Source organism: Salvia splendens, chromosome 8 (genome assembly GCF_004379255.2).
Source record: "Salvia splendens isolate huo1 chromosome 8, SspV2, whole genome shotgun sequence".
NCBI classification, from domain to species: domain Eukaryota; kingdom Viridiplantae; phylum Streptophyta; class Magnoliopsida; order Lamiales; family Lamiaceae; genus Salvia; species Salvia splendens.
Window position 1 is genome coordinate 24,282,877 of NC_056039.1, and position 72,089 is coordinate 24,354,965.

Here is a 72,089-nt window from a genome sequence, read left to right on the forward strand (position 1 = left end):
GTCTAAATTTCTTCCACTTATACTGAAAGCGAGTTGAGGTCTGGAATGAGTCTAACTCCCATCCCTTCAACGTGGCACTCGAACGGTTTCACCGCCAAAGCCTTTGTAAAAGGATCTGCCAGGTTGTTTTCTGACGCAATCTTGACCACTTGTATGTCTCCTCTCTGCACTATATCCCTGATGATATGATACTTCCGCTCTATGTGTTTGCTCGCTTTGTGAGCTCTTGGTTCTTTCGAGTTTGCCACAGCACCAGAATTGTCACAATAAATGGTGATGCTCTTGGACAGATTCGAAACCACACCTAAATCCATAAGGAAGTTCTTGAACCATACAGCCTCTTTTGCAGCCTCCGAAGCGGCCACATACTCGGCTTCCATGGTCGAGTCCGCGATGCATTTCTACTTCACACTCTTCCAAATTACGGCTCCACCTCCTAAGGTGAACACATATCCTGAAGTAGATTTTCTCGAGTCCTGATCAGCTTGAAAGTCTGAGTCAGTATATCCCAAAGGACAGAGCTCAGCTGCATTGTAAACTAGAGCATAGTCCTTAGTCCGTTTAAGGTACTTGAGTATGTTCTTTACGGCAGTCCAATGTCCTTGGCTCAGATTCGACTGATATCTTGCCACCATGCCACCATGTCTAGTACAAAGCATAGCACACATGAGACTTCCAACTGCCGAAGCATATGGAATCCTTCTCATTGCTTGTATCTCAGACGGCGTTTTAGGGCACATCTCTTGAGATAAATGGATGCCATGTCTAAAAGGTAAGAAACCTTTCTTGGCGTCCTGCATGCTAAAACGACTAAGTACTGTGTTGATGTAAAGTTCTTGAGATAAGCACAACATCTTCTTTTCTCGATTCCGAAGAACCTTGATCCCGAGGATGTGTCCCGCGTCTCCCATATCCTTCATCTCGAACTGGTTCGACAACTATGTTCGTACTGATGACAACATCTTTTTATTGTTTCCAATTAGAAGAATGTCATCTACATATAATACTAAGAACACTACATTCCCCTTATCAACTTTCTTATACACGCAGCTTTCACTTGGGCACATTTCAAATCCAAACTTGCGAACAGTTTGATCGAAACATTGGTTCCACGATCTAGATGCTTGCTTGAGGCCATAAATGGCCTTCTTAAGCTTCCAAACCATGTGTTCTTTGCCCTTTATGGAATATCCTTCGGGTTGTTCCATGTAGATTGTAACACCCCAAAAAATAAAGGAGAGAAAAAAAATTAAATTAATCTAATTAAATCTTTTCCTAGTTGACTTGGTCAAATATATTTCTCCAAACCCCATCACCAAACGATTTCCCCATATCTCCACTCCCTAAAATCTCACCAACGACCAAATCCATCAATATCTATCAGTTTTACCTATATATATATATATATATATATATATATATATATATATATATATCCAATCAATCCCACAATCTTCCTACACATAAATTCAATACCAAGAATACAAAGAGTTAGACAAGAAAACCGAGAGAGAGAGGGGCACGACAGCAGCGGTGGGCCGACGACGAAGGGAACGGTGATGAGTTGTAATAACGAGAGGGAGAAGATGTCGGCGGCAGTTGGTGAACGGAGCTGAGACAGTGGGAGCTCGGCGGTGACGAAGAAGAAGCAGCGCCTGTCCAGCGGCGACGGCCGGATATGCAGCAGCGGTGACACCACTGGAGCCGACGGGATTTTGTGGAGGGGTACGCCGAGTTTCAATTTGGAGTGTGTTCTGTTTTGAGTGAATTGTTTGCTGTGATTTTGTAGAACAAGGGCGGAGGGAGAGAGGGAGAAAAAGGAAGAAGAGAGTGATTGGAAAGTTGAGGCAGAGAGAGTGAGTTACGTGTGATGATGGGAGCATAGTAGGAGGTGTTGACTTAATTTTGTTGGGCCACCTTTTAGTATTGGGCCAAAGAAATAAAGGAGATAATGTATCCAAATTGGGTCAGTAGCTAGGAGCTTTACGGATTGAATTAAAGAATCAGATTGTTGTGATAGAGTCGGTTGACCTTATGATTAACATACGAGGATTTCAGAATTTTCTAAGTAATGTCGAAGGGTAAAAATTTAATATCACAAGGATACATGCATTAGTTTAGTTAAATGTTTTGTTCTCTAAAGTCTAATTTTTGCATATTATGTTCTTCCATAAAAAGGGTGAATTTTTGCAAGCTATTTGAAAATAAAACGGTGGAAAGACGAGTTGAGGATTTAAGAGAACGAGGTGGGCTTTCTTTTTAAATAAGGGCAATTCCCTAAGTATATTTTTATGTGAAATATATTGTGTCATGCCGTATTTTGTTTTTGATGAAGTGCCTATCTGATCGCCTAGCGGAGAGCGAGTCCCTACTAGAAGTTATGAGTTTAATCGAATTCGGGTTTGTCTAGGGAGCGAGTCCCTATTCAAGCTACTGTACACAGAGCGGATCGTGCGCTAGCTTTCGAGTTGGCCGGTCTGGTGATTTAGAATGTGGCCACGTTCTTGTTTCACATATGAGGTTCAGATATGGTACGAGGAGAGAGAAAAATGGGTTGCAACCATACTTTTGAGCGAGAAAATGTTTTGGGTGACTTGGTCTTTTATAAAACCCTGAGTCCACTTTTAAATGCTGACACAATATTTTATAAAATGTTTTCGGCATGAGTCCACTGAGTGCATCAAGTATTCAGCTCTGCATTTCTTTAAAAAATGTGCAGGTTGAGCGTGACGGGCGCGGTGGGTGTTGAGCAAGACCGTTGAAGAAATTTAAGTGTCTAAAATGTGTCACGTCTTCACACGTGGCATATTCCTTCTCTCGAAATGCTTCCGCTGAATGTTGTTTCTTTGAGTTCATGTATTGTTGAGATATTTTCATTTGGAGTTGTTGATTGTTGAAATGATACTCTGATTTTATTCGAGCTATTCCCATTTGTTTAGAGCTATGATCGAGTTGTGTTGTTATTCCCTTTCTTCCCCGCTTCTTTAATCACCCCCTAGTCGCAATCAACCGTGTTTTCTATCCTTAGAAAATGCGGGCGTGACAGAGTCGTATCAGAGCAATTTTTCTTTCCGCTCTGGATCCGAGAGTCTTTTTCTGTCTTAGTCTAGACTTGTTTCGCTAGACTAAAATAATAATGATAATGATAACTATGCATTGAAGGCTCAACATCCCGACTAGTCACACTCAACCGAGAAAAAGGTAACATGTTTTTTTTGAATGTTTATATGAGAAAGTTTTGGAGAAAGGAAAATGAGAGAGATTTTGAGAATGAAAGAGGAGAAAATTTTTATTCCGTGAGGGATTGGTTTCAAATTGAGAACAGTATTTTCTGATGTTTGAGAAAAGATCAAGTTTTGAAGAGAAATTATGAGTTTGATTTCGAGTTTAAGTTTTAAAGTGAGAAAGATAGTTCAAAATATTTTTTTAGATAAGTGAGAGTTTTATGAAGATGCTTTGTTTAGAGTCAAAACATTTAAAGTTTGAAAGTAAAAACTTTTGACTTTTGAAGGAAAAAGTGTGAGTTTTGAAAAAAATGTTTGTTTTAAAGTAGATGCGAAATGGGAAAACGTTGTTTTTTTGTGGGAAGCGATATGTTGTGTATTATATTTGTTATTTGAAGCATGAATGACGTTAAATGTGAGATTAGTTTAGATGTGAGATGATGAAGGGTGTTACGAACATAGAGTGCTTATCTTGTAGGCTAGATTAAATACGCGTGAACCATAGTTTTTAAGTTGAAATAATCTATCACTTTCCCGAGTGACAAAAACAAACGAAAAACTGAAAGTTTAGGGTGAACCCCTAATTTGTCAAGGCACGACGAGGCAAGGAGATTGAGAGTGCGAATGGAGGCCGGTGGACCATGAAACTTTTCTCGGAATTGCGTGAAACTTTGGAGCAAGCTAGGTGCGAACCATTCGAAGGACGTAAGCAAATTTTGGGACAAAATTTTTGTTAAGATGGGTAGATTGTAACACCCCGAAAAATAAAGGAGAGAAAAAAAAATCAAATTAATCTAATTAAATCTTTTCCTAGTTGACTTGGTCAAATATATTTCTCCAAACCCCATCACCAAATGATTTCCCCATATCTCCACTCCCTAAAATCTCTCCAACCACCAAATCCATCAATATCTATCAGTTTTACCTATATATATATATATATATATATATATATATATATATATATCCAATCAATCCCACAATCTTCCTACACATAAATTCAATACCAAGAAAACAAAGAGTTAGAAAAGAAAACCGAGAGAGAGAGAGAGGGGCACGACTGCAGCGGTGGGCCGACGACGAAGGGAGTGGTGATGAGTTGTAATAACGAGAGGGAGGAGATGTCGGCGGAGGTTGGTGAACGATTGGAATTGGAGCCTCCAATTTCAATTCCATAACTCCAATTCCATGTTCCCAAACACACCCCTAGTAATTACTTTCATTTTGTCAAGCCGAGTTGGTTCGGAGGGATTTTGACGAACCAATGCTTTTGATTTTGAACCCACCAACCACGCCTCCATTTCCATACTTTCATTTTTTTTAGTTTTTTTTATTTTATGTCTGTTTTCATGTGTATTTTTGCTTGTTTTTAATATTAGTTTTTCAATTTAAGTTGAATATTAATTTAAAAAAATTTCAATATATATTTTTTACTTAAATTTAATTTCAAAAGAAATTTAATTTGTATTTAATTAAATAAAATATTTCATCCGTCCACATAAAATTATCTCATTTAGGGATGACACTAGTTATAATATTAATATGCAATTGGTAAATCAGGACATTAAAAAAAAAAGAAGATGTGGCAAAATTGAAGGGAGAAAGATAAAATATGGTTAACATATGAGTAAGGTGAAGAAAAATTGATTAAAATATTCTCATTACCATAAATGAGACTATTTTTGTGGACGGAAAAAAATGAAAAAAAAAAGTGAACAATATTCAGGGGATAATGAAACACACTTAATTTAATTAAAATGTATAATAAATGAAATGAAATAGAAAAAAAATAAAAGCAGGACTCATAATTAGTTAAGAGAGTGAATATTGAGTTATGGGTATTGTTTTTTAAGTAATGGAGGAGATAAAAAGCAATGGGATATAAAATTATAAATAGCTAAGAAAATGACCAATTTCAGTGGAGTTATGGATACCCTTACATGAAAATGGTGTACAAAAATTGATCTTAATATAAAATCTAGACCAAATCCTGACCATGAGATTTGACAATCCAATGGTCAATAATTAAACAAAAACACGGAGGGTTATTTAGGGGTGAGCATTCGAATTTCGATTTGGTTGTTTGCCAAAACCGAAAAACCGAATTTAGCTCAAAACCCAAACCGAACCAAACTCAAAAAATTGAAAAAAAACATATACATTAATATATATATATATATATATATATATATAATTTAATTTACTTTATATATACTAATAGAATATATAGGGATGTATTTAGATTAACGTAAAGAAAACTGTTAAAATTAATAATATATATAATATACTATACATATTATATGGCAGAATATATTAAAAGAATATATCCATTATATATTATATAATATATTAATTATTAGAATATATATATATATAATATTATTTCAAATATAGTATTTCGGTTTTTCAGTTTTTTTCTTCTCCCTAACCGAACCGAACCGAAAAACCAAATTTTTTGTATTTTCAAAACCGAACCAAATTTCAAAATTTCGGTTTGGTTTGATTCGGTTCGGATATTCGGTTTCCGATTTTTTTTTGCTAACCCCTAGGGTTATTATCAAGCAATTTTAGGTCATATTATAAAATTCGAGTTTGAGGTCATGTTAAGATCGGTTTATGTCATCCTTACTATAATGACGTAAAAATAAGTTTACGATAACCAAAAAATGACCTTTGTATGCTTGGTTCTGCATTTTTGTATTAAGAATGAGTTTTGCATAAATCAAAACCCTACTCGTTACATGCTTTTAGGAGGTCTATACTATCTAATTATCTATATTGTCTCTCTAATTCTCAATTAAATGAAATTAGGCGCATTAACTTGTATAAAACTTGAAAGTCAGCTTAAGCTACAACTATGATTTAACAAAATTTGTACCCAAAGAAGAAAATTTATCAAATAAACAACAAATTATTAACTACTTACACAAAAAATGAAAGTTGTCCAATAACAACTTATGGTCAGGGTCGCATTAGGGTAATACTAGTTTACAGTAATAACTAATACTAACTTTCAACTCTGTGTATTAAAATTATCAACACAAAAATATAATTATATCAATACAACATGTAAATCTAAATATCAACACAAAGACATAAGTTTATCAATGCAAGAAGATTGATAAATTTATGTCTTTATGTTGATATTTTTAATATAAAAAATTAAGATTAGTTATTAGTTATTACTGTAAATTAGTTAGTATTTGATCACACACTCCCACAATTACAAACATGTGTTTATTAGAGGTAGTAGAATATAGGGTTGACAAATAAATCGGTGAGTTTCTTGACATATTTAATTTTGGAGGATAATTTAATATTTCATCATTTCTTTCTTACATTTTTCAAATGAACAGCTTTCCAATATTAGTGAAGAAAGAGAAAATATGGTTAACATATGAGTAAGGTGAAGAAAAATTGATTAAAATATTCTCATTACCATAAATGAGACTATTTTGGTGGACCAACAAAAAATGAAAAAAAAAGTGAACAATATTTAGGGGATAATGTAACACACTTAATTTAATTAAAATGTGTAATAAATGAAATGAAATAGAAAAAAAATAAGGAGCAGGACTCATAATTAGTTAAGAGAGTGAATATTGAGTTGTCAGTATTGTTTTTTAAGTAATGGAGGAGATAAAAAGTAATGGGATATAAAATTATAAATAGCTAAGAAAATGACAAATTTCAGTGGAGTTATGGATACCCTTACATGAAAATGGTCTACGAAAATTGATCCGAATATAAAATCTAGACCAAATCTTGACCATGAGATTTGACAATCTAATGGTCAATAATTAAACAAAACACAGAGGGTTATTTAGGGGTGAGCATTCGGGTTTCGGTTCGATTGTTTGCCAACGAAGCAAAACCGAAAAACTGAATTTAGCTCAAAACCCAAAATATATACATTAATATATATATATATATATATATATATATATATATATATATATATATATATATATATATGTGTGTGTGTGTGTGTGTGTGTGTGTGTAATTTATTTTATTTTATATATACTAATAGAATATATAGGGATGTACTCAGATTAATGTAAACAAAACTGTTAAAAAGGAAAACTAATTCCATCCATGATAGGGAGGGTAATGCACCCCTATATATATATATATAGGGGTGCATTATAATGATAACCTCAATTTCCGTAATAACCCTATAACTAAATCTGGACCACACATTTTTAAAATCACGTGGTCTAGATTCAAACTTAGCTTTCCTTCATAAAAAAGGCGCAGGGGGTAAATATGTTATTTCGCTCATTTAATTTCTGAATTTCGCTCATGATAAAATGATAACATGATAAAATGAACACCTACTTCGATTCGGATTTAATAGATTTATGTTTTAGTATCTGGTGTGTAAGGTGTTGAGCTGCGACTACTCGTGTTTTAATTTCCGATGATTATTCATGAAAACAGATGTATGAGGTAGTTCAGTTACACGTATGTATGTATGTATGTATGTATATGGCGTCCGAGTCTTTTATATTGATGTGGATTGGTTGTGGACTACATTCAACATGGATAGAGTAAATTGAATTGTGTTTTGACAATCTGCATAATCGTGTGGATGCATAATAAATTTTTGTCGGTTATCATTATATTATTTTATTGGTCAAAAGTATCATTTTATCATTTTACCAGACAAAATTATCATTTTATCAACTCTGAGTATCATTCTATCTGGCAAAACTATCATTCTATGCAATAAACCTAACATATATCATTTTATCATTTTATCAGTCAAAAGTATCATTTTATAAGTCAAAATTATCAACTAAGAGTATCATTCTATCCGGCAAAACTATCATTCTATGCAATAAACCTAACATATATCATTTTATCATTTTATCAGTAAAAAGTATCTTTTTATCAGTCTAAACTATCATTTTATCAACTCAGAGTATCATTCTATCCGTCAAAACTATCATTGTCAGTAAACCTAACATATATAAGCCAAAAGTATCATTTTATCAACTCAGATTATCATTCTATCCGGCAAAACTATCATTCTATGCAATAAACCTAACATATATCATTTTATCATTTTATCAGTCAAAAGTAACATTTTATCAGTCAAAAGTATCATTTTATCATTTTATCAGTCAAAAGTATCATTTTATCAACTCAGAGTATCATTCTATCCGGCAAAACTATCATTCTATGCAATAAACCTAACATATATCATTTTATAATTTTATCATTTTATCATTCAAAAGTATCATTTTATCAACTCAGTCAAAAGTATCATTTTATCAACTCAGAGTATCATTCTATGCAATAACCTAACATATATCATTCTACGCGATAAAATGATATATTCCGGCAAAACTATCATTTTATGCAATAAACCTAACATATATCATTTTATCATTTTATAAGTCAAAATTATCATTTTATCAACTCAGAGTATCATTCTATGCAATAAACCTAACATATATCATTTTATCAGTCAAAAGTATCATTTTATCAATCAAAAGTATCATTTTATCAACTCAAAGTATCATTCTATCCGGCAAACTATCATTGTATGCAGTAAACCTAACATATATAAGCCAAAAGTATCATTTTATCAACTCAGATTATCATTCTATCCGGCAAACTATCATTGTATGCAGTAAACCTAACATATATCATTTTATCATTTTATCATTTTATAAGTCAAAAGTATCATTTTATCAACTTAGATTATCATTCTATCCGGCAAAACTATCATTCTATGCAATAAACCTAACATATATCATTTTATCAGTCAAAAGTATCATTTTATCAGTCTAAACTATAATTTTATCAACTCAGAGTATCATTCTATCCGACAAAACTATCATTGTATGCAGTAAACCTAACATATATAAGCCAAAAGTATCATTTTATCAACTCAGAGTATCATTCTATCCGGTAAAACTATCATTCTATGCAATAAACCTAACATATATCATTTTATCATTTTATCAGTCAAAAGTATCATTGTATCAGTCAAAAGTTATATTTTATCAGTCAAAAGTATCATTTTACCATTTTATCAGTCAAACGTATCATTTTATCAACTTAGAGTATCATTCTATCCGGCAAAACTATCATTCTATGCAATAAACCTAACATATATCATTATATGCAATAAACCTAATATGAACAACTTTTATGGTTAATTTAATTGAACAACCCAAGTGATTCACCGCTGTTCAATTTAATTGAACAACTTTTATGGTTAAAGTTGTAAATCAGATAATAAGCCAATGATCTTGGGAAACTTCTTGTTTTGAAGTTTAGGAGTGCGCCAAACCCAATCTCTCTTACAGCTCTTTTTTTATTCTTGTTTAGAGTTTCGAGCATGTTTACGAAGAAGTCAGTATTCCTTCTTCCTGCCAAAGTCGGTGAGTGAATGGCTGTATCATCTTGAATAACTATTTTCTTGCACTTCTTTGCAGCTGCCTTCTTCTTACTTGCATCGTCATTCTTTCTTTTCTTGTTATTTTTTATACTTTCTATTTCATCTGCTAATAGTCTATCATCATCAGCAGCATCAGCATCACCTAATACACAAAAGATTTTAGTGTGTTAAACGGTTTATGTCATTATATTAAGTCAAAGTATCATTTTATCCCCAGAAACTATCATTTTACCCCCTGAAACTATCATTTTATCCCCTGAAACTTTCATTTTATCAAGTGCAACTAGTAAGTTTATCATTTTACCTACTGAAACTATCATTTTATTCCAAGAAACTATCATTTTATCATTTTATGCAAAAGTACCATTTTATCACTGAACCTATCATTTTACACACTGAAACTATCATTTTATCCCCTGAAACTATCATTTTATCCCATGAAACTATCATTTTATCAAGTGCAACTATCATTTTACCTTCTGAAACTATCATTTTAAATGTAGAGATTTATCATTAATACACAAAAGATTTATCGTTTTACCTTCTGAAACCATCACTAAATGTCTATCATCATGATCAGCACCAGCAGCAGGAATGGTTGTTCCTAATACACAAAATATTTCAGTGTGTTAAACAATTTATGTCATTATATAAAGTCAAAGTATCATTTTATCCACTGAAACTATCATTTTATCCCCTGAAACCATCATTTTATCAAGTGCAACTATAATTTTATCAAGTGCAACTAGTAAGTTTATCATTTTACCCACTGAAACTATCATTTTATTCCCCGAAACTATCATTATTTTATGCAAAAGTATCATTTTATCATTTGAAAACTATCATTTTATGATGTAAAAGTATCATTTTATCATTTGAAAACTATCATTTTATCCCCTGAAACTATCATTTTCAATTTAGAGATGTATCATTAATACACAAAAGATTTATCATTTTACCTTCTGAAACCATCATTAAGAGTCTAACATCATCATCAGCAACAACATCAGGAATGTTGTTTCCTAATACACAAAAGATTTCTGTGTGTTAAACAATTTATGTCATTATATAAAGTCAAAGTATCGTTTTAGCACCTGAAACTATCATTTTATCACATGAAACTATCATTTTATCACCTGAAAATATCATTTTATCACTTGAAACTATCATTTACTAAATTTCAATGACTTCAAAACAGGAGAGAGAGCAAAACTTGTCACTTAAGTAGAACAAAACACTACTCACAAAATCAGCACTCAAATAAACTTCTTCGAATCTGCATTACTGCTGCACACATTTTTCTAAACCAAAGCGTTTTAATAAGGTCAGGAGGTTAGGATATGGTTGCAGATACTGATAAACTAACGGATATCAACTATTCGCTTTATCAATATGAGTTTTGTCGCTATAGTCACACATTTGCTATAGACACTGATAAACTTCTTCGAATAAACCGCTGATTTAGAATCTAAAAACCGCTGAGTTAGGATATGAGTTTTGTATTTTGATGATACAAAACCAAGTATGAAGTAAATTCGAAGTAAATTCATCATGCTGTCATATGTAACTCTAAATCTACACAAAAAAACTATAGAATCTAAAAAAAAGGAGAATCGTAGGTAAAATGATAAAATCGAGCAAAATGATAAAATCGAGCAAAAACAAAAGTGAAATAAGTAAAAAACTTCATCCAACCTTTCTTCGATGATGCTTGAGCGTTTCCCGACGTCATATTACAGAATTTGGATGGATTTACCTTCGAAACTGAAAAAACTACGGTTTGAATGCGATCGAAGAGTTTGGAAGCGATTCGGAAGGTTTGGACGCGATTCGAAGGGTTTGAGTGTCAGTGAAATCAAATTTAGCGTCTAGTTCACGTTTTCTATCGACACGCCAATTTGAAAAAGAAATGACAATTTTGCCCTTATATATTTTATTAATAATTTATCCCCACTTTGTTAAAGTAACCACAAAATACTCCAACTTATGAAAAAAATAGTGTTAGGTATAAAATGATAGTTCAATCCTTTAAAAGTTTGGATTTGTCAAAAGTTCAATCCTTTCAAAAGTATCATTTTATCAACTAAGAGTATCATTCTATCAATCAGAAATATCATTTTATCGGCTGCAAGTATCATTTTATCATTTTATAGGTTAGAAATATGATTTTATAAATAAAAGTATCATTTTATCAACTCAGAGTATCATTCTATCTGGCAAAACTATCATTTTATATGGTAAACCTATCATTTATAAGCCAAAAGTATCATCTTAACTACCAATCATTGGCTTCAAAGCATCATTACAAACATGAATGTACATAACTACATATCAGTAAAAGTATCATTTTATCAACTCAGAGTATCATTCTATCCGTCAAAACTATCATTTTATGTTGTAAACCTAACATTTATAAGCCAAAAGTATCATTTTATCAACTTAAAGTATCATTCTATCCGGCAAAACTATCATTTTATCATTTTTATGTCATTTTATCAGCTTATATGCCATTTCTTCAGCTTATATATCATTTTATAAGATTGTTGTCATTTTATCCGCTTATATTATCATTTTATCAGGTTAAAGTGTCATTTTATGACCAATGTATCATTTTATAAACAAAAGTATCATTTTAACAACTTAAAGTATCATTCTATCATTCAGAAATATCATTTTATCGGCTGCAAGTATCATTTTGTCATTTTATAGGATAGAAATATCATTTTATCTGCTGCGAGTAACATTTAACATTTTATAAACTCAGAGTCTCATTCTATCCGGCAAAACTATCATTTTATACAGTAAACCTAACATTTATAAGCCAGAAGTATCTCCTTAACTACCAAGAATGTAAAACCTACATATCAATAAAAGTATCATTTTATCAACTCAGAGTATCATTCTATCAGTCGAAACTATCATTTTATGCAGTAAATCTAACATTTATAAATAAAAGTATCATTTTATCAACTCAAAGTATCATTCTATCAGTCAGAAATATCATTTTATCGGCTGCAAGTATCATTTTGTCATTTTATAGGTTAGAAATATGATTTTATCTACTGCGAGTAACATTTATCATTTTATAAACTCATAGTATCTTCTATCTGCAAAAACTATCATTTTATATAGTAAACCTAACATTTATAAGCCAAAGGTATCATTTTATCAACTTAAAGTATCATTCTATCCGGTAAAACTATCATTTTATCATTTTTATGTCATTTTATCAGCTTATATGCCATTTCTTCAGCTTATATATCATTTTATAAGGTTAGATTATCACTTTATCAGGTTAAAGTTTCATTTTATGACGAATGTATCATTTTATAGACAAAAGTATCATTTTATCAATTCAAAGTATCATTCTATCAGTCAGAAATATCATTTTATCGGCTGCATGTATCATTTTGTCATTTTATAGGATAGAAATATCAATTTATTTGCTGCGAGTACCATTTATCATTTTATAAACTCAGAGTATCATTCTATCCGGCAAAACTATCATTTTGTCAACTCAGAGTTTCATTCTATCAAGCAAAAATATCATTTTATCAACTCAGAGTATCATTCTATCAAGCAAAACTATCATTTAATCCAGTAAACCTAACATTTATAAGCTAAAAGTATCATCTTAACTACCAATCATTGGCTTCAAAGCATCATCACAAACAGGAATGTACATACCTACAAATCAGTAAAAGTATCATTTTATCAAGCAAAACACATCACTTTTATTTAGATTTTACTTCACTCTTGTTCAAAAAACACTAGTTCCTTATTCAGTGAAGTAAATAGATACAACACAACAGTGAATTAAATAGTAAACAAGATATTAATGTACAATAAGTACTTGCTATTGAATTTAAATGAAGTTTTCTACAATAGTTTATGAACGCTTGAAGTTTACAATCATTTTTTCCACATCTGTGTTATTTGTTTTCCCATATTCTTCATAATGCTTTGATGCTAGTGACAAGATATTCAATGCCTCATGGTTTTTTTCCGACAATAATAATGAGCTGCAATACTTTGCTCTCAGTCGTATTCCCTTGCTTCTTGCAGTTAATCCACAATTTCAATCTTGTTCACGCTCACCATAATAACATTCCAAATGTCGCATCAAAAAAACTCCACAATCTTCTACATTTGATGTTGTTCTCCAAGGCATTTTGAGCCTTACTATGCTCAACTCAGAGTATCATTCTATCGGTAAAAGTATCATTTTATCAACTCAGAGTATCATTCTATCAAGCAAAACTATCATTTTATCCAGTAAACCTAACATTTATAAGCTAAAAGTATCATCTTAACTACCAATCATTGGCTTCAAAGCATCATCACAAACAGGAATGTACATACCTACAAATCAGTAAAAGTATCATTTTATCAAGCAAAACACATCACTTTTATTTAGATTTTACTTCACTCTTGTTCAAAAAACACTAGTTCCTTATTCAGTGAAGTAAATAGATACAACACAACAGTGAATTAAATAGTAAACAAGATATTAATGTACAATAAGTACTTGCTATTGAATTTAAATGAAGTTTTCTACAATAGTTTATGAACGCTTGAAGTTTACAATCATTTTTTTCACATCTGTGTTATTTGTTTTCCCATATTCTTCATAATGCTTTGATGCTAGTGACAAGATATTCAATGCCTCATGGTTTTTTTCCGACAATAATAATGAGCTGCAATACTTTGCTCTCAGTCGTATTCCCTTGCTTCTTGCAGTTAATCCACAATTTCAATCTTGTTCACGCTCACCATAATAACATTCCAAATGTCGCATCAAAAAAACTCCACAATCTTCTACATTTGATGTTGTTCTCCAAGGCATTTTGAGCCTTACTATGCTCAACTCAGAGTATCATTCTATCGGTAAAAGTATCATTTAATCAACTCAGAGTATCATTCTATCAGTCAAAACTATCATTTTATGCAGTAAATCTAACATTTATAAACAAAAGTATCATTTTATCAACTCAAAGTATCATTCTATCAGTCAAAAATATCATTTTATCGGTTGCAAGTATCATTTTGTCATTTTATAGGTTAGAAATATGATTTTATCTACTGCGAGTAACATTTATCATTTTATAAACTCAGAGTATCATTCTATTCGGAAAAACTATCATTTTATATAGTAAACCTAACATTTATAAGCCAAAAGTATCATTTTATCAACTTAAAGTATCATTCTATCGCAAAACTATCATTTGATCTTTTTTTTGTCATTTTATCAGCTTATATGTCATTTCTTCAGCTTATTTATCATTTTATAAAGTTAGATTATCATTTTATCAGGTTAAAATTTCATTTTATGACGAATGTATCATTTTATAAACAAAAGTATCATTTTATCAATTCAAAGTATCATTCTATCAGTCAGAAATATCATTTTATCGGCTTAGAGTATCATTTTGTCATTTTATCCCGCAAAATTCAGAGTATCATTCTATCGGCAAAAGTATCATTTTATCAACTCAGAGTATCATTCTATCAGTCAAAACTATCATTTTATGCAGTAAATCTAACATTTATAAACAAAAGTATCATTTTATCAACTTATAGTATCATTCTATCAGTCAGAAATATCATTTTATCGGTTGCAAGTATCATTTTGACATTTTTTAGGTTAGAAATATGATTTTATCTACTGCGAGTAACATTTATTATTTTATAAACTCAGAGTATCATTCTATCCGGAAAAACTATCATTTTATATAGTAAACCTAACATTTATAAGCCAAAAATATCTATCATTTTATCGGCTGAAATTATCATTTTATCGGTTGAAAGTATCAGTTTATATCAAATGGCTTCAATCTGCCTTCTCATTGAATCTACCACAATTTCTTGAATCATGATGACCCATCTCATTACATTTACCACACCGTCATTTTGGCTTATTTGCTTTCTTTATTGCACTCTCCCTCTTTGATACCCTGTCACTAGCCGATCCTTTGGTACGAACAACATCTGGAGGATGTACATCAATTACATCAGGTACTGCCATTCCATAAAAATTCTCAACCATCTTTTTCTTTTCAATGACTGAAGGTGTTGCACAATTTCCAAATATATGCTCTTCCAAATCATCAAGACCAACACATAACAAAGACAGATGATCCATACTTCCCTCAGACTTTTGGACTAATCGATAAAAGTTGGAGAACAACTTTTTCTTAACTTCCTGCTTTTCATCCAAATCTGCAAGGTAAAAGATAACATTATTACAATAAATACTATCATTTCAATGACTGAAAAATAGAGTTTTTACAAATAAGGTTAAAATTGGAGCTCACGTTCAAATGATAGTTGCTCCTCAAATGGTAGACCATGGGCTGCCTTTAGTAAAGAGCTCTTCAACCACCTTCGACCAAAATATTTCTCAGGAATGAGATTAGCAGACTTATTCTTCAACAAACAAAATATATAACAGCATAACAAACCAATTCTGGAAAACTTCTTACAACTACAGTCGAATGTGTCTTGCTTACAATCATAATTAACATCCCATGTTCTACCATATTGGTCCTTGACCTTATGCATCTTGATGTTATCCTCAACAGTTATCGAAACAATCTCACATACCATACTTATTTTGTCACGACCGCCCATACTAGGGTTGCTACAAACGCGGCGATCGTGATACAACATGTAAAGGGTAGATTTCTATTGAAAACTTAATTAACTTAAAGGATGAAGAAAAATTTTCTTTTTGTTTTAAAGAAACTTAAAATTATAACTGTGCTATTAAATAAAACAACATATGATAAACATTTTTAAAAGAAGCAGCGGAGAAAAATAGTTATTTAAGACCCAATCAACTTCTAAGAAAAACATGTAGTCTAACTCACGTGAAAGACATCATTTCCAGACAATAATGTAAATAGACGTTTAAAACCTAACGTGACCAAAACATGCTCAACATAGTACGAAAAGATTTAAGTATTGAAACATGATTCAAAACCTAGCAGCGGAAATAAGGTTCAAAGGGAGAGTCAAGGATCACGCCTATGTATGAAGACACGACGCATCCTAAGGCTAGCTCAACATCCTCCGCAACATCCTGCTCAACCTGCACATAAGAAAATAATATGCAAGGCTGAGTACTTGATGTACTCAATGGGCTCATGCCGAAAACATTTTAATAAGTTATGTCATCCATACCAGTGATCTCGAGTTTTATATAGTAAGAAATATCACGAGAACACAAAAAATCCAAGTCTGGCCAGACAATTTATCTCCACATTTTCCACATCAATCAATCAATCACATCCTCTTACCATATTGCGACGAAAGTGTGGCCACACTATTCGCCCACGAGACCGGCCGACTAGCAAGGACGGCTCACGATCCCCTCTGTGTACACAGCCTGATAGGGTTTGCGGCCCTACTCAGACCCGAATTCGTTTATCATAGCCCTATAGCCTAATGGAGCGAACTCACAAACTAGGCATCAAGCATAATCTCAACATAGCCCTATAGCCTAACGGAGCAAGCTCAAACGAACTAGGCATCAGGAAAAAATCTCAACATCAAAACAATCACGGCATGACATAACACTTTAAACCACCCTTATAACACCACATCATATTTTCGGAAAAATAAAGAGGTTTGAAAAGAAAGCCCACCTCGATCGCTTAGCAAATTCACAACCCAACTTATAGCAACTCTCGATCCTCGAGTTCACGAGTACACAACACCCTTGTCAACGACAACACAAGTCAGCCTTCCACAACAACATTTTACTATGCATGTCCTATCGTTTTCTCTCTCATCGTTTTTGTCAAATTCCCCAACCCAACATACGTCACAAAGGTGTAAAGACACACGTAACACATTCCAACTTATCACAAGTGATTTCAACATTTAAACACGTTCCTTGGACATACATGCATCATATAATACTTTGAAACTTGAAACTAGGTGTCATTTTAACAAGGCAGAAAACAGGCAGGACTGCGCGACCGTTTTGTAAAAATCACTATAAATTCACCCGACCTCATATGAAGCTAAATTTTTGTCACAATACAGAGGGCACATTCAAGTTCATCCATGAAGATTTTCACACCGAAATCACGTCATTTAGTCAGTCATATCACATATTAAACTCTCTGGTCGGAACATATAATTTCTGACAGCACTGCGCAGTTCATTTGAAAAATTTACCATAAATTCATCCAATGCCCAAGAAGGCTGAAAATTTAACACGACTTAGAAGACACTTCAACTTTTCATCTAGTTCAAGAATCACATCAATCGGAGGTCATTTGGTCAGTCAAACAGAAAACGAAACATTCTTGGCGAGAACACGAGTTTCTGGCAGATTTGCGCAGTCAACTTCAAAAATTTATTAAAAATTCATTTTTCGATAAAAAAGGGCTGAAATTCACACGAGACACAGGTAACACCTTGAAGTTTACTCAGTAAAATTTTCATATCAAAATTCGGCTTTTTGATAGGTCAATTACTCATAAGAAGCTACTGGTCGAACATCACAGATAACAGATACACAATTTCTAAATTAGGGTTTCCTTCTCAATCATCCAAACACCAATTCTCATGCTTATAACACACAATCATGCTTGACAAGACTCTCTTAAACATGTTTGCACATAAACTTACATCATTCACCAAAGATTCAAATCAAACTTCACACAAATCAATTGAAAATGCATATTTATCAAAGTTTTCAAGCAAACTCACTTTTCCCCCCGATTAAACTTGCGATCTACGATTCCTACACCCACTACATGCATGTAGGATTCAAGAACATGGTTCAAATGAAAAGAATGAGAAAAAGTGAAGCCAATATACCTTCTTTGACAAAACGAATCGGTAGAACCAAGAAACGAGGTGATTCGTCGGAGATTCTTGAAAATAAACTTCAATGGATGCAAGAAACAATGGTGGAAGAAGTTTTTTGGAGAGAATGTGGAGAGGGAGGAGGGAGGCACGGAAATTGAGGGAGAATGGGGGCTAGGGTTTAGTTTAGGTGTTTTTATAGGATTAGGGTTAGGTTTAAAATCAATTAATTAATTAATTGTGGGGAAAAATACAATTAAATAAATCCCACAATTAAAAGAATAAAATAAGCATGTGGGAAGGGGAGGAAATTTTCGAAAATTCCATGTAGGAATAGCAAGGAATTTATTTGGTATTTACTTGGAGAGAATATATTCACAACTTAGGAAATAAAAGTGAATATTTCATAAACAAGGGAACAAAATAAATTAAATCTCCAAGTATGAAAATAATGGTGGGGGCCGAAAATTTCCATAAGGAATTTGCACAAGGAAATTATTTAAATCCCCAATTAAAAGAATAGGATTTAAATTAGGCAATTTATTTATAGGAAAAAGGCTCCCATAAAATAGGCAACAATTAATTAAATTCCCACAAGGAAAATATTGCATAGGGGGCGTGTGATATGGGAGAAAAGTAGGAGAAAAAAAATATTCACATCCCGAATTAATTAGACATAGGAATTTATTTGAATAAAAAGGGATTCCACAAATTAGGAAACAAATAAAATATCCTCCAAAATTTAGTGGAGGGAATTGCTAACCAAGGAATGTCCCAACTCTCTATTTATTTTAGGTGAATAAATAAATTATAACATGATTTAATTGGATTAAATTCAAAGGAAGAGAGTCAATAAAGCACCAATTAAATCAAATGAAAATAATTCTTTCTCCTATAGGAGATTTTCGAAAACTCCCAAGGAAAATAGAAATGGAGTTCGAATTCCATGTAGTACCATTTAGGGGTCATTTGGTTTGGATTTAAATTGGATAAGTATCCCAAGACAATTAATTAAATCCAAGAAATGAAATACTATTTCAATAATTAGGAAGGGCCGAAAATTCCAATGAATTGGCTCGAAAAAATAAATGCATGATCCTATTAATTATTTCCCCACATTGGAAAATATAAAACATCAAGCTCATCATTCCACATTAACCACGAAAATTTATTTCACGCAAAACACTTAATCACCTAGAAACGAAAGTTTCATAATTCTAAGAATCCAAAATTCGAATAACATATAAGAAGAGTCACAAAAATTTGGGATGTTACATATTTCCTTTTGTACATGTTTGAAAATAGAATCAGTGTAGATTGTAGATGCATGCTTCTCAATAGGCAATTGGGTTGACAAATCAGGAATAGTTGAGTAATCCAAGTAGTTCAATCGTGAATTGGCATTCCTTTGATCTCCCACAGCACAGTTAAAGAAATTGATGAACTGTACAAGATTTGCACGAGGCTTTGTGTAGTTTTTAAAAAAGCTATTCTCTGATTCAGACATCGATGTAGTCCTAAGAAGCGACCCCATGGGAAAATCTCGAAAATAAGCAGGAACCCAAAATTCTATATCTTCAAACATCGATCCAAACTAGTGGACGTCTTGTAATCCATACCGTTCCATAATATCATTCCATATTATATCAAACTCATCAGGCTCTAACAAATCAGACCAAACACATGCATTAAACTCTTTTTTGAAATCTTCACTACCAAGCAAGGATTTAGGCAACTTATCTGACACCTTAACCATAATATGCCACATGCACCATTGGTGCCTTGTTTGTAAAAGTACTTGTTGAACAGCAAGTTTCATCCCCCAATCTTGATCAGTGATAATCATTTTGGGTACAACCCCCATACATCGAACAAAACAGCCAAACAACCAAGAATATGAGTCTCTACCTTCACTTGATAACAATCCAGCTCCAAATGTAACTGCTCTGGAATGGTTATCTTTTCCAGTGAATGGAGCAAAAATCATGCAATACCTTCAAAACATAACATAAAAATGAGTTATATTTTCATGCATACAGAAAAGTATCAGTTATCAGCTATAACTATTATTTTATCAGCAAAAATGATATGAACGAGAGGTCCAATGCCTGGGCTGGCCCGAGCACGACTCCCCTTAAGCTTCCCGGGAGGCCCGTCACGAGATCTATAAGACAAAAGCTTCGGGAGGGCGTTTCAAGCTTCATCGGGAGAGCAATGGAGGAGGCAGACGGAACGCCCGGTCGGGCGAATCCACCCCTCCAAAACGCCCGATCGGGCATTTGTGCGCTGAGTGTCGTCCACATTCCAGAGAGTTCGACCGGTCGGGCAAACTCACCCTCCCAAAACACCCGACCGGGCGTTTGACAAAGCCGCGGTGAGTCCAGAGAATTCGCCCGACCGGGCCATTTCACATGTCCAAAACGCCAGGCCGGGCGATTCAACTTTTGTAGCCGAATTTCTTATGTTTTAACCCTTTGTCTTGGGATTCCAACCCTAGGTATAAATACCATTTTGTTAGACTTTAGTTGGCAGACTTTGATGAATGTTATTTTGAAGAATCATTTGGGTTGCTTGGTTTGTGTTTATTAGACTAGATCAAGTATAGGTATGCATTTATGGTTGTGTAGTCATGAATGTGGAGCCAATGGAGTATTTGTTTCGGGTGAAAGTAGCCTAGGATTGCCTTCATCTTTTTGAGGGAGGTCATAGGTTCCCAAAGAGGATTCCTCCCTCTTTACACTTTCTTCTCACCTCTTTTCTCTCCATCAAAATCCATTTTGAGCCTAGTTTTTGTGGCTAGCTCAACTTATCTTTGTTTATCTTAACTAAAAAGTGAGATCAAACACTACTTTGGGTATTTCTTGGGCACATGGAAGGATTCCCTCACAAGGAACCTTATCATTTGGTATCTAGAGCCTAGGTGCCTACCAAGTGTTTGATTTTAAACCTCTATGAAATTTCATTTTCCTTGTTTTTCCTTATTTCTTTTGTTTTAGCCTTTGTTTGTTTATTGGTCAATTGTTGTAGGTTTGAGTTGATTTTTGGTGTGCATGAACCTTGAGATATGAACTATTTTCCTGAAAAATCTCAGCCAAAAATTCCATCATTTGATAGGTCAAATTAATGTGTGAAGTTGCTGCCCTGTTTTGTGCCCTAGTTTGACAGATTTGGGGAAAACGTAAAATCGAGGGTCTTCTCGAAAACCTGCTATATTAAGGATATTTTTCCCTCATTCTAAACCCTTTAATCTTGTTAACTACTAAGTTTCATCAATTTTGGAGTTGGGTAGCCATATCAAAAAAAAATTCCTAAAGATCAGCCAAGAGCTTATTAAACTTTCAGCTCAACTAAGTTTGTTTGCTAGCTTCCTTAGGCATTGAACCTTACTTTCACATGCTTGATTGGTTTTACTTGCTTGGTTATATTGCCTATGTGTATACCTTGATTGATTTGTCTTAGCACTTGCATTTAAGATGTTGGATATTGAGAGTGAGTGAACCTAGCCCTCACTATATTCTAAGCCTTGTTCTGAGTGACATTGGTGAGTGAATTGGGGGTGGGATTACCCATTGGGAAGTGAGTTCTTACTAAAATCTCCCCTTCTTGTGTGTGTGAGTGTGGATTTTACTAACCCCTAGGACTAGATCCTAGTATATTTTTATTTCTTATTGTAGGTACCATTGTGAATGCCATCTCGTACTAGATCTACCACGATGGGGGATCCGCAACCGGGAGCGAGCTCATGAGGACTACCTTTGTACCAAAGTCCTATTTCCTCCGACTTCAAGGGGAGTTTCAAGTTTTGAAGCAAGGGACGAAGAGCGTAATGGAGTACTACTACGAACTCCTATCATTGATGAGCAAAGTAGGGGTGGAGGAGCGAGAAGAGGCGACTCAAGATTGATTTATCCATGGTCTTAACATCAACTTGAAGCACAAGGTGCAAGTGGAAGCATTGAGGGGAATTTCCTTGGATGAGGTGATTGGGTTTGCCGACACTTTTGAGAGGCAAAGTAAGGAGTTGGTTTCTAGCCGGGCTAAATGGGCGTCTAGCCAAACCGGAGGGACGGGGACTAGCAAATGGAGCGCTCTCGGCAAGAAGGTGGAAAACACGGCTAATCCAAATACCCAAGGGAGACCGACCGTGAAGGCTTTACCGGGTACTCAACCTATTAAAACTATAGCCCCTATGGAAGACAAGAAGGTTCAATGTTTCAAGTGCAAGGGGTATGGTCATTATGCACGTGAGTGCCCAAACCAACGGGTAATGGTTATCGGGCAAGATGGTAGCGTGTATAGTGAGGAAGATGAAGAAGAAGGGGAGGGTGTGGGCACTAAAGAAGTGAGCCCGGACACCGACATAGCTTTTTCTAGTGGCGATGATGAAGATACACCCTTAAGGGCTATGGTTGTACTCCGAATGCTCAATGTACAACCCAACCTTGAGGAGCATAAGGAGCAAAGGTGCAACATCTTTCATATGAAGTGTAAGGTGAAGTCCAAGACGTGCTTGGTCATCATAGATGGAGGGAGTTGTACAAATGTGGTGTGTGACCGGTTGGTGGCCAAGTTGGGATTGAAGGTTCTTAAACACCCAAACCCCTACAAATTGCAATGGTTAGGGGATTCCGGGGAGTTGAAGGTGAAGGCTCAATGCAAAGTTCCATTGAAGATTGGGGAAGTAGAAGAAGAAAACCTATGTGATATCATTCCTATGACGGCATGTTATGTTTTGCTAGGGAGGCCATGGGAGTTTGATAGAAGGGCCTACAAAAATGGCTTCACGAATGAGTATTTCTACATGCTCAACGGGGTGAAGGTTCGTTTGATGCCATTCCTACCTAGTGTCGTGTTTGAGGCTAGCCAACATCTACAAAAGGAAAGAGAGAGAGATAAGGAAAAAAGGCTAGTAAAAGAATGTGAGCTAAAAAAGCCAAGTGAGAGTGGGGGTGGGGAGAGAAAAATAAAAATGTCCAAAGGAGAGCACCCTCAAACAAGAGAGGGAAATGAATGTTTGTTAGCTAGTAAAACCGACCTTGGGTCTAAACAATCACCTCTCCGTTCTACTCATGGTCCGTAAGGATTTGTGCTTAGTTACTAACCTTGACCCATGTCCTTTGATTGTCCAAAGTGTGTTGCAGGAATTTGAAGATGTATTCCCGGAGGAACTCCCGAGTGAACTCCCTCCCATGAGGGGGATCGAGCATCAAATTGACTTTTTGCTGGGATCATCACTCCCAAACCGGGCCGCATACAAGGCGAATCCCAAGGAGACACAAGAGCTACAAAGGCAAGTCGAGGAACTCCTTGCCAAAGGTCTAATTCGTGAATCTCTATCTCCTTGTGTCGTACCCGTCATTCTTGTACCTAAGAAAGACGGTAGTTGGAGGATGTGTGTCGATTGTAGGGCAATTAACAAAATCACCATCAAATATAGACACCCTATACCTAGGTTAGACGACATGTTAGAGGACCTTTGTGGCTCTATATGTTTCTCTAAAATTGATTTGGCTAGTGGATATCACCAAATTCGCATGAAAGAAGGAGATGAATGGAAAACTGCTTTTAAAACCAAATTTGGCTTGTATGAATGGCTTGTGATGCCTTTTGGTTTAACTAATGCCCCTTCTACATTCATGCGTTTGATGAATCATGTGCTTCGTCCTTTTATTGGGAAATTTGTGGTGGTATATTTTGATGATATCTTGATTTATAGTCGTAGTGTTGAAGAGCATTCTAGTCATCTTCGGAATGTGCTTGAAGTGTTGAGAATGCATGTTTTATATGCCAAGTTGCCTAAATGCACTTTTTGTGTTGAGGAAGTTGTGTTTCTTGGTTTTGTTGTGGGAAAGGACGGAGTGCGGGTAGATGAAGAAAAGGTGAAAGCCATTAGTGAATGGCCGACACCTAGGAATGTGCGTGAGGTTAGGTCTTTTCATGGCCTTGCTAGTTTCTATAGGAGGTTTGTTAGGGATTTTTCCACAAAAGCTTCACCCTTGAACCACCTTGTCAAAAAAATGTTGAGTTTAAGTGGGGGGAGGAGCAAGAGAGAGCGTTTAATACTTTGAAAAATGACCTCACACATGCTCCCTTACTAGCACTCCCTAATTTTGATAAAACTTTTGAACTTGAGTGTGATGCAAGTGGTGTGGGGATTGGGGGAGTTCTCATGCAAGAGGGTAAGCCCATAGCTTATTTCTCGGAAAAACTAAATCAAGCCCAATTGAACTATCCCACGTACGACAAGGAGTTGTATGCTATAGTTCGTTGCCTTGAGAATTTGCAACACTACTTGATGCACAAGGAGTTTGTGATACACACGGATCATGAGTCTATTAAGTTCTTAGGAGGGCAACATAAACTTGATAAAAGACATGCTAAATGGAGTGTTTTCCTAGAGACTTTTCCCTATGTCATTAGATATAAGAACGGAAAGGACAATGTGGTGGCCGATGCTCTTTCTAGGAAACCTTTTGAGACCTTGCATGATGGTGCTTTACTTATGAGTGATACCGTGTGTTTGAGAAAACGTGTGCGTGCTATGTGTGCCTCCAATTATGTTGGATTTGAGTTTATTAAAGACCTTTATGAGCATGATCATGACTTTTCTTTTATTTACGGGGCTTGTGAAAAAGGTGCTTTTGATAAATACTATAAGTTGGATGGCTATCTTTTTAGAGAGAATAGGGGGTGCATACCTTCATGCTCTTTGAGAAATTTGTTGATTAAGGAGGCTCACCTAGGGGGCCTAATGGGTCATTTTGGGTTGCTTAAAACTTTTGACATACTAAGTGAGCATTTCTTTTGGCCTTGCATGAAGAAGCATGTTGAAAAGTTTTGTAGTAGTTGCTTAGAGTGTAGGCAAGCCAAGTCTAAATCTAACAATTAATGTCTTTACACCCCTTTGCCTACTCCTACACATCCTTGGGTAGACTTGTCCATGGACTTTGTTCTAGGTCTCCCAATGTCTCCTCGAAAAAATGATAGCATCTTTGTGGTGGTGGATAGGTTTTCCAAAATGGCTCACTTCATTCCATGTCGGAAGACAAGTGATGCCAAATTCGTTGCTAGTTTATTTTTCAATGAGGTTGTAAGAATCCATGGGGTGCCAAGAACTATTGTAAGTAATAGAGACGTCAATTTTTTGAGTTTCTTTTGGAAAACACTTTGGGGTAGGATGGGTACCAAACTTCTTTTCTCTACCACCGCACATCCACAAACGGATGGTCAAACGGAAGTTGTAAACCGTTCATTGGGTACTCTTCTCCGTGCCTTGGTTTTTGAAAATAAAGATTCTTGGGAAGAATGTTTGCCTATAGCCGAGTTTGCTTATAATAGGACCATACATTCCACCACCCAACAATCCCCTTTTGAGGTTGTATATGGTTTCAATCCTCTCACCCCGTTGGATTTGTCCACGGCCGATTTACCTTTGTCTTATATGGTTGATGTAGGTGGGATGGAGAAGGCTAAGTTTGTGCAAGACTGTCATACTCGAGTGCAAGAACGAATCCGCAAGATGGGAGAACAAGTAGCTCAAAGGGTGAACAAAGGGCGGAAGAAAATGTTGTTCAACCCCGGAGATTTGGGTGTGGGTACACTTTCAGAAAATACGTTTTCCCGACAAAGCAAGATCCAAGCTTGCCCCGGGAGGGGATGGTCCATTTATGGTCCTAGTGTGTGTGAACGACAATGCCTATATCATTGACCTTCCCGGTGAGTATAACGTGAGTTGTACCTTTAATGTGGCTGACTTGAGCCCGTTTGATTTTGTAGGGGACGGCCCAGATTTGAGGACAAATCCTTCTCAAGAGGGAGAGGATGATACGAACGAGAGGTCCAAGGCCCGGGCTGGCCCGAGCACGACTCCCCTTAAGCTGCCCGGGAGGCCCATCACGAGATCTATGAGACAAAAGCTTCGGGAGGGCGTTTCAAGCTTCATCGGGAGAGCAATGGAGGAGGCAGACGGAACGCCCGGTCGGGCGAATCCACCCCTCCAAAACGCCCGATCGGGCGTTTGTGCGCTGATTGTCGTCCACATTCCAGAGAGTTCACCCGGTCGGGCGAACTCACCGCGGCGAGTCCAGAGAATTCGCCCGACCGGGTGATTTCACATGTCCAAAAGCCCGGCCGGGTGATTCAACTTTTGTAGCCGAATTTCTTATGTTTTAACCCTTTGTCTTGGGATTCCAACCCTAGGTATAAATACCATTTTGTAAGACTTTAGTTGGCAGACTTTGATGAATGTTATTTTAAAGACTCCTTTGAGAGCATCTCCCTTGTAAGATTTTTATCCAAATTCCAACATTGTGGGTTGCTTGGTTTATGTTTATTAGACTAGATCAAGTATAGGTATGCATTTATGGTTGTGTAGTCATGATTGTGGAGCCAATGGAGTATTTGCTTTGGGTGAAAGTAGCCTAGGATTGCCTTCATCTTTTTGAGGGAGGTCATAGGTTCCCAAAGAGGATTACTCCCTCTTTACACTTTCTTCTCACCTCTTTTCTCTCCATCAAAATCCAATTTGAGCCTAATTTTTGTGGCTAGCTCAACTAATCTTTGTTTATCTTAACTAAAAAGTGAGATCAAACACTACTTTGGGTATTTCTTGGGCACATGGAAGGATTCCCTCACAAGGAACCTTATCTCTGATACCAATTGTTGGGGTTTGAAGCCCCTTGCACAGCGGAAGACTTGTACAAAACAAATAAATCAGACGTGGGATCTATTTGACCGATTACGAGATTAATCTATTCACATGTTAACACAGAATTGCATGCTAGAATGCAAATAATTCATGCTCATAGAATATAAATCCCAAGCATGAATTCTACGGTTTAGAGTTACCGATTTGGTTCTCCAAAGAATCGTCGATTGCTTGCGTCTTCTCCACGATGATCTTCAATACTAGACCACGGATCTTCTGACTGGTGTCCCGAACTGTATTCCGAAATCAGTGTGGGTTGATCTTATCGAAACACTAGGACTCGAATAAAGAAGACAGAACTTTCTCACGGAGGAGGAGCTGAAAAACTCACAGAGGAGAAAATCACTAGAAAAATCGTCCCCTTCTCCAAAATAGGAGTGGGCGAAATTTCATGATGAAAATAATTGATTTTTCTAGCTCTCTTATTCTCCTATTTATAATAGTTCATATTGGGCCCAGTCAGGGATCTATGGAAGGCTTTGGATATGGGCTCTCCTAATTAGCTTTTTACTAATTAAATTGAACCCACAATTTAATACAAGCTTATATTGGAATATTACGAGCAGCCACTATGTTAGGATTGGTATACTGAAAAGCATATTTCGAGCATGTTGCACGGATAGAATTGCTTGTATACAATAAACTCTACAATCCACTTTTAACCCAAGGCGAGAAGAATTAATTTTATCGCATTGGTGTTTGCTTGTGCATTTATAAGATGTATCTCAAACATTTAAATGTATAAGAAGCAAATAAGCCTAATTCTTCTGCATAGTAGACTGGTCGTGAACGACGTTCACAGAAGGTGACGCAGTCGGTCCTTTGTAGAAGAGAAATAGAATTTCACAACCTAGATAGGCTTTGGCTACCTATCGTGAAAGGTTGCAGTGTCAGTCCGCATGTTTCCTTACCTTAGGAAATAAACGATACTGGTGTGGTATAGCACTGAAGGATCTAACAGTTGAGATAAGTCTTTCTTGCTATTTACTGAAAGACGAGGTCTCGGTGATTGTTATTTCTTAATCATTGTTGATATAATATTGAGCATACGATATTGATTATGCACTACTTTGATTTATCTAATGGTGCGGATTTTTCACAATCCAAGAATCCTGATATCTTGGGTAGTGGTGATTAATGTCTAGAGGTGCTAGTATTGTTATTGCAATGAATCGTGTGCTGGGTGAGTCCAGTTTGATAATATCCTCAAGAGGTGTTCGAAAAAGGTTTTATTATTCAGAAACCCGGCCGGTTGGAATTTATTCCAGAATAATAAATAAAGATTTTGAACTAGACAACTCTTGGAAAAAGATATTAATTAATTAAAGTCAAATAGCAGGCTTAAATTAATTAATGGATATTTATATCTTAAACACGGGAAATAATAAATTAAAGAGGTAAAGCCCGGATTACTCGTAATTTGGGATTGGACGGGCAGTCAATATTATTATACTATAGTGGATGATAATAATATTCTGTTTGGATTTAAATTAAATTGGGGCTCAATTTAATTAGTAAAAGTCCAACAGGTTTGGCCCAAGTCCAACCTCCATGGATCCCTAATCTGGCTCATTATAACTCAATATAAAAGGAGATTATAAAGGAGATTATTAGTGAATTAATCATTAATTTTCGTGCTCCCCTGTGGGAGTGGACGAAAAATCGGTTTTTGAGAAAACTGATATTCTGTCTTCTTTCTGATCAAGCCATTTTCGATTCTGATAAGCTTTGCCCACCCAAAGGTCAGATTCTGAGTTCGGGATACAGATTAGAAGATTCGTGGTTGAGTACGAAGAACATCACGTGGAGAAGGCGCAAGCAATCGTCGATTCTTTGGAGAATCAGATCGGTAATTCTAAACCGTAGGAATTCATGTTTTAGGTTTTAATTCCTTTTACATGAATTATGTGCGTTCTTGGATGCAATTCTGTGTTTAACATGTAGTTAATTAATCCCATAATCGGTCAAATAGATCCGTAGATCTGATTTATTTGTGAATGCATGACTTCCGCTGTGCAAGGGGCTCCAAACCCCAGCAATTGGTATCAGAGCCAATTTTTGGCCCTGATTATTTGAATTAATTTCATGTTATGTGAATTGCTTGAATGCCTGATTTTCTTCGTGGCGTGTTCGTTGTTTTTTTTATTTTGATTGAATGTACAATGAATGACGAAGAGTTGCAATTTGCCGTGTGTACGCGTTCGGTTATTTGAGAAATTAATTCCCATATATGTAATCTAAACTGATTTGTCTTTTTAATGTAATGATTACATGGAAAGATTGTTTCAATCACTTAATTCAATTGTGATTTGGTAACGTGAATTCGCTTTATGGATCTGTCCAATTGAATTGATCGCGTCTGTTCGGGATTGACGCCGATTCATTCGCGATGGCGGCGGCTGTTTTTGATGGCTGTTCATGGTCGAGAATCCGGAGGCATTGCAGCAGTGACGAGCACGACGCTGCAGCAACGGCAGCGTCGTCATCACGCAGGCTGGAGTCCGGCGAGGCACGACGAGCGACGTCGACGCAGCAGCGTCGGAGGCGTCAGGCTCGTCGAACCCAGCGGCGGCTGTGGAGAAGTTACAGCAGCGGTGTAATAGCCGAGACCTAGATTCTCGAGAATTCTTAAGAAATAAATACCAGCTTTTATTTAACGAATGAAAGAGTATTTTTATTTCTTGAGAAATGGTACAAATTACAGTTTTCAGAATCTCAAAACTAAAGTTACAATCTTTGACGACGAAAATTAAAAGTTGAGCTACTACACTATTACATTTAGAAATCCCGAAGGGCTACTTTGGCCTTCGTCACCGGGCCGTCTCGGCCACAGATTTTCGAACGAGCCGGGAGGGCGAGACCACGAGGGAAGACAACCTCGTTGGCCAGCCGCAGCTCCTGCCAAAGTGCACGAAAAAGAGAATTAGTTGCATGAAATAAAGACAACTAAAAGAAGTGTTAAAAGGGGAATGAGTACCCTTACCTTTCCAAAGAAAAGAGGAAGGCTTGGTCGAAAGGGGCAAGTCCAGCCAACAGATTTTTGCACCGCAGTGGCTGCACTATGCAAGGCTGAGTTTTTGCAGCTCTTACCCCTTTATCCACCAGCCATAGTCCGGAAATCAGCCCCCACAATGCCACCTCTAGTGTGCACCTGCAAAAGAGACAAAATCCATGAATGAATCAAAGTACAAGGCAGCACAAAACTCCAAATCAGTTAAAGAATGCTGCAGGGATGGCAGCCAACATAAGGCAGCCTTAAGGCTCCTTCTTTCCAGCCAAGTAACAAACTCTTGCAGCTTTCAGTTACTCCCTATCCATAAATGTAAATAGCCCTCAGCCTCTTCCTCCCTTTCCCATCACCAAATCAGCCGTTTTACAGTGAGGCATAGAGTGGGAGGGACCGAAGCAGCAAGAGGGAGTAGAGGGGATCAAAGCCGAGAGTAAGGGGACAACAAGATACGCAACAGCGAAGGTAAAACCTCCTTCGAACTCTTCTTAAACCCATGTCATCATATAGTTAGAATACAACATAGAAACCTTAGGAAGCATGCTCACACTAAGACTTCCACCCAAAGAATGACAGTAACGCAAGAATGCTAGGATATCATAGTTAGAGCTCAAGTACGGTAATCACATCAGAATAACGAGAACGAGCAGTAGCCGCAACAACTGAGATTTTTTTTCGAACTTAAACTTGGGGAAGAACCCCTCACCAACAAAACACAACTACATTGAAAGCTAAGTAAGCGTAGCAAGTTTATCCGTTTAAACTGAGCTGGGGGAGAAAACTTAGCTGAGGCCGCAGAGGCAGTCGCAGAGCCGTCAACGACGGCGCTGACCTTCAGGAGGCAGCGACGTCAGCCAATAGAGCGACGGAGGTGTACGCCGAGCCTCGTTCGGCGGCGCACGAGGCAGAGACCTCACTGGTTGGCATCAGACCCTGTGCTCGAAGGCCGTTCGCGAGGGAACGGCGAGTCCTGACCACACGGAACTCGCGGACGACAGGCGGTGATACACCATAACGGCCGCGATGGAGGGTGACGCCGGAGGCGGCGCTGATTGAAGGCGGCGTCGGAACGAAAGGGGGGCTAGGGTTTCCCGTTTCCAGTTGTTTCTTCAATTTGGGGAAAAGTTATGAAAATGAAAGAGAAAGATGGAAGGGGGAGTAGTTGGGCCATGCCCAATTTATTTCCCTTGGGCCTAGTGAGTAAATGGTCCAAACTGGACCAGTCACCTAATCTGGGCCGATTGTTTAAGAAAATAAATAGTCTGGGCCAGAATAAATAAATTTCCAGCTGGGCTTGAGAATTTAATTACTAGAACCATTAATTTGGTTGAAGCCGTTATCTTGGATCAAGTTAAAAGCATGACGAAAATTATTCCCTAAGCCACGGAAGAAAAGTACTATTAAGCCGTGTCGAAATAATATTCGATAAATAGTTAAAGCAGACTTTAATAGTCACAGAAAGTATTTTAAAATACTTAAGATAATCCGGGAAATAATTATAACCGAACGGGGCAGCCGGATTCAGAACAATTTAAATCGCCGATTTAATTACAGAATTTAGATCTCTAATATTTAGAAAGAAAGAGATAAAATAAAAGATCACGCTTAGGCATGCATTCATGCAAGATCAATGATTACTTAAAGCCTAATTTAAGTATATTATTTTTGAAAAGGGACGTCGTCGCTCGACGAGTAAATCTCAAGTCAGACAGTGCCCGTTTGAAAGAGTTAAGCAAACGAGGTGGGCTTTTCTATCCTACATTATGTGTGGGCTTTCTTTCCTTTCAGAATTTATGTGAAAAAGCATGAATATTTTCAGTGAGTTGTCATGCCATGTTTTATTTTGTGATTGCCTATCTGTTAAATCGAATTCGGGTCCTAGTAGGTCAGTAAATCCTACTCGGACTAGTGTACACGTACGGACCGTGAGCTAGCGCCAGGTTGGCCGGTCTAGGGGTCGTGAGCTAGCGCCAGGTTGGCCGGCCCAGTGGTCGTGGAATGTGGCCACATTCCCGATTCACATAGCTGATATGGCATATCATCAGAAGTTTAAAAGACTGCAGTCTATTTCAGAAAGAAATAACAGATTTTAGTGACCGGGACTTATTTTCAGAAAAACCCCGCGTTCACTCAGCTTGGCTGACAATTAAAAGAAAACAGTTTTCGGCATAAGCCACTGCGTATATCAAGTACTCAGCCCTGCATATTGTATTTAGAAAATATCCTAGTAGATTTAGATAATTAAATGTATCTCTATCTTGTAGATATTGATAGATTTATATCTATCTAGAATATATCTTAGAAGATTTAGATAATTGTTAATCCAGTATTGTAATTATCTTTTGGATTTAAGATAGATTTAGTTCTATCTAGTTAAATCCTAGTTGAATTAATTAATATTAATTCTAGTTTATCCTAATTTTATGGATATAAATAGATTTATTTCTATTTAGAAAATATCCTAGATAAATTTAGATTAAGATAATACAAGATAATCCTTATCTAATTGGATTTTGATAAAGTTAATTTTATCTAGAATAAATCCTAATAGATAGTATGATATATTCTAGTTTCTTATTCAAATAATCTAAGATTTTCTTAAATCTTAGAGTGATTGGATTTTATCTTCATCTTATGGATTTGGATAAATTTGTTTCTATCCTGAAATATCCTAGTATGATTTAGATAATGATAATCTAAGATCAGTCTTATCTTGAATTTTAGGATTTGATTTTATCCATGTAAAATCTAGAATAATCCTAAGAGGATTTAGATAGATTCCATTCTATCTAGATAAATCCTAAATTAGTTTGGATAGTCATTATCCAAATAAATCGTATCAAATCCGAAATTACTATTTTGGATAAGATAAGGAATTAATTATTTAATTAAATCTCCCTAGATTTATTAAATAATTCCAATAATTATCCAGTGTGATTAATTACCATAAAGTAAATAGATTTATCTATTTATTTGGTGTTAATCTGGTTTAAGTGGATTATCTGCCTTTTCTGCTTATGTGATAATTATGCAAAAACCATGTTTAAAATGACTAAGCGATAATTACAACAGTGTGTTGTATATGGTCTCCATAAATTGGTCTATATATGAAGCTGTTTCTAATATTATCGCGACCCACCTTAGTGGGAGCAATAATCCTACGAAATAGCAAGTTTATAAGATTAGACTTCTTAATAGTAAATTGTTTAAACTAGAAGCGAGTTTCTAATATTATCGCGACCCACCCTAGTGGGAGCCATAATCCTGTGAAATTGCAAGTTCATGTGTTTAAACATATATATAAGATAGCTATGGAATTTTGTTAGTGGCGTACGACCTTCCCTAGAAGGAGTATCAAAACAGAAATGAAATTCCTAGATGCTAATATTTAGGGTAAAAGCTTAGGCAATATTTGGCGGCCATGCCACCTTAGTGGTCTCTGGACTATCCGTCGGTATTGTGACCAGGAAATTGTTGGAATCCGAATTTGTATGACCTCCCTAGAGACGTACTTATTTTGGATTTCACGGTTGCGAGATACATAAATTATTTTGTGGTTGTTTGCAATTATGTATCAAGCATAGTATGCGATAAATAGTTTTATTTCTTCTCAGCCAAATTCTTAATAATGTCTGCGAACCTTAAAGAAATCAAACTCGAAGGCCAAAATTATGTAGACTGGAAATATAAAATGGATAAGATTCTCATTGCTGAAAAATTAAAGTTTGTACTCACCAATTCATGTCATCCATTTCCTTGACAAAATTCTACAAAGAAAGTTTAAGAATGCATTTTATGCGTGCACTTGGCAAGTTCTTTGAGATAGAAGGTCAAACTACTTTCTTTTAAGTAGTAAGACACGTCTTGGTTTATATTGATGAAAGAGGGATATCCAATGAGGACGTTGTCCAGATTTTGTTGAAGCATCCAAAAGAGTTAGAATATTTTGAAGAATCTTCTGATTCAGTTACTCAATTAGTTTTTATACTCAGTTCATCGCCAAATGTAATAAGAAGTGAGTACAAGAAGGTTGTTACTGAAAAATTGGAAACCTTCAGCATTGTATTCACTTTATTACTTTTGGAGGAAGATAACATGATAGTTGACGAATTCATTAAGGCTGCATCTTTCCTATGTCTTAGTTCAATCGAACAGAAGACTAGCAATGGAAAGAGGGAAGAGCTGAATTGTCATCAATGCCTGCTAGAAAGCAAGAAAGGCAAGAAAAATTTGGTGAAAAAGCAAAGAGAAGATGCATTGTAAGTCGGATTGACCTCTTCTATAGAAGGACAATGACTTAGATAACAATGCAATTTCTAAAAGAGAGATCTAGATCCAGTTGGACAGTTGTTGCAGTGGGAGCTATTTTTTTATGCTCACTTTATTGTTTTGTTTTGATGTATAAGACTTTGTTTTATTGGTACAGTTTAGTTTGGAAAGAATTCAGTTTCAGTTTCTAAACTTGTTAATGATTAAATGATGTTCGATGTCATTTGATAATGTGTGCATTATTGAGAAATGTGGATCGAATATCTATCATAGTACCATAGAAAAACAAATTATACATCATAGTATCTAAACAATATAATTGCAAAAGATTGAGTTTAACACCACAGTTCAGCTTCTTAAACAATGAATGATAAAGTATTTATGGTACTTAATCATAAGGCCAAGAAAGTACTTAGTAATTGTTCAAACTGATTTTGTCTAACTCAAGTGACTATCGAGATTTTAACAACTTACTTGTTAAATAGCTTGAAAGTCAGGTAAGTCTGGTTGATGCACAATAAGTTAGAATCTTTTGGTGGATCAAGGATTCAGAATACTTATAGAGGTGCGACATAGAAAAACTAGCAAGTCTTAATGGTTTATACCATAGGAGACGAGCAATGAGTTAAGATCAGTAGTGGGAGCTAAATCCTAGTTGACTACTCCAAGCATTCTTCTAAAGAATGGGATAGTCATATAAGAAGATATCGAAGTCTCTCGAAGACAAGTTCGATAAGTGAACAATTTTACTCAATAACACCTTATCATTGATGGGATATACGTTGGAAACAACGAGTTATACCTTAAAGAGACTACCATAACATCAGTACCTTCTACAACACACGAGTTGTAGACTAGAGGTAAGTTTAGTCCAACACATCTCAAGGTGTGGAGTTATTCCAAGACATGTTTTGGAAAAGGTATCCAAGTAATTGGAGTTGTGTACTCAGGTATGTTTTAAGGTTGTCCCAAATGATAGAAAAGGTACAAGTTCTATAATCTTCACGTCAAGATATGTGTTTGTTTACACGAATACTAGATTCTTTGATGAAGATTATGAGGAGAACTACAAGCTTAACAAACATGATAATTCTCAAGATAATGAGAATATCTATTTTCCATCTTAACCAAGAAGTCATACCATTAGAAACTTATGCACTACGAAAATCAACGTTTGTACCTAAGATTGTAAGAGTCGTGTCGTAGTGGGAGCGTTCTTAGCGAACATAATAAGTTCATGGGTCTAAAAGAGTCTTAAGACTCAGTCTTAGATCAACTTGGACATAATCCCTGTAACTACAAGGACGCAATGACTTTTTCAGATAATCATTCTTGATAAGATGATAGATTCTGAATAAAAATCTTAAATAGACAAGAATGTTTGCAAGACTTGCGATACTACCCATAGACTATTTCAGTCAGTGGGAGCTAGTGTACCTGCAAGTGTAAGCATGGATCTCAAAAGGCTAGAATAATGGCAAAGGGTTATACCCAGAGAGAATTATATTCTCGTCTGCCATTTTTGCCTAAGTCGATCTGTATATTGTCTATTGTAGCCTACATAAATTAGGATGTATGTACTATGATTGTCAAGACAGTTTTCTTTAAGTAGAAGTCTTGAGGAGATCATCTGCATGGAACATCTTAATGGTTATGTAATACATGGCAAGAAAGTTGAAAGTGCCCTATATTTGGTATTCATGGTACTCTACGATGACGACATCTATAAAAGTTGATAAACAACTAAGAGGGTTATCTAGCGTAGGAAACTGGTCGTCTACCCAGTTTAAGGATGATGGATTTAAGATAATCTAGTTACATTCTAAGCATCTGTGTCATCAGATTGCTAGAAAAAGAATGTATGTTTTCTTAAATAATCCTACATCTACACAATACTTAAACACTTTAGCATTGAAATCCTAAGAAAAGGTTTTTCTTTTTCTAGATGGAATTATTTTGTCTCTAGTCAAGTGTTTTTCGACATTGAATGAGATCAAGAAGAATGAGACAAGTTCCATAATTGGAAGTCTCATATATGCTATGATGTGTATTAAGTTAGATATTAGCTTTGCCGTTGGCATAGAAGCATGATATCATTTTAACCATGGCCAAGGACATTGGATTGGGTAAAGAATATACTATAGTACTTGAAGAAGACTAAACGGTATGCTCTAGTTTACCAGACATCCATGTTATGTCCTTTAGGTTACATCAACTTGATTTTATAATTGATTGATGATCGAGTTATCCTCTGACTATGTGTTAACGTTAGGAGTTGAAAACTGAGTCATGAAGGAGTGTGATTACATCACACTCTATCATGAAAATTACAAGTGTGGTTTCATCATAAACTACTAAGGTAGTTGTTAATCTCAGTAACTTCCTAATAGCTTTGACCGTGAATCCGAGTATGCCTATGAGTATTATATTTTGTTATGATTACTCTAGCCAAGTGTCTAACTCGAGGGATACACGATCTGATAAAGCTAAGCAATCACATAGAGATGAAGTATGAAATTAATTAAGGATTAAGTGCGCAGCAAGACGTTATGGTTTCCAAGATATCATCAGAGAACAACCTGGCAGAACTTTTCACAAAAAGCCTATATGGCAACATGTTTTACACATGAGGTGAAAAGTACGGTAGTTCGATGTATCATGGCCCGAGACCTGCTTAGAGTATAAGTGGGAGAGTTTTGGCAGTGGGTATACTCGAAAGCATGATTTTGAGTATAAGTAGGAGATTGTTAGGATTGGTATACTGAAAAGCATATTTCGAGCATGTTGCACGGATAGAATTGCTTGTATACAATAAACTCTACAATCCACTTTTAACCCAAGGCGAGAAGAATTAATTTTATCGCATTGGTGTTTGCTTGTGCATTTATAAGATGTATCTCAAACATTTAAATGTATAAGAAGCAAATAAGCCTAATTCTTCTGCATAGTAGACTGGTCGTGAACGACGTTCACAGATGGTGACGCAGTCGGTCCTTTGTAGAAGAGAAATTGTAACACCCCGACTTTTTCTACTCTTTTGTTGTGTTCTTGAAAGGACCGTCGTTTGTACACTTGAAAATTTTTTCGACCTTGTTTCTTTTGTCGAGAGAATAATTTTACAATTTGGCTTTGGGCTATTAATTTTAAGAGTGTTGGGTCATCCAAATTTTCTTATTCTTTAACCAACTTAGCCAAACTCTACAATTTACATGTTGGGCCCAATTTCATCAAAGAACTTTAAGTTTCCAAGCCAATTCATTTTATTTGGAAACCACACTTTGAAGCCCAAGTTTTTTTTCTTCTTCTTTCGTTCTTTCTTCTTCTTTCTTCCCATGACCGACGGTTTTCTTCATCCCCCCATGATCGACGGTTTTTCTTCCACTCCCCACTTCCTCATCATTACCTACACCCTCCCCAAGCCCTCTAGCACCACTCACTACTTTCTTTTGGCAAAAAAAAAAGAGAGAAGAGTGAGGCAGCGGCGATGAGGAAGAGAAATGGCGACGTTAGAAGCGTGAGGGCTCCGGTTCAATCGAACGCAGCAACGTCAGTTCAGCGGCAACGATCCAGCAGTGGCGACGAACAGTGGCCCCCTTGCTGCGTTTTGAAAACTGAAACGAAAGAACATATTTTTTTGAAGGAGAACTTATCTTTCGGGGCGGTTCGGAGTTGGTTCGGGGCTGTTCGGAGATGTTTCAGGGGCTGCCGTGTCGTTTCGAGGTTGAATCGGTGAGGAACGATGGCTGTCCGAACAGCAAACAGACAATGCAGTGGCTAATGGCGAATGACGGCGACGCTGCGAGACCTTCGACTGCACAGCAGCGACGACGCAGCAGCGCCGAGCGTCTGTGGTGGACACGGGTGACGAATCGGAGTCAGCAGCGGCGACGTCGGCGGCGAACAGGCTGACCAACGGGCAGTAGCCGACGACGACCGATCTGGACCGTGAGTTGCAGAGTTTACAGTGATGGAACAAAACGAATTGATAGAGAGATGAGTGATGGTGGTCGAAAGAGGAAAGGGAGCGACGGCGGAGCAGCAACGTTCGTACAGCAGCGTCTCCCGGCTCTGTGCAGCAGCCAACAACAGCAACGTGCAGCAACGGGCCGAACAGCGATGGCACCGCTCGTCTGCTCGACGAATTCCGAACAGTAAGTTCCGATACGTTTTTGACCGACCAAATGAACTCCGATTTGACCAATTCTTTTTCCTGAGTAAACTTCATGATGTCTTCTATATTGTGTGTAAATTTCAACCCTTTTGGATTAAAGATGAATTTTTGGTGAATTTTTGAAGTTAACTGCGCAACTCTGCTGAAAATGTTTTCTCGACCAGTAGGTTACGTGGTTGTTTTAACTGACCTAAAAGGGGTATTTGGACATGAAATTTTAACTGGAAGTCCTTTGATGAGTCTTCTGTATTGTGGTAAAGTTTTAGCCCCAACGGAAGTCGGATGATTTTAAATGATTTTTATAAAATCGTTGCGCAGTGCTGCCAGTTTTCAAATGAAATTATATATGTGATGAAGTGATAGGATATGCAAAGATGTATGTTATGATGTGATTTATGTGATTGGAAAATATGTTGATATATGTGCTATGTAAATTTTTAAAGGTGAAACATCGCAAGTGAATCGTGATCGCAAGGGAAAGAAATTGTTTTCGGTTTAAGCACTCGAGGTGGGCTTTTCTACCCTACTATTTTGTGGGTTATTTTTACTACGGACGCTGTTCCGGAAATGTTATGGATGTGAACTGTTTGTCTTGCCAACTGTTTTGTTTTGAAACCTATCTGAAGTGGTTTACCACATATGTTTAATCGAATTCGGGTCTGTTGGGCTGCGAACCCTCAGGCTAGTGTACACGAGATCGGGAGCCATCTGAGAGCAAGTTGGCCGGTCTAGTTGACCTGGGGTGTGGCCACGCCCCTTGTCACCCGTTGAATCAGATAGTGTATGATGGGGGAATAAGGGTGGCAATCTCTGGAAAATGATTGCGCAGTCGAATTTATGAAATATGTTTTAGTGTACTTGGGTTATTTTCTTACACTTAAAACCCCAAGGTTACACTGATATGGCATGACAAACTATGTTTTTGGCGTGTGTCCACTGAGTGCAATAAGTACTCAGCCCTGCATATTGTTTTTCTTAATGTGCAGATTGAGCGGTGACGAGCGCGGTGGCTGTTGAGCATAAAAGTGAAGAATGTCTATCAAATGTCTAGGATATGTTGTGTCTTCATACATAGCATGATTCTACTCTCGAAATGCTTCCGCTGAATGTTGGTTCTTTTGAGTTTATGATTTGTTGAGATAATACTCTGATTTTATTCGAGCTATCCCCATTTGTTTCGGGCTATGGTTGAGTTGTGTTGATTTCCCCTTTCTTCCCCGCTTCCTTAATCCTCCCCTAGTCGCGATCAACCGTGTTTTCTATCCTTAGAAAATGCGGTCGTGATAAAGTGGTATCAGAGCAATTTTTCCTTCCGCTCTGGACCGAGAGTCTCTTATTCAATCTAGTCTAGACTCGTTTCGCTAGACTATGAGGTTGTGAATTGAAGGCTCAACATCCCGACTCGTCACACTCAACCGAGAAAAAGGTAAGATGTTTTATGAGAAAGTTTTGAAGAAAGGAAGACGAGAAAATTTTTGAGAAAGAAAGATGAGAATGTGTTCGAGAAAGAAAGATGATGAAGTTGTGAAGAGGAACGATGGATTGTTTGTTTTACATGAAAGATGAAAGTGGATGTTCAAGTATGTTTTGAGTTTTGAGTCAAAACTTTTACTTAAAGTTGAAAGTGAGATGTGAAAATTTTGAGGGAAGTGTGAGAGTTGAAGAAAATTTATTTCAAAAGTTTTGAATGTCAATGTGAAGTGTGAAAGTGTTTTGCTTAAGGATGTGAAAATGTTGTGTGCCATAATTGTTATCTTGAGGTAGAAATTTCGTTAAATGTGATAGTTGTTGATGTATGAGATAATGAAATGTGTTGCGACCTTAGAGTGCCTAAGGCGTAGGCCTAGTTGACCGCGCAAATAATAGTTGAAAACTTTACCATTGCTTTCCCGAGCAATGAAACGAACGAGAATCTGAAAGTTTGGGGTGAACCCCTAAATTGATCGAGGCACGACGAGACAAGGAGATCGAGAGTGCGAATGGAGGCCGGTGGACCATGAAACTTTTTCTTGGAATTGCGTGAAACTTTGGAGCAAGCTAGGTGCGAACCATTCGAAGGACGTAAGCAAATTTCGGGACGAAATTTTTGTTAAGGTGGGTAGATTGTAACACCCCGACTTTTTCTACTCTTTTGTTGTGTTCTTGAAAGGACCGTCGTTTGTACACTTGAAAATTTTTTCGACCTTGTTTCTTTTGTCGAGAGAATAATTTTACAATTTGGCTTTGGGCTATTAATTTTAAGAGTGTTGGGTCATCCAAATTTTCTTATTCTTTAACCAACTTAGCCAAACTCTACAATTTACATGTTGGGCCCAATTTCATCAAAGAACTTTAAGTTTCCAAGCCAATTCATTTTATTTGGAAACCACACTTTGAAGCCCAAGTTTTTTTTCTTCTTCTTTCGTTCTTTCTTCTTCTTTCTTCCCATGACCGACGGTTTTCTTCATCCCCCCATGATCGACGGTTTTCTTCCACTCCCCACTTCCTCATCATTACCTACACCCTCCCCAAGCCCTCTAGCACCACTCACTACTTTCTTTTGGCAAAAAAAAAAGAGAGAAGAGTGAGGCAGCGGCGATGAGGAAGAGAAATGGCGACGTTAGAAGCGTGAGGGCTCCGGTTCAATCGAACGCAGCAACGTCAGTTCAGCAGCAACGATCCAGCAGTGGCGACGAACAGTGGCCCCCTTGCTGCGTTTTGAAAACTGAAACGAAAGAACATATTTTTTTGAAGGAGAACTTATCTTTCGGGGCGGTTCGGAGTTGGTTCGGGGCTGTTCGGAGATGTTTCAGGGGCTGCCGTGTCGTTTCGAGGTTGAATCGATGAGGAACGATGGCTGTCCGAACAGCAAACAGACAATGCAGTGGCTAATGGCGAATGACGGCGACGCTGCGAGACCTTCGACTGCACAGCAGCGACGACGCAGCAGCGCCGAGCGTCTGTGGTGGACACGGGTGACGAATCGGAGTCAGCAGCGGCGACGTCGGCGGCGAACAGGCTGACCAACGGGCAGTAGCCGACGACGACCGATCTGGACCGTGAGTTGCAGAGTTTACAGTGATGGAACAAAACGAATTGATAGAGAGATGAGTGATGGTGGTCGAAAGAGGAAAGGGAGCGACGGCGGAGCAGCAACGTTCGTACAGCAGCGTCTCCCGGCTCTGTGCAGCAGCCAACAACAGCAACAACGTGCAGCAACGGGCCGAACAGCGATGGCACCGCTCGTCTGCTCGACGAATTCCAAACAGTAAGTTCCGACACGTTTTTGACCGACCAAATGAACTCCGATTTGACCAATTCTTTTTCCTGAGTAAACTTCATGATGTCTTCTATGTTGTGTGTAAATTTCAACCCTTTTGGATTAAAGATGAATTTTTGGTGAATTTTTGAAGTTAACTGCGCAACTCTGCCGAAAATGTTTTCTCGACCAGTAGGTTACGTGGTTGTTTTAACTGACCTAAAAGGGGTATTTGGACATGAAATTTTAACTGGAAGTCCTTTGATGAGTCTTCTGTATTGTGGTAAAGTTTTAGCCCCAACGGAAGTCGGATGATTTTAAATGATTTTTATAAAATCGTTGCGCAGTGCTGCCAGTTTTCAAATGAAATTATATATGTGATGAAGTGATAGGATATGCAAAGATGTATGTTATGATGTGATTTATGTGATTGGAAAATATGTTGATATATGTGCTATGTAAATTTTTAAAGGTGAAACATCGCAAGTGAATCGTGATCGCAAGGGAAAGAAATTGTTTTCGGTTTAAGCACTCGAGGTGGGCTTTTCTACCCTACTATTTTGTGGGTTATTTTTACTACGGACGTTGTTCCGGAAATGTTATGGAGGTGAACTGTTTGTCTTGCCAACTGTTTTGTTTTGAAACCTATCTGAAGTGGTTTACCACATATGTTTAATCGAATTCGGGTCTGTTGGGCTGCGAACCCTCAGGCTAGTGTACACGAGATCGGGAGCCATCTGAGAGCAAGTTGGCCGGTCTAGTTGACCTGGGGTGTGGCCACGCCCCTTGTCACCCGTTGAATCAGATAGTGTATGATGGGGGAATAAGGGTGGCAATCTCTGGAAAATGACTGCGCAGTCGAATTTATGAAATATGTTTTAGTGTACTTGGGTTATTTTCTTACACTTAAAACCCCAAGGTTACACTGATATGGCATGACAAACTATGTTTTTGGCGTGTGTCCACTGAGTGCAATAAGTACTCAGCCCTGCATATTGTTTTTCTTAATGTGCAGATTGAGCGGTGACGAGCGCGGTGGCTGTTGAGCATAAAAGTGAAGAATGTCTATCAAATGTCTAGGATATGTTGTGTCTTCATACATAGCATGATTCTACTCTCGAAATGCTTCCGCTGAATGTTGGTTCTTTTGAGTTTATGATTTGTTGAGATAATACTCTGATTTTATTCGAGCTATCCCCATTTGTTTCGGGCTATGGTTGAGTTGTGTTGATTTCCCCTTTCTTCCCCGCTTCCTTAATCCTCCCCTAGTCGCGATCAACCGTGTTTTCTATCCTTAGAAAATGCGGTCGTGATAGAAATAGAATTTCACAACCTAGATAGGCTTTGGCTACCTATCGTGAAAGGTTGCAGTGTCAGTCCGCATGTTTCCTTACCTTAGGAAATAAACGACACTGGTGTGGTATAGCACTGAAGGATCTAACAGTTGAGATAAGTCTTTCTTGCTATTTACTGAAAGACGAGGTCTCGGTGATTGTTATTTCTTAATCATTGTTGATATAACATTGAGCATACGATATTGATTATGCACTACTTTGATTTATCAAATGGTGCGGATTTTTCACAATCCAAGAATACTGATATCTTGGGTAGTAGTGATTAATGTCTAGAGGTGCTAGTATTGTTATTGCAATGAATCGTGTGCTGGGTGAGTCCAGTTTGATAATATCCTCAAGAGGTGTTCGAAAAAGGTTTTATTATTCAGAAACCCGGCCGGTTGGAATTTATTCCAGAATAATAAATAAAGATTTTGAACTAGACAACTCTTGGAAAAAGATATTAATTAATTAAAGTCAAATAGCAGGCTTGAATTAATTAATGGATATTTATATCTTATACACGGGAAATAATAAATTAAAGAGGTAAAGCCCGGATTACTCGTAATTTAGGATTGGACGGGCAGTCAATATTATTATACTATAGTGGATGATAATAATATTCTGTTTGGATTTAAATTAAATTGGGGCTCAATTTAATTAGTAAAAGTCCAACAGGTTTGGCCCAAGTCCAACCTCCATGGATCCCTAATCTGCCTCATTATAACTCAATATAAAAGGAGATTATAAAGGAGATTATTAGTGAATTAATCATTAATTTTCGTGCTCCCCTGTGGGAGTGGACGAAAAATCGGTTTTTGAGAAAACTGATATTCTGTCTTCTTTCTGATCAAGCCCTTTTCGATTCTGATAAGCTTTGCCCACCCAAAGGTCAGATTCTGAGTTCGGGATACAGATTAGAAGATTCGTGGTTGAGTACGAAGAACATCACGTGGAGAAGGCGCAAGCAATCGTCGATTCTTTGGAGAATCAGATCGGTAATTCTAAACCGTAGGAATTCATGTTTTAGGTTTTAATTCCTTTTACATGAATTATGTGCGTTTTTGGATGCAATTCTGTGTTTAACATGTAGTTAATTAATCCCATAATCGGTCAAATAGATCTGTAGATCTGATTTATTTGTGAATGCATGACTTCCACTGTGCAAGGGGCTCCAAACCCCAGCACACTACAAACGTAATATTGAACTCCCTCTCCAAATCCGAAATTACTAGTAATCCGGGTTTCCACTTTGTTTATTATTTATTTCTCGCGCTTAAGATAGAAATGTCCATTAATTAATTAAAGTCTGCTATGGACTTAATTAATTAACATCTTATTAATTCCAAGAGTGGACTTAGCAAGAAACACTTATTTATTATTCATGGAATAATTAAATTCCAACTGGCCAGTTTCCGAATAATAAAACCTTATTCAAGCTCCTCTTGAGGACATTATCAAACGAGACTCACCTCGCGCACGATTCAACATAATAGCAATCTTAGCACCGCTAGATAATGATCACCACTACCCAATATACCTGGATCGTTGGGTGACGAAAAACCCGCACCTTTGGTAAGTCAAAGTAGTAGATACTCAATATCGTATGCTCAATGCTAACTTATGTAGATTAAGAAATAGATATTTATCAAGACCTCCTCTTTAAGTAGATAGCATAAAGACTCGTCTTGCTGTTAGATCCATTCAATGCTATACCACACCAACGTCATCTTATTTCAATAAGGCTTAGAAATAATCGGACTGACATTGCAACCTTTCACGATAGGTAGCCAAAGCCTATCTAGGTTGTGAAATTCTTCTTTTTCTTTTGCAAAGCATTGCATACAACCGACTGTAGCTACCTTAAAGTGGACGACGCCCACAACCAGTCTACTAAGCAAAAGACTTAGGCTTTGTTTACTTCTTATGCATTTAAATGTTTATAAAACATCTTATAATCGCACAAGCAAACACAATGTAATAATATATTGATTCTATTCGTGCGAAATGCTCGAATAATACTGAATCGGGTCAAAAGTGGATTGTAGAGTTTTTCCGTACACAAGCAATTAGTCTTTCTCAAGTACTATGGTATATCCATTACCTTAATCAAAGTCCTTCGCCATGGTTAATATGATATATACTTACTATGCAAAAGCACAACTAATATCAAACTTAGTACACATCATAGCACACATGAGACATCTATCTCCAAAACTAGTCTCATAATTCTTGTTCTCACTAAGCGTCAAACGACACTTGACTAGAGACAAGACAATTCCATCTTGAAAGATAAAAACCTTTGCATGGAAATTCTAATGCTAAAATGTTCCAAGCAATGTATAGATATATGATTCCTAAGAGAATCTCAACATTCTTTCTAGCAATCTTAGAGACTTAGATGCTTAGAATGTAATTAGTTTCTCTTAAATCCTTTATCTTAAACTGGGTAGACAACCAGTTTCCTACGCTAGATGCCAATCTTAGTTGTTTGCAACTTTTGTAGATTTCATCATCGTAGAGTATCAATAATACCATAATTAATGCACTTTCAACTTCCTTGTGCTTACAACACATTTAAGGGAACATGTCAAATTCGAAAGATTTGACAATCTCGCTAAAACACATACTTTGATATAGATGCATACCTAAGACCACAAAGGTCTTCATAAGCTTCCAATCATGTGTTTCTTGCCTTTTATTACATACCTATTAGGATGTTCCATGTAGATGATTTCCTCAAGACTTCTATTAATAGAAAGTTGTCTTGACAATCATAATACATACATTCTAATTATGTAAGTGCTGATAGATAGTAGGATCGAACAAATCTTGGCAAAACGACAGCAAGAAGATGATATTTCTTTTTGGGCATAGCCCATTGTCATTGTCCAGCCATTTGAGATCCACATTTACACTTGCAAATGTACTAGCTCCCACTGACTGACACAACCTGTAGGTAGTATTGCAAGTCTTGTAAAACATGTTGTCTATCTAAGATTGTAGTTTGGAATCTATCACCTTTTCAAGGACGAATATCCAAATGAACCAATTCCACATTGTAGTTAAAGGGATTATGTTCAAGTTAGTCTAAGACTGAGTCTTACGACACTCTTAGACCCATGAACTTGTTATGTTCCTTAGGAACGCTCCCACTACGACATGGTTCTTACAATCTTAGGTTCTGAATTTGATTTATTAGTGCAAATTTCTAATGGTATGAGTCCTTGGTAACGTGGAAAATTCGATATCTTTCTGTCCTGAGAGTTATCACGCTGTTAGGCTTTTAGTTCCTTTCTTGATCTTCATACAAGAATTATATCTTTGAAGATTACAAAACTTATAATCTTACATCATTTGAGACAACCTTAAAACATACCGTAGTACTCAACTCTAATTACTTGGATACCTTTCCAACATGCGTTGGAACAACATTACACCTTGAGATGTGCTAGACTAGAGTTGCTCTACTCCACAACTCGTGTTTTGTAGAAGGTACTGATGATGGTAGTTTCTTTAAGGTGTATCTCGTTATATCTAACGCTTATCCCATCATTGATCAGATTTTCATGAGTACGACTCATCACTTGATCAAACTTATCTTAGAGAGACTTCGATTCCTTCTTACATAATTATCCCATTCTTTGAAAGAATGCTTGGATTCGTTAATGGAGATTAGACTCCCACTACTGATCATAACGCTTTGCTCGTCTCCTTATTGGTGTAAACCATTGAGACTTGCTAGTCTTTCTACGTTGCACTTCTATAAGTATTCTGAATCAAATGATTCTAACTCATAGTGCATCGAATAGACATTATCGACATTCAAGCTATTTAACAAATTGTTAAAATCTTGATAGTCTAGATCAGTTTGAACAATAACTAAGTATTTTCTTGGCCTTAAGGCTAAGAGCCATAAATACTTTGTCATTCATTGTTTAAGAAGTTGATGTGATGTTTAATACTCAATTTTGTTGCATCTATATTGTTTCAATACTATGATGCCTTAAACATCAACCATAAAACAATAATTGAGCATTAACAGCTCCCACTGCAACAAAAAGCTAACTGGATCAAGATCTCTTACTTAGAAGTTGCATTGTCATGTAAGCCATTGTCCTTCTTTAAAAGAGGTCAATCCAACTTACAAAACATCTTCACTCGCTTTAAACAAATTTTGATGACAATTCAGGCTCTCTCATTTCCATATCTAGTCTTTTGTTCAAATGAACTAGGACTTAGGAAAAATGTAGCCTATACGAATTCGTCATCTGTCATGTTACTTTCCTCTAACAGTAATATAACGACTAATATTCTGAAGGTTTTCTACTTTTCGGTTAAACCTTCTTTTAGTCATTTCTTATTACTCCAGGCGATGACTTGAGTCAGAAACTATTTGAGTGATCAAAAGATTCCTCAAAATATTCTGTCCCTTTAGGATATTCCAATCGAATCATCTTGACAGATTCTATTGATATCCATCTTTCATCGTCACTAACCAAGACTTGTCGTGCTACTTAATAGAAAATAGTTTGACCTTATTCCTTAAAGAACTTGTCAAGTACATGCAAAAAGCATTCTCGAACAATCTTCGTGGAATTATGTCGAAGAAATGGAGGACATGAATCATTGAGTATAAACTCCAAGTTTTAGCGATGAGAATCTTATCCATTTTAATTTCCAGTCTACGTAATTTTGGCATTCGAGTTCATTTCTTTAAGGATCGTAGACAAAATATGAATAACATAATGAAGATTTGGCATATAAACTTATTATCACATACGTATGCTCAATATATAATCGCAAATAACCACAAAACAATTATGTATCTTGCAACTGTAAAATTAAAATTTTGTACCCTCCAGAGGAAGTCAATACGCATTAAAATCTTACAATTTTACTGGTCACAACACCGACGAATAGTCCAGAGACCACAGAGTGGCATGGCCGCCTAATGTTGCCTAAGCAAGACCACCGAATTTAGCATTACAGAGTCTCATTTCTACAACACACTCCCATAACAATGCTCATGTGCTGCTAACAAGATCAAGCTATCTCATAAATTCTGTGTGAACTTCTGAATCTCGCAGTTTCTTAAGACTATTGTCCCCACAGAGCAGGTGGCGATAATATTGGAAACCACATTCTAGTTCATACTATTTATTTTCGAGAAATCCGCCCTCATGAACTCGCTATTTCTTAGGATTATTGTCCCCACAGAGCAGGTGACGATAATATTAGAAAAAGCTTCATAAATTGCAGACCAATTGATGGAGACCATATACAACACACTTGTTGTAATTATCGCTTAGATATTTTATATGGTTTTTGCATAATTATCACATAAGCAGATAAAGCAGATAATCCACTTACAAAGATAAACACCAAATAAACAGATAAATCCATTTAATGCATGACATTTAAACACACTGGATAATTAATGATAATTATTTAATCTAGTCAAGGGAGAATCAATTAAATAATTATGTTTTATCTTAGATAATTATTATCCTTAATCATTTAGGATTTATCAAGATAGTGTTAACCATCAAAATCCATTTAGGATCATTCTAGATTTTATTTCGATAAAATAAAATCCTTCAATTCAAGATAACGTTATCTAGGATTATCATTATTTAAATCGTTTTAGGATATTACTAGATAGAAACGATTCCATCATAATCCATACGATAAATAAAATCCAATTAACCAAGATTTATACAAATCTTAATTCTATTTAGAATAGACATCTAGAATATATCAGACATTACTTAGGATTTCTTCGATAAATTAATTTATCTAAATCCAATTAAATAAGGATTTTCTTATATATTGCTTTATCCTAATCTATCTTGGATATAAATCCAAAAGATAAGGATAACTTGGATTAATATTTATTCTAATCCATCTAGGATTTGTCTTAATAGAATTAAATCTATTCAAATCCATAGGATAAAATAAATTAATATAGATATTAATCCTAATCCATCTAGGATTTATTCTTGGAGTAAATCCATAAAAATCCAAAGAATTAGATAATATTATATAATTATTCATATCTATCTAAGATTTATCTAGAAATAAATCCACATAAATCTATAAGATAAGAATAAAATATTATATTATCACTATCCAAATCCATCTAGAATTTATATATGAATAAATTCATATAAATTCATAGGATAAGAATAAAATAATATTATCATTATCTAAATCTAACTAGGATTTGTCTAGGAATAAATCCATAGGATATAGATAAAAAATTAGATTATTATTTTCCAAATATAACTAGGATTCATCTAGGAATAAAAAATCCATATAAATCCATTAAATAAAGAAAGAATCTAATTAATCCATGATTTGATACAAAATCAAATCTTATATAATATATAAAATACTCAAAAGATATATTCAAATCTTATACTCATATTTATCTTGAATTATTTCCAAAATTGAATCCAAGGAAAAACCCTAATCAATTTTTGGAAATCGAAGTCACGGAACGAGGCGATGCGACGTCGCGCGGGTCCCACCCGCTCGAGCGTCGCGCATAGGACAAAACCCTAATATAGCTCGGCTGGACTCCCACTGAATCCACGGCCACCGCTGCCCCGTCTCCGTCGCTGCCGCTGCGTCGTCGTCACCGCTATGACGTCGCTTACGCAGCCGCTGCTGCCCCAACACGAAGCCGCTGCTGCGTCATCACCGTTGCTGTCAGCGCCCCGTCGAGACAGCCCAGCCCTCAAGCTTGGGCAGGCTGAACTCCGGTCGCCGCCGCTGTCACAAACGGACTGTCGCTGCTGTCCGTGCCGTTTCTGCTGCTGCCCGGAACTCCGCAGCCGTTGCGCTCCACCAGGTGAGCAGTCTCGACCAGCACACAAGCCCAGTCGCTGCTCCCTTTCAGTCTCACGCAGCCGTCACTGCGGGTACATCGTCGTCGCTGCTGCGACGTCGCTACCGCACCCTCCGACGCTGCTGTGACAGTGTAGCTCGTCTCATCGGCTGCTGTCTGACGCCTCCGGCAGCCAAGAACTGCCGTCGCTGCTGTATCAACGCGGTATCGCAGCGAAATTCTTGAATTGCCGACTTGGAATGTAAATTCACGTAAGGCAATGATTATTTATGTAATTATTATATGCAAGAATAATGATTACATGTTAGGAGAAAACACGTATACATTGATTTTCTCCAAAAAGTGCAGCGCTATGATTACATATATTAAACATGCATATATCGATTAATATTTTCATGTAATCATATTTGGACTATCCACGCACAAACGCGTAAAAAAATGCATTCAAGCAAATCATATAACATAAAATTAATCCACATAATCAGAGCTAAAAATTGGCTCTGATACCAATTGTTGGGGTTTGAAGCCCCTTGCACAGCGGAAGACTTGTACAAAACAAATAAATCAGACGTGGGATCTATTTGACCGATTACGGGATTAATCTATTCACATGTTAACACAGAATTGCATGCTAGAACGCAAATAATTCATGCTCATAGAATATAAATCCTAAACATGAATTCTACGGTTTAGAGTTACCGATTTGATTCTCCAAAGAATCGTCGATTGCTTGCGCCTTCTCCACGATGATCTTCAATGCTAGACCACGGATCTTCTGACTGGTGTCCCGAACTGTATTCTGACTGGTGACCACGGATCTTCAATGCTAGACCACGATGATCTTCTGATCTTATCGAAACACTATGACTCGAATAAAGAAGACAGAACTTTCTCACGGAGGAGGAGCTGAAAAACTCACGGAAGAGAAAATCACTAGAAAAATCGTCCCCTTGTCCAAAATAGGAGTGGGCGAAATTTCATGATGAAAATAATTGATTTTTCTAGCTCTCTTATTCTCCTATTTATAATAGTTCATATTGGGTCCAGTCAGGGATCTATGGAAGGCTTTGGATATGGACTCCCCCAATTAGCTTTTTACTAATTAAATTGAACCCACAATTTAATACAAGCTTATATTGGAATATTACGAGCAGCCACTACAGACGTAATATTGAACTCCCTCTCCAAATCCGAAATTACTAGTAATCCGGGTTTCCACTTTGTTTATTATTTATTTCCCGCGCTTAAGATAGAAATGTCCATTAATTAATTAAAGTCTGCTATGGACTTAATTAATTACATCTTATTAATTCCAAGAGTGGACTTAGCAAGAAACACTTATTTATTATTCATGGAATAATTAAATTCCAACTGGCCAGTTTCCGAATAATAAAACCTTGTTCAAGCTCCTCTTGAGGACATTATCAAACGAGACTCACCTCGCGCACGATTCAACATAATAGCAATCCTAGCACCGCTAGATAATGATCACCACTACCCAATATACCTGGATCGTTGGGTGACGAAAAACCTGCACCTTTGGTAAGTCAAAGTAGTAGATACTCAATATCGTATGCTCAATGCTAACGTATGTAGATTAAGAAATAGATATTTATCAAGACCTCATCTTTAAGTAGATAGCAGAAAGACTCGTCTTGCTGTTAGATCCATTCAGTGCTATACCACACCAACGTCATCTTATTTCAATAAGGCTTAGAAATAATCGGACTAACATTGCAACCTTTCACGATAGGTAGCCAAAGCCTATCTAGGTTGTGAAATTCTTCTTTTTCTTTTGCAAAGCATTGCATAGAACCGACTGTAGCTACCTTAAAGTGGACGACGCCCACAACCAGTCTACTAAGCAAAAGACTTAGGCTTTGTTTACTTCTTATGCATTTAAATGTTTATAAAACATCCTATAAACGCACAAGCAAACACAATGTAATAATATACTGATTCTATTCGTGCGAAATGCTCGAATAATACTGAATCGGGTCAAAAGTGGATTGTAGAGTTTTTCCGTACACAAGCAAGATTCTATTCGTGCGAACTCGCTCGAAACATGCTTTTCAGTATACTAAACCTAACAAATGGGTGAATGCAAAATTCCTTTGTGCATTATTTGATTGAATCTGTACATTATTTATCTAGTAGTATACATTATTTATCAAGTATTAGGCATTATTTGACTGCTTGTGTACATGAACCCAATGAGTGGATGTAATATTCCTTTGTGCATTATTTGATTGCTTGGGCACATTATTTATTAAGGATTATACATTATTTATCATGTATTATGCATTATTTGACTGCTTCTGTACATAGGTGAATGGGTGAATGCCATATTCCTTTGTGCATTATTTGATTGCTTGTGTACATTATTTATCTATTTTTATACATTATTTATCAAGTATTATGCATTATTTGACTGCTTGTGTATATGAACCCAATGGGTGCAATGTAATATTCCGTTGTGCATTATCTGATTGCTTCTGTACATTATTTAGCAAGTATTATACATTATTTATCAAGTATTATGCATTCATTGACTGCTTGTGTACATGGGTGAATGGTGCATTATCTAATGTAAATGCGACACAATATTGATAGATTCCGTTATAATCATGTTCTAATGTTGTATGTTGGACAGCAGCGAAGCAGCTTAGATTGGACATCGACGAAGCGGTCGATGATGTAATTCCAGTTGCGATTGCCCAGAAATTCCGGGAGAGATTGACCGAGGCCGAGACAAGTACAGCTCAGGAAGAGGCTGAGCATAGGAAACCGAGGCTGATGATTGCACAATTATGGATTTGAACTCTCGGATTTTTTCGATAACTCATGTTGGAAGGGGAAATAACCGACTTGTGGCTTGGTCTGTTTTGAACAATATGTAGTGTGCTTCTTGCAAACAGAAACATTTTTTGGTATTAGTGTATGATGACATTAACTCAAAACATGTAATTGATGTATATTTTAGAATAATGAAACGTCACTACCTAATAATGGCAAATAGGAAGAAAATAATGTAGAACACGTTAACTGTATTTTAATAATAATATACAACAAACTGCATATAATGGATATAATTAACCGAATAATGAACATAATGTGCTTATTAATTAACTGTACTAGAATATTAATGTACAGACCATTAAATGATTGTGAATAAAAATGTACAACTTCATGAATAATAATGTACATTAACAGTTTCGTAATGCAATGTGCAATATACAGAATGTGTGTAATAATGAATTGTACTCGAAACATTGTGTGTAGTAAGTTAAGTGCTAATAACCAATAATGTACAACTTCAGTAATGATAATGTACGTTAACAGATTAATAATGCAATAATATTATGCATAAAATGTTGACAGTGGTAATACTAATAAGACTAAGACAACGATGTAAATCATAAGACTAATCCGAAAAACAAAACTAAAAATGTTGAGAGGTGCAAAATACATCAACTTTTTTCCTCTTGCCCTTCCGCAGCTCATTCTCCATTGCCATCTCTTTAAGCATTGGACAATTTCTTGAGTCGTGATGGCCCATCTCATCGCACGCCTTACACCGTCTAAGAAGCCTAGTAGCCTCCTTACAGCCTTTTCTCTCTTGGAAATCAGACGGCTCGCTTAGCTGCTAGCGTGGCCCTTGGTCTTAGGCCTTACCATACCATAAAACTCTTCAATCATTCGCCTCTTTTCAGAGGCGGAAGTTGTAGGAGTTCCAACTTGAAGAGAATTACCAAGTATAACCACCACCACTGTATAAAATCGCAACTTGAATAGAACTACCAAGTATAACCACCACCACTGTATAAAATTGCAAAAAAAAAGGCTCAGCAAACATTTACATTACAGATCATGAATCGTCCATTACTGAAAATAAAAATACCATTATAGAGTAATATATGTGCATTATGTGTATCAGTAAAAACTACTCCCTAGCCGAGATGATATCTAAACCCTAGATGAATGACTGAAACTCATGGACTTTGCGACGGTTTTGTTACTGAATACATACTACACCCTAGCCCCAAGGATTGCTAAACCCTTAGGGAATACATGAAACGTGCGCCGAACAATCAAACACGACTAATCTTAAACTAAACTGCTCAGCAAACATTTACATTACAGATCACAAATCGTCCATTACTGAAAATAAAAAACCTTTACAGAGTAATATATGTACATTATGTGTATCAGTAACAATACATGCTGTCAGATTCTAAAACGATCGATTACTCCAACAAATCAAAATTTCAGTTAACAATTAATAATCAATGAAGGCAAAAAATTAATTACCTTCTTCCATTGTTCAGTAAAAACGAAAGCAATGACCGAGACCTCCCACAAATCAGTATATTTAGAGAATAAATACAAACCCTGTCTTCTTCGATTTAGAAAAACAGCCAACAATTTAGGACCTTAAAGTGTTCAATGGAGAAGAGACGCTGAAAGTTTAGGGAGAGAAGACAGATTGCATCGTGAAATCGTGGAGAATAACCGTTGTGATCTTTGATAAAGATAATCAAGGAAGTTACCATAACAAACTAATTTGTGTATCCCAATTTTGACCTTTTCGATTTTTTTAATCATTTAAATTAAATTCATGAGACATTATTTTCGCCCATCAGATCTTGAAAATGAAGGGCCGAGATTCAGTTGGAAAATAGAACAAAAAATGGAAAAAAGGATATGAATACATCCCTATATATATATATATAATATAAAATTAATAATATATATAATATAATATACATATTATATGGAAGAATATATTAAAAGAATATATCTATTATATATTATATAATATATTAAATTATTAGAATATATATATAATATTATTTAAAATATAGTAATTCGGTTTTTCGGTTTTTTTCTTCTCCCTAACCGAACCGAACCGAAAAACCAAAATTTTTGCATTTTCAAAACTGAACCGAATTTCAAAATTTCGGTTTGGTTTGGTTCGGTTCGGTTTTCTGTTTTTTTGCTAACCCCTAGGATTATTATCAAGCAATTTTAGGTCATATTATAAAATTCGAGTTTGAGGTCTTGTTAAGATCAGTTTATGTCATCCTTACTATAATGACGTAAAAATAAGTTTACGATAACCTAAAAATGACCTTTGTATGCTTGGTTCTGCATTTTTGTATTAAGAATGAGTTTTGCATCCTACTCGTTACACGCTTTTAGGAGGTCTATACTATCTAATTATCTATATTGTCTCTCTAATTCTCAATTAAATGAAATTAGGCGCATTAACTTGTTTAAAACTTGAAAGTCAGCTTAAGCTACAACTATGATTTAACAAAATTTGTACCCAAAGAAGAAAATTTATCAAATAAACAACAAATTATTAACTACTTACACAAAAAACGAAAGTTGTCCAATAACAATTTATGATCAGGGTCGCATTAGGGTAATACTAATTTACAGTAATAACTAATACTAACTTTCAATTCTGTGTATTAAAATTATCAACACAAAAATATAATTATATCAATACAACATGTAAATTTAAATATCAACACAGATATAAGTTTATCAATACAAGAAGATTGATAAATTTATATCTTTGTGTTGATATTTTTAATATAAAAATAGTAAAATTAGTTATTAGTCATTACTGTAAATTAGTTAATATTTGATCACACACTCCCACAATTACAAACATGTGTTTATTAGAGGTAGTAGAATATAGGGTTGGCAAATAAATAGGTGAGTTTCTAGACATATTTAATTTTGGAGGATAATTCAATATTTCATCATTTCTTTCTTACATTTTTCAAATGAACAGCTTTCCAATATTAGTGAAGCACTTCTATAAATTCTATAAATAGAGGATGCTTTAATCGCTTCAAACAAGCAAATCATAAGCATTCAATAATAAATCTAAATGGCTTCCTCTGCAATCTTGTGTATCACATTAGCCTTGATCAATTCCATTTGCATCTCCTTGGCCTTCGACACTCGTCCTCTTCTAGATATTTGCGTCACAGATCCCACCGGAATCGGTATCTCTACCTTCTTAGTTCTTATTTATATAGAGTATAATTTTTCAAAATAATTGCCCTCCCTCGTCCCAAGAAAGTTGAGTCTTTTTTTTTTACACTCTGTTTTGAAAAGTTCATAATAAATAATTAAAAAGTATATAAAATAAAGTAAAAGTGAGAATAATATAGATGAGACTCTTTACTACATTATTGTCGCTTTTACTTTACTATATATATACTTTAACTATTTATTACGATTTTTTTCAAAACGAGTGCAAAAAATGGAATAACTCTATTAACATAGAACGTAGGGAGTATTAAATAACACAATAATATTCAACAGGAAAATGCAAGGACCCTAAATTTGTTACCGCGAATGACTTCTCCATGACCGGTCTGGATCGGCCCAGACCCTTTAATTCGTACGGCGTTGCCCCCGTCTTTGCATCTGCAGCTACAATACCGGGGTTTAACACTATGGGCCAGACATTTATACGCGTGGAGTTTGCACCGAATGGGTTCTTGCCGCCCCACACACACCCTAGGGCCTCGGAGATCATCTATGTCTTGGAAGGTACAATGGAAGTCGGATTTGTAACATCATACCCAGACTACAAATATTATAGCAAAGTCCTTAACAAAGGTGATGTCACCATCATCCCTTTCGGCCTCATTCACACCGTGCGCAACGTAGCTAGGGGGAAGAGTGTCATAACGGCCTCCTTCAATAGCCAGAATCCGGGATTTATTTTCGTCCCCGACTCTGTTTTCGCGGCCAAACCCGCCATCAACAGCACTTATCTAGCCGGAGCATTTAAGCTGTACGAAAAAACTGTCAAAGATTTGCAGACTAAAATGTGGTTTATTTAACCTTGTATGTTACTTCACCATGTATGGTGATAAACCATCTTCAATTTCTCAACCTGCACAATAATAAATAATATTAATAATAATTCTCTTTGGATTAAAACGATATTCCTTTATTAGTGTCGTTTTGGTAAAAGTTTTAAAAATTCGTGCTGAACATTTATTCATAGACAAAGGAAATGCTATATGATTTATGCTACTATTACATTATACAAGTAGCTAGACAAAGGGAGTACTATATGATTTAAACTTGCTATTACATTATACAAGTAGCTAAAAATATTGACTAAATCAATGAAACAAACTTCAAGCAGTTGAAACATACATATATATAATTCATCACATCATAGATCTTGATATTTAACGTGTTGGTATAAGACGCAAATATTAAGCTAACCATTTTTTATGTCAAGAAATTTGATCAAGTTTTCATCTGTCTTATAAAATTTGAATCAAAATATTTAAGTAATTTATTTTTATTTTTCATTTTAAAAATGAAATAAGAAATTTGGTTAACCTCTAAATTTAAGAAAAGAAATTTTAAACAAATCTTGCCCACCAATATTGCTTCAAATTTCATGTTATTAGAGGAGGACTGGACCGACTTCTTTAAAAGCATTAGAGAAGAAGTGCGAGATCGTTCCGTCCAACATTGCTTGTCTTTTGAAAAATTCAAAATATATTTTCGATTAATTGTCGTTAATTTAAGTGAGACGATACTTAAATTCTTATGTACTTAATCTAGTAACATAAAGCCAACAGTAACAACTAAATTTGAACATATAGTATAAAAATTATAAACAAAGGAAATGATGAATATTTAGACTTTTAAACATATATTATATGGAGTTGTAATCCATTACTAACTGATTAACAATCTCAAATTAAAACCAAATTTTAATTAGGAGATCTAATGGTTAAAATAATATCATGTGGATTATATTTAAAATTTTTAAAAATATTAAATTAACTTGAAGGATATATATATCAATTTTTATGTATGGTAGTTAAAACTTACAACTTTCTCTCTCCCCAAAATCATCTCAAAACTTGAAATTTACGTAACTATATCGATTTAAATTAATTTTTCGTAAAAATATATCAAATTAAAGGTAATTTCATAAGGACTCTAACAAGATCTCAATTGCATATGTTCCGACGATGATCGGATGATGAAATATTATAATTTTTATTTCAATTTTCGTATATGTTGATAAGCAGATTTTATATCAATAAATGCATCAAACAATACCAATATAATGCATATACAATATCAATAAAACTGTGTTGATATTTTTTGGTACTTGTGTTGAGATTCTCATGTCACAATATTGATATTTGTAATACACTATGTATATATGAAAAAATCGTGAAAATTAACAGATTTACTATTTTACCTTTTTGTTGATATTTTATCTATTATTTATTAAAATACGTAAGTTTTAATCTCATCCACTCATTTTAAGATCTAATGGTGTAGGATTGGTCTTAGTTTGGATGGTAATATATGCATTGTAACATAACCCATATTCTAGGGTGCATTCTCGTGCAAATTGGATAACTACTAAAACATTTGAAGACCATTATTAGTTCAAGAATAAAAACAAGTTGTAGTGCTATACTATAGTTTCTATAATATTTCATTAGGATTTTGGTATCTAAAATCATGTAACTTTCCTAAAACTCTTCTATTTTCCATGAACTATAAAATGGAACAAAAAATCATAAACTTTGGCGGAGCATTTTTTTCCTAGCGCGACCCGATTTTAAAATTTTTTGGTAAAATACGATCTACATGGGAAATCATAAACTCTGCGTGTGTATACCGAAAATTTAAAACCTTACTAAGTCATTTTCTTTCCTAGATTTTTCGATAAATCTAAGAATTTAGTTGACAAATCGCAGTTTGAATCTTAGGTTTAAATATTTTAAATGGGGATGTGTTTCGGGGAAATGACTAATATACACTATTTTGTTTCTTAAATGTTTTAATTTTTAACCTTAGGGTTTTACATATCATACGCCACGTGAAGAGAAGTAGCGTCAACTAGGATTAAAAATGTCACATAATCCATAGGGATCCGCTTTCTAACCCATTGGGGGGATAAACAACCAACACCAAAGTTTTTGCTCGTACCATTTTTATAGTTCATGGGAAATAGCAGTATCTTTAACTTTTTGCATTTGCAATGTTAAAAGTAGAGTCGAACAAGTAATTTCGAGATATAGATACTTACTACAAATTAAATTTGAACTCCTACTAAGATACTTGTACCATATATCATTTCAAGTCGTTCCAGCAAAAAACATTCTCACTTCTTCTTTTATTCTCTTTCTTTATTACTGCCTTCGTTACACTAAACTTCATTTTACACTTATTCTTTTTCTCTTATTTTATGTATAGTTTTATTTTGTGGTAATATAGAGAGAGAAAAAAGTAAGTGGGAGAAAACGTGCTTCCATTTCAAAAATTTGTCATTTTAGTATGACGATCCCAAAAAAACGTGTTTTCAATGGACGGAGACAGTATCTTTTATACATTATGATCTCAACGCTTAACTTTTAAATATCAATTCTTTAAATTGTGGATGTCCAATAAAAATATTTCAAATAGCCTGGGAGAGTAGAGTAGAGTAGGAGGATTAGTTATAGTGGTCACGAAGTAATTTTTACTGTAACATTTTGAGTGACATCCTTGACTTTGCATAGATTAATATGGGATATGCTAACCATTAGAATTGTTATCTGGGCTGGACCAACTGGACATAGCACGGACCAAGTCCGATATAGGTCTGCCCATACCCAGCCCAATAGTATTATATAAATAAGGAAATAAGTAAGATTTAGTCCATAAAATAAAATAAAAAATCGCCACATAGATATTTCAATCTCTCTTTCTCTATAGTGTGATATTTTCTTCTCCAACTCCGAGTCAGCCGACGGGTCGTGTGAATGCTCCGCATGTGAATAAAATCTCTGATAATTGATTAACAAATAGAGATAGGTAGCATGGCAATTGCTGACTAATTGCACTAAATTAGGAAATAGGAATGGAAGAGGATATATTACCGGATTTTTTTCTTTCTTTTTTTTATCTAGATGCTAATAGAATTCCATAGTTTATTGCGTTTTATTTAGATTTTTCAGTTTGTGAGCGACGAATGTCCCTCATGCGTCTTTTAATGAAACGTATAAGGGTCATGCATTTTAGGCAACGGCGCATGAGTAGAGAGGTGTTTCTATATGCTCAGTATTTTTTATTTTTATTAAACGATCTCATGCGTCTTTGCCTAAATGCATGAGGCTCATGCGTCGTTTAATAAAAATAATAGAAACTCATGAGACTCATGTGTCGTTGCCTAAAACGTATGAGGGTCCTACGTTTCATTAAATGATGACGCATGACGGACATGCCTCGCTCACAAACTAGAAATCTAAAGAAAAGAATTAAAACGTATATTACCGGTCGGATTGTACAAATTGCAGCGATGGATGGAGATGTGGAGAAGAGCGGTGGCGGAGGCGTATCCTCCAACTATTCGACGGAATGACTGTGTGGAACTTGGGAGGATGAAGAAGACGAGCATTTTCTGACAGATGTGAGCAACGACGGAGAGCAGGAATACGGAGGAGACGGCGCCAAGATGTGAAGGAGGGTGGAAGTTCGGAGCAGCGCTCTTCTCAACATTTCATCGCAAGATTGAAGACGTGAAGAACGAGCAGGAAACAATTATTCATCGCAAGATTGAAGACAAAGCTTCCAATCCGACCATTCTAATTCCTTAAATTAGTTTTCTTTAATTATAAATAGTGTCTTTGAATGATTTTATAGATTTATTTTTTAACATGAATAGCTAATTCTCTTTTGTAGAATTCTTGGTGAAGATGTTATGACTTGAGTTATTTATCCAATTGATTCTTCCTTGCATGTTCTTGTTTTTGTTTAAATTATCCCCGTGTTTTTCTCATTCAAATTTGAAGGAATCGGTAATATCTTTCAATCTTATTCATCTTCCAATGTACAAAGTCATGCACTTTATATAGGCTACATTCTATCAATACAAGGTAAACCTAATTTACATTAAATTGGTACACCTATCTATGGAAAGCTATCATACCATATCAATCATGTATTAATTGTGTATTATTCTCTTGATTTCTTTCCTATACTCCCCCTCAAGTTAAGTAACGGGATTGCCGATACTCAACTTGCCTAATACTTCTCGGAATGACTTCGAGTTCACCGCCTTTGTCAGAATATATCAGCTAATTGGTCTTCAGACTTCACATAAGGCATCTCCACCACTTTAGCTTCAATGTTCTCTTTGATGAAATGCGTATCTACTTCCACATGTTTGGTTCGATCATGCTGAACCGGATTTTCGGATATGCTAATCGCTGCCTTGTTATCACATAACAGCCTGCACGGTTGGATTGGGCGAAGATCCAATTCTGTCATAAGCTTCCTTAGCCATAATATCTCTGTCAACCCACTTTTGATTCCTCGAAATTCTGCCTTGGCACTAGACAGTGCTACCACTTTCTGCTTCTTACTTCTCCATGTCACAAGGTTACCTCCTACGAAGGTAAAGTAGCCGGCGGTCGATTTTCTATCATTTGGGTTGCTGGCCCAATCAGCATCAGTAAAACCATGGACCTCCATGTGACCATGTTTTTCAAACATAAGTCTGTGTTCTCCCTTTTAAGTATCAAACAATCCGCAAAGCTGCCTCCCAATGTTCTTCTTGAGGTGCATGCATGAACTGACTTACTACCCCACGGCATAGGCAATGTCCGGCCTCGTGTGTGATAGATAAATCAGTTTCCCGACTAACCTCTGATATCTCCCCCTGTCGGCCTGTCTTCCCCCTTCCTTCAATTGTAGTCCATGATTCTGCACTATTGGGGTATTTGCTGGCTTGCAATCTATCATTCCAACTTTGGCCAATAAGTCTAGTATGTATTTCCTCTGACTTATGAAGATCCCTTTCTTTGATCGGAGTACCTCTATTCCCATAAAGTACTTGAGGATTCATAAGTCTTTCATCTCAAATTCTTTGAACAAGTTCTTTCTCAACTCGTTGATTTCCTCTTCATCATCTCCCGTAATGATCATGTCGTCTACATATATGATAAGACACGTGATCTTGCCATCTCTCTTCTTAAGAAACAGAGTGTGATCTGAATTGCTTTGTGTATACTCATACTTCTTCATTACCTCAATAAACCTTCCAAACCACGCTCGTGGAGATTGTTTTAATCCGTAAAGTGTCTTCTTCAATTGACACACTTCACCATCTTGAAATTATGCGGTAAACCCAGGAGGAGGTTCCATAAAGACAGGTTTCGGTAACTCTCCATGGAGGAAGGCATTGGTCACGTCAAATTGATGGAGAGGCCAATCCTTGTTAGCGGCAATCGAAAAAAGTACTCTCACGGTGTTGATCTTGGCCACTGGGGAGAATGATTCAGCATAATCCACTCCATATGTCTGAGTATATCCTTTGCGACGAGTCGAGCCTTGTATCTTTCTATTGTGCCATCCGGCTTTCTTTTGATCGTGAATACCCATCGGCATCCAACAGTCTTTGTTCCTTCAGGGAGCTTACCTTTCACCCACGTGTGATTCTTCATCAAAGCCTTCATCTCTGTGAACATTGCTTCTCTCCAGTGCTTGTGCTTCATTACTTCTTCGGCTGATTGTGGAGTTTCTTCTTCTTCATATAATGCAGCTGCAAAAGCTCTTGCCATTTTTGACAAATTTCTTTGCACGAAATTCGCCACCCCATATCGGCTCTTCTTCCCTATCTTTTCTGGAGAGTATCTTTTGGTGGGATTCCCCTTGTACTCCGAGGGGGAAGAATATACCGTCCGGTATCTCCATCAACGCCATTTTCCTCCGCTACTGGTTCTGTTTCAACTTGGTCATTGGAAATAGGAATAGAAGTAGAGTCTTGAGTTTGAGATTACCTCGGATATCGTCGGAGGAGTATTCTGGGTTGGTGGCTGAGATGACTCTTGTGGTGAGACTTGCTCGGCGGTAGTGACACCTGGTTCTGTTGGATCCTCAATCGAAGAGCTTGACGATGGCACAACCCAACTTAGATAGTCCATAGTACTACCTAGATCACTCTCCCCCTGACTATCAAGGTGAGTTTGATAAAAGAATTCGGTTTCCAGGAAAGTACAATTCATGGTGGTGATGACCTTTTTGGTGTGGGGATCAAAACATCGGTGATGGTCCCACCTTCATGCTCGACTATCATGTTGTGCATGATTATGCACGCATACATGACATCAGACGTTGGTGAGTTGCCGCGTGGTCGCGTCGGACAACCTTCCGACGTCGAATAGGCCTGTAGATCTGCTCCACCGCCGCCACCGCCGCCGCCGCCGCTGCCTCCTCGCGCTGCATTTAGACTAAGCAATCCGCCATGGCCTATTCAACGGCTACATCTAAGGCTTCCGAGGTCGGACTACCTGACTCCGAGGAACTAGAACTAGTGTCGTCGTCGTGGTTCATTTTGGTATGTGAGAGAGGTAGAAATGTGAGAGATGAGAGAGATGAGAGAGGCGACAAGTTCGTATGAACAAGTGAATGAGAAACGAGGTTTAAACAAACAAAATTAGGAAAAAAAAATTTTAAATGCGTGCCATCGTACGCGACCATCTTCCGCCGAGCCCACAATGGTGCCCGATGGCGCGGACGATAGGTCATCGTCCGCGCTTCTTCCATGCCCGAAGCTTAGGGTGTGGGCATAGGGCGCGCCCTATGGCGAGCACCCACAATGGAGGTATCGTCCGCGCCCGAGGACGATGGCACGCATAGGGCGTGCTATCGGGCGCCCCATTGTGGGTGCCTTAAGCTATAGAATATACAATAAATGCCTAAATCCATTCATTTAAGTAAAATGTGATCCGTTGCTAACTTTCTTAAAATTGCTAATTCTGCTAACTCATCAACGTAGTGTATTAAAAATATTAACACGATGTTATTAAAATGTCAACATAAACATAATTGATATTTTAATACATTGTGCTGACCTAGATATTTAAAATGTCAACACAGTATCTTAAAATATCAACATAAATTTGTGTTGATATTTTAATATGATCGTGTTGACATTTTTAATAAATATATTGATAAATTAACAAATTAATAATTTAAGAAAAGTTAGCATTATAATCGCACCCTTCATTTAAGCTATAGGATATACAATAAATTCATAACAGGAAAGCAAATATAGGCCATTACCAACCATTTCGTTTTTGGTTAAAAATTACAAAATCGGGATATCCAATATGATGTCAATAGTTACCCAACAATATAATTCAATATATTATCGATTCAATAATTCAGACATAAATTCTGCATATATACATACTCATAAGTTGAGTTGGTTCGGTGGGATTTTGACGAACAAAATTTGAACCCACCAACCACGTCTCAATTTCCATACTTTCATTTTGTTTAGTGTTTTTTTGTCTGGTTTCATTTGTATTTTTGCTTTTTTTAAATATTAGTTTATGAATTTAAGTTGAAATTAATTTAAAAACTTCAATATATTGTGTTTACTTACATTCAACTTCGCTAAAGAAATTTGTATCTTAATAAAATAAAATACTTCATCCGTCCATAAAAAAAATTATCTTATTTAGAGATAAATGAGTTATAATATGCAATGAAATTATGACAAAAAATTGTGAAAAAGTTGGAGGGAGAAAACTGGGTAAAAGTGGATAAAATATACTCATTCCGTCCCTAAAAAATAAGCACTTTGTGCACGTATTTTAATGCAAAATCGGTAAAGTAAGAGAGATGTAGAGAGAAAAATTAATTAAAGTATTGTTAATGGATAATGAGTCCCACTTTATTAGAAAGAAAATAGTTTCCCTTATTGGACGGATTAAAAAGGAGCAATTATATATTTTTGAGGGACGGAGAAAGTAGATAGTAGTAGAGAAAAATTGGTTAGAGTGTTCCCACAAATAAAGATAAGACTATTTTCATATTCGGACAAAAAAAAGTGAACAATATTTCACGGATAATGAAGCATTTAATTAAATTAAAATGCATAATAAATGAAATGAGATAAAAGAAACTACAAAGAGTAAGACTCATAATGTGACACCTCAACCCCTCTGACGTATTTTCTTTTAATAAATAAACCCCTTAACATAAAAGAAATTAATACACGTGCCTAATTCATAGACCACTCATATTATATAAGTTCAAACCAACACTTATCCGATACATATTTCAAAATATCCTGTAAAGTAGTGGAACCCTCTCACCACTCTATATAATATACATTTATCTACATGCAAAATGATGAGGAAGAGAAGGTTGCCAATATGCGTCAGCCGCCGAACCTGATAACACGTGGAGTTCCTATGACCCATATCAGTCAAAACTTTACTGCTATCTTATTCCTGAAAAATTTAGTGGTTTATATGAGCCACAACTCAGTATATATAAATCTCCACCTTTAATCTCACATGATACAAACATCAAGCATATTCTTTTATCAATACATATAATCAGAAACAATATATATAACATAATTTAAAAACAAACCATTTCATAATCATATGCATATGCCACTCTATTCAGTTTATTATTCTGTAACAGTCAAGCTTGGTATCTGCCCGGGATTCCTCTATGACCCGAAGGTCTCTCTGTAATTGGACTCATAGGTCCCTCTGTATTTGACCTGAAGGTCCCTCTGTATTTGGACTCATAGGTCCTCTGTATTTGACCCGAAGGCCTCTCTGTATCTGGACTCATAGGTCCCTCTATATTTCAGATCCAGTACAAGGCTGTCACAGATCCTCTTTAATCACATGATTCATGTACTTTCAATATCATATGTAAAACATCAATTACATATTTCTATCATATAATTCATTTACAACATCATATCTATTGCACCAATCACATATCTATATCATACTCCACCATCTATATCAAATAACACATAATCATATTGGATCCCATCATATAATCAAATCATTCATTTTGTTTAACACCTCGCAAAGAAGCAAATAAAATATATAGAATTAAAAGTGTGATTTATACACACCAGATTATTGATAGTATCTAGTCGAGCACCTCTCTTCACATTCTACAACCATGAATTTATTTCTTTCTGGATTCCATATTCTCTTCTCTCTGTCAATTTTCGTTTTTCCCTTCTAATTTCGTCCCTCCTCCCTTCTCTCGATTTTTTTTCTTCAAGATTATCTATTAACTCTTACTTTGTATTGCACACTAATTAATAAATATGCATACGTAGACATCTACCAAAATGTCATCTCATTTACAAAAGATGTGTATTAAGCAACACGTGTACATATACATATTTTCATGCACTCGTATTTATCTATATATTTAATATATTTAAGCTACCATATATATATTAGCTAATAAAAAAAACATAACTTGATGCTTTTAATTCCACATACGTATCCTATTTATTGCACTGGGAAAAGATGTGTACAGCTGCATGTATAAGAATTTAATCTCTACTATTCTTATCTTTTAATTTACTACACAATTATTAATATATCAACTTATAAAATACGATATATCATAATAAGGTATCCTCTTCCGATGATACCCACTTAATATATCTATAATATTAACAATAACATAATATGCAGTGACAATATAATATGATAATATGCAACGTAATGCATGTTTCGGGTTAGGGATGTCACACATAATTAGTTAAGAGAATGAATAGTAGGTTTGTATGTATTGTTTTTCAATAATGGAGGAGAAAAAAAGTGTTGGGATGTAAATAGTTAAGAAAATTATCAATTTTAGTGACGAAGTTGTGAATAATACCCTTATTTGCCTTTACGAGGTATATATGGTTATAAGGGCGGACGCATAAATAAATAACGATAAGGGTTGTGATTTCCAAATTTTATTTTAAAGTATATTTTTGAGTGTTTTAGATTATTTATAAGGGCTTTTACATAAAAATGTACCTTAAATTTGGATAAATTATAAAAATTTATAAAATATAAATTTATTAAGGACTTTAACCCTACCAATTTTATATATGAGTCCGTCCCTAATGATTACTATCTCTCTATTTTAGGTTTGTATTAAAATGGCAACACCATTTAAGATGACACTGTACTATCTAGGACAGCCGTTAAATTTAGGAGCAGATTCAATCTTAGCCTACCACGTGGCAGACTTGCTTGCATATGTATCGTAGATTGCTTGATTATGTTTGATTTCATATCGCATATTGCTTGAAATCATATGCTGAGTTGCTTGCTTATGTATCGCAGAATGCTTGCCTATGTATCGCAGATTGCTTGCGTAGATTGTCATTTTAACTATTGTGTTACCATAGTGCTCTGATTTCGTATCTCATATGGGTGGAACCATATGCCGAATTACTTATCTATGTATCACACATATTGCTTGCATATGTATTGCAGATTGCAAGTTACTTATTATCACGTTGTCACTTTAAGCGAGATGTCACCCTAATGCACCGCACCCATAATTGTATCTCTAATTCTCAACTGAATGAAATTAGGCGCCTTAACTTGAAAGTAGCTGGGCTTAAGCTACAGCTAAGATTTCATAAAAAAATTTACCCAAATAAGGAAATTATCAAATAACAACAAAAAAAGGAAATTTAATAAAGAACATACACAAAAAAAATATATTTTCCCTAGTAACCGCTTACTAATATTACAACATGAGTTTATAAGAAGTATTCCCTCAGTCCCAATTAAGTTGAGTCGTATTCTTTTTTGGATGTCCTAACAAGATGAGTCATTTTCTTTATTGACAAAAAATAAAATATCCAATCACTCTTGTTTTATTTCATCACCTACTTTACTCTCTCTTTATCTTTCATATTTTATTCATCTCTTATACTCCTTTCATCTTAACTAAGTTGAATCAAAAATTTTGGGCACGTAAATTAAGAAATTGTGTTAAAAAGTAGGAGAGATGAATAAGGTATGAAAGATAAAGAGAGAGTAAAGTAGGTGATGGAATAAAGTAAGATTGATTAGATGTTTTGTTTTTTGTCAAAAGTGGAAATGACACAATTTAGTTGGGACATACCAAAAAAGGAATACGACTCAACTTAGTTGGAACGAAGAGCGTACTTTTTTTACACAACTTCTTAACTTCCGTGTCCAAAAGTTTTGTATCAACTTAGTTGGGATGGAGGGTAAATCGGTGAATTTTTAGACATACTTAATTTTGGAGGATAATTTAATATTTCACCATTTCTTTTTCACATTTTGGCAAAAGAACAACTTTCCAATAAGTATTATTGAAGCACCTCTATAAAAAGAGGCTGCTATGCTTTCAATACTCAAAACAATAAAAACATTCTTGATTTACATTTAGTAATAATTCGAATTATTAATAGTATTTAAATGTTTAAAACTTTATATATATAGAAAGTAGTCTAATTTTGGTGGACGGTCCAAAATGGTAAAACTTATCTATTTTTTATGGACGGAGTGAGTATTAAATATCACGTTAATATTCAGCAGGAAAATGCAAGGACCCTAAATATGTTACCGCCAATGACTTCTCCATGAGCGGTGTGGATCGGCCCGGACACTTTAATTCGTATGGCGTTGCCCCCGTCTTTGCATCTGCAGCTACAATACCAGGGTTTAACGCTATGGGCCAGACATTTATACGAGCGGAGTTTGCACCGGATGGGTACTTGCCGCCGCACAGGCACCCTAGGGCCTCTGAGATCATCTATGTCTTGGAAGGTACAATGGAGGTCGGATTCGTAAACTCGTACCCAGACTACAAATATTACAGCAAAGTTCTTAACAAAGGTGATGCCATCATGATTCCTTTTGGCCTCGGTCACACCGTGCGAAATGTAGGCACGGGGAAATGTGCCAGAATCCAGGATTTACTTACATCCCCCGACTCTGTTTTCGCGGCCAAGCCTGCCATCAACAGCACTTATCTAGCCGGAGCATTTGAGCTGTACGAATAAACTGTCAAAGATTTGCAGACTAAAATGTGGTATATTTAATCTTTGTATCTTACTTTACCATGTATGGTGATAAACAGTCTTTAATCTTCAATAAATAATAATTCTCATTGGAATAAAACGATATTCCTTTATCAGTACTCCATCCGTTTCCTCTTAGTTGAGCCAAAACTTTTCAGCATAGAGATTAAGAAATGGATGTTGAGTGTTAAATAAACAGATAAAAAAGTAAGAGAGGGAAAAAAGTAGAAAGAATAAAGTAAAAAGTGGATAAAGTGGAGACAATAAAGTAATAGAGAATAAAGTAAGAAAGAAAAAAATATTACTTTATATGGAAATAATTCAACTATGAGGGAACTTCCAAAAATGGAAAAATGACTCAGCCATAAGAGAACGGATGGACCAAAAATGGAAAAATGACTCAGCCATAAGAGAACGGATGGAGTATCATTTTCATAAAAAATTTTAAAGGTTTGTGCTGAACATTTATTCATAGGCAAAGGACAAACAAACTTCAAGCAGCTGGAATATACATATAATTCATAGTACAGATTAGATCATTACCAAAAGTTTTGGTCGATATTTAACGTGGTGGTATAAGAAGCAAATATTTAGCTAATTTTTTCAAATCCAGAAATTTGATCAAAGTTTAATCTATCATATAAAAATTGAAACAAAATATTAAATTTATTTATTTTTATTTTTCGTTGTAAAAAGGAAATAAGACGTTAATTTAATTAACTTTTCATTTTGACAAAAGAAATTTAAAGCAAAATCTTGCCCGCCAATATTGCTTCAAATTTAATGATAATAGAGTACTGGCCCAATTTTTTTAAAAGCATTGGAGAAGAAGTGCAAGCTCATTTCGTCCAACAATTTCTTTTTAAAAAGGGGTAACTGCTTCTAAAGTCATTAACTTTCGCCATTTTTCGGTTTTTCCCATGAACTTAGAAAGTATCATGTAATGTCATGAACTTAATCGGGCATTGCCGTTTTCCCATGTCGGGTTCTCCGGCAATTAGGTCACGTACGTGGCATATTTTATCTGATGTGGCTGCTTATTGGGCGTTAAAATTGCTTAGTGGGCGATGAGTTGGTGAGGCGATTAAAATTCCACAAATTCCACACTTAATCGTTTTTCACACCAAAATCAACACTCCCCCAAAATCTAACACTCCCAAATTATCCCCTCAAATTGGAACCCTAAATCGACACTCCAAAACTCCTCCCAAATCGACACTCCCATCAACACGACGCTCTAGCCCACCAGTTCAACTACGAGTACGGCGACGGCGACCACGACGAGATGCTAGGGTTTCCTCTCTAGTTTTCGATGAGCTGCTAGGCTAGGGTTTCCTCTCCTGAAGCGACTCGTTGCGCGATGTCAGTCAACCAGTAAGTGTGACAAACAACCTTCTTTGTTGATTAATTTGAATATATCATTACCTATGTTTCCCTCATTTGTTGTTGTTTCATCTTTTTGGAGTAAAGTTGTGTTGGTTTTAGTTAGTCATATTTTGTCCCCAATTGCATCGTTTGCATTAAATTTGATTAAGATTTATTTTTGAATCTATCAGGAAGCCATTTGGCATTTTTTCATCATGGGGGTCAGTTTGTTCCCGATGGGAAGTTTGAGAGATATGAAGGTGGATCACTTGCAGCAGTAGGTGGTTATTTTGATCCTGATAGGTTTGGTTATTTTGATTTAGCGGAAAAATTGAACAAGTTAGGGTTTCAGAGGTGGAAGAGGCCTACCTTTCAGAAGCCATGTTCAGTAGATCAAATAGACATAAAAGGTGATGCTGAGGTGATGCAAATGATATCTCATTTTAAAAAAGTCAGAACTCAGATGTGCAAAGTGTATGTTGTTGATGGGCAAAAGAGTGAGCAGGACAAATCTATGGGTACTAGTATGGTAGAGAGTTTGGGTGGTCAAGGTAAGAAGCAGAATATTATTCACTCTGTGAAGAAGTCTAAGGTTGAGTCTGTGGTGAAGAGTAACATACAGTCTATCACAAAGAGAAAGAACAACTGTGAAAAATGGGAAGAATAAAGCTGTTGAAGATAGTATTGAGAAGATAGTTAATAAGAATGTAAAAAAAAAGGGAACAGAAGAGTTTGTTCCAATCTAGAGAAGAGTTAGTTGTTGATTGTACAAGTGCATCTGGGAGGCAGGATGAGAGAAGCTCTAGAAGTGCATCTAGGAGCATGACTGAAATAGGTTCTGGAAGTGCATCCGGGAACAAGAATGAGAGAAGTACAATTGTGAGCATGACTGAGAGGGGCTCTAGGAGTACATCTGTGAGCATGAACGAGAAAAGTGCATCTGTGAGTAAGATTGGGACAGAATGTGTGTTAGAAGGGGCAGGTGAGGGACTAGGTGTTGGAGCTTGTGAGGTAGTAGGTGCTGGAGCTTAAGAGGTAGTAGGTTCTAGAGCTTCTGAGCTAGTATAGGTGTTGGAGCTTGGGAGGGATTTGATGACAGTGATGAAGATGAGAGTTATATACCATCTTGTGAAGAGGAGGAAACAGATGATGACATGGATACTGAGGAGTTAGTTTCTGAAGATGAAGAATACACACAAGGCATGATGAAACTGAAACAAAAAGAAGTGTTTGTTATAACTGATAACATGTTTCATGGGTTGGTTGATGGAGTTAAGAAGAGTGACTATGTATCAGACTATGAAAACTCTGAAGAAGATGCCATATACTCGGACTCAACTGATTATGAAGATGAAGCTAGAAGAACTAGGGACAGACATGCTAAGGTAATGTATGATCCCAGGTGTGATCAGAAGCTAATGAAATTATCCGTGGGCATGGGCTTTGGTGATGGTTTTCAAGCTAGAGATGTCATCACAGATAATGCAGTGGAAAATGGATGGTTCTGTTCAGGTAGTTTGGTTTCTAAAAAATGGTGTTGTGGTAATAAAGAAATTGGATGATGTTCACACTTGTCCAAGAGCTATGAGAAATAAGCTTGTCACATCTACTTGGATTGCTAGGAAGTATTTATATGTCTTTAGGCTTAATCGATCAATGAGTTGCAAAGATTTGGGTAGAGACCTGATGCAAAGGTATGCTTTTGATGCAACAAAGTGGAGGTTGTATCATGCTAAGAGGAAGTCCATTGATTTGTTGGTGGGCACTGTGGAAGAGCATTATGCAAAGTTAA

At 36.0% G+C, this 72,089-nt stretch overlaps 2 protein-coding genes and 1 pseudogene across 2 annotated transcripts; all 3 read left to right on the forward strand.

Annotated features, from left to right (window-relative positions):
* The first annotated feature begins 22,200 nt into the window (after window positions 1-22,200).
* Window positions 22,201-26,799, forward strand: LOC121745946 (annotated as a pseudogene).
* A 29,100-nt stretch (window positions 26,800-55,899) lies between these two features.
* On the forward strand, window positions 55,900-57,009 carry LOC121743917 (germin-like protein subfamily 1 member 11). The gene is made up of 2 exons (XM_042137318.1): window positions 55,900-56,060; window positions 56,383-57,009. Exons 1-2 carry the CDS (start codon window positions 55,943-55,945, stop codon window positions 56,907-56,909), a joined length of 645 nt encoding a protein of 214 aa, XP_041993252.1. The 5' UTR covers window positions 55,900-55,942; the 3' UTR covers window positions 56,910-57,009.
* Window positions 57,010-68,581: 11,572 nt separating this feature from the next.
* On the forward strand, window positions 68,582-68,914 carry LOC121745947 (germin-like protein subfamily 1 member 11). Its single transcript, XM_042139891.1, has one exon. It carries the CDS (start codon window positions 68,582-68,584, stop codon window positions 68,912-68,914), a length of 333 nt encoding a protein of 110 aa, XP_041995825.1.
* Window positions 68,915-72,089: the final 3,175 nt, after the last annotated feature.

Bases quoted from the DNA above. Each gene is read 5' to 3' on its own strand.
- LOC121745947 (XM_042139891.1), top strand. From the start codon at position 68,582: ATGGGCCAGACATTTATACGAGCGGAGTTTGCACCGGATGGGTACTTG.
- LOC121743917 (XM_042137318.1), top strand. From the start codon at position 55,943: ATGGCTTCCTCTGCAATCTTGTGTATCACATTAGCCTTGATCAATTCC. The intron at 56,061-56,382 runs GTATCTCTACCT...AATATTCAACAG, and splicing joins CACAGATCCCACCGGAATCG to GAAAATGCAAGGACCCTAAA.